Raw genomic sequence first — 60948 nt, 5'->3', positions numbered from 1 at the left:
GGGACATAGGCACTGGCTTCCATAAATACATGGATCAGCGCAGACTGTGATGTAAAGTAAATAGGATTCTGCAGTCATCTAAAGAGAAATGCATCTTTGAAAGACCTTGTCTGCCTTTTATTGACTAATTTGCTCTAACGGTTGTAGATATTAATGAAGCCAGAACTCAAATATCTACTGCCCTTTTGTTTTCTGAATTTATTGCTATGCTAAAAGTACTACTAATTCTAGGGATTTTGACTATATCAAAGGCTAAAAAATCCAGGAAGCTAAAATATCCTGGCAGACAACATCATGAAATAAATGAGCTAGGCAGTGCAATAATATTATGTTAGTATCACATAACTTGTACTGGAAAGGCTTCCTCCAAAGTCTGGATTGCACCTGTTATCTAAGTGGTTCTTCCCACTTATAGAGAAACTCCTGTCACTGGTATTACAGATTTGTGCATATTGTGGGCATAGAAGCCATCTCAGACTGTTCTCACACTCTAACTTAGGAAGCACAGGAAGGTGTAATGCAGAATAAGGCTTTGAGAGCCAAAATCAGGAAAGGCTGACCACGAGCTAGCTTGGACACATCTTGTCCATTACATCACCAGCTTCAGAACCTTGCACCTACAGTAACTGAGAATAAATACCACAGACCATCTCAAGTCTGTGTTAATAAACAGTCAAAGGCCTCAAAACAGACAGGTTGTGAATAATCTTTCTTTAGTCATGACAATTTTCATTGTCAAGCCAAGTCCAAGAATTACCCAGGGAAAGTTGCAAACACTCTACATTCTTCACCAGGATGGTTCTAACAATTCCATTCCAGGATAATTGCCAGGCATTCTTGAATACACTAATAGAGCTGCTGCCTATAAATTAAACACTTAACTGAGCATAGGGGTCAAATACTGAATAGGAAGACCTATTTCTGTCGCACCTCAAGTACTGTGTTTAGTTTTGGGCCCCTCACTACAAGAAGGACATCGAGGTGCTTGAGCGGGTCCAGAGAAGGGCGACAAAGCTGGTGAGCAGCCTGGAGAACAAGACCTACGAGGAGCGGCTGAGGGAGCTGGGCTTGTTCAGCCTGGAGAAGAGGAGGCTCAGGGGCGACCTTATCGCTCTTTACAGATACCTTAAAGGAGGCTGTAGTGAGGTGGGGTTTGGCCTGTTCTCCCACGTGCCTGGTGACAGGACGAGGGGGAATGGGCTAAAGTTGCGCCAGGGGAGTTTTAGCTTAGATGTTAGGAAGAACTTCTTTACCGAAAGGGTTGTTAGACATTGGAACAGGCTGCCCAGGGAAGTGGTGGAGTCACCATCCCTGGAAGTCTTTAAAAGACGTTTAGATGTAGAGCTTAGGGAAATGGTTTAGTGGGGACTGTTAGCGTTAGGTCAGAGGTTGGACTCGATGACCTTGAGGTCTCTTCCAACCTAGAAAATTCTGTGATTCTGTGATTCTGTGTGATTCTGTGAAAGGCTAGTGGCATTGCTAATCTACATATGTAGTGAGTAGTTTAATTACAAAGTGTAAATCTGAACAGAATATGGGGCTGAATATGTATGAGGAGTCTGATCACAAATGTTGGAATCCAGCTCTGCAGTGTCTGCAGGTCAGAAGGACTTAAAAACTGGGTGGGCACAAATGAAATCTAAGACCCAAGCAGAGCAACACACCAAAGCATGAGGTGTGACTGCTCGACTGCTCAGATAGCAGGACTGCTTCTCTCCTCTCCTCCCCCAACACACAAACACACACATACACACTTCCATGAAGCTAGAATCACAAAGGGCAGCACAAGGCATCCAGCCAACACTTCAACCCAGAGATGACTTTCCATCAGGGTGACTTGACAGCAACAGAGGGCATGCAGTTAAATAAGTAGCCTGAAAAAGTTGTGTGAAATACCAGTAATACAGCTTGCCAGCTGCACAACACTAACTTTAAAATAAGGTATGGGTGTTACAATGACTTCTGGAAGAAGAGAGCCTGCAGATTCTGTTCTGCAGTTCAGTTACAGACAGACTCAGTCAAACTTGAGACGAGATAAATGCTGGGAATAGAGACTATTGCACAAAACATTTGGAGATGCCAAGAGAACAAGTCCCCTGAAGAGTAGGAAGCAATTCTACTTAAAGTTACAACTTTCAGAATAAAAGTGGAAGGATATTTAATTTTGGAAACGAACATGTGGTTTTGAATAACAAGACCATCACTCTTGAAAGCATAAATTAATGTGCTGCCTGGAAGTAAATAGGTGTTCCCCATCTTAAAAAGTTAGTTTATAATTACCAAATTATTTTTATACTTCCTTTTCAGCATTTGAAGTTGGACACCATTGAGGATGGAGACCCACTCCCAGATGTGATCTGTTATGGAACAACACTTAGACATTATTGACATTCATAAAATGTCTGGCTAGTCTTGTAGGCTCTTCATTTCCTTTTCACCTAAGTTCTGATCTCATTTCTTGTTAGACACTGAGGATTCAGAGGTTCACAGTATGTGAGTAAAGTTCTTAACATATGTGCTTAGGATCTTCTTTCCCAAATGTCCAAGGAGGTTGAGCTGTGCTCCTGTCATTCAGGAGAGTAGTAAAAATATTTTGTTTTTGTTTTTCCTTCCCTCTCTAAGTACAGAACATTTCAGGGGTGGAGGCCCAGCTCAGGAAGAAATGCTCGTCTCTTAAATTCCTCTTTAAGGGGAGTGGGAGCTGAGAAAAATGAGGTAATTTCCATTTTCCCTTTAATTCTTCCCAGGACAATACACATTTTTCTAGGGGAAATGTCACCTCAAGCTGCATTAATTATAATGCTACTTTATAAGCAGCATAGAAGAATACATAAAACATAATTCTTACAATCCCCAGAGTGAAAAATCCTAGTACTTCCTCTACATGCTACATGTGTCAACATGAGGTACATCATGATGCTATTGCACATTATTTCAGAATACCATTGAAACTGAAATTACTTTATACATCTTAGTTGAAGATGTTTGAAAGTTGAACTGATCTGACCACAGAAGTAAATGAGAATGTATAGGGCTCAATCAGAAGCTAAAAAGGTTGCAAGCCACAAAGATAATGAGAAACAGCTTTTCTGCCCTGGAGAAGTAATTTTTCTTACAGAAGTTATACCAAGCAGGAGACAGGCTTTCACAGAATAATTTGAATACCATAGACTGACTTTCCCAGGAAATCACTCTCTCTTTCTCGCCTTACCATATTTTGTTGCCATGTTCTGTTCTTTTAATTCATCGGGTCTAACACAGAGTTACAGTGAAATGTACCTTTAAAAATGGTTCCCTTATGCCACCATCCTCTCTAAAAACCCACCAACATAAGAACCTCATTTATGTAATAATGTGATCTAGAGTCAGAATGAGAGAACTAGTAAGACACTGAAGTCAACTTCCATGAGAATACAGTATAAGAGTCCATACAGATTAAACCATCTCTCTTCAGATGTGATGCATTACCTCAGCAGCAGAACAACCTCTTCTACAGTCTTTCCCATAGGGATTATGACAATATGACAACAGCTCTTACACAAAAGAAAAGAAGTGGACACACTTCAAGCAGCAAGGTTTGATTCAGTTAGCAGCCTGTAACTGCTTTTTATTTGTTTGTTTCTTTGTTTATTTTCCAGTCTTCAAAGTTTTTCCAAGCTCTGAAACTATCTACTTATACCATCTTCAGTATTCAGAAGCTAAACATTGTCAATAACTACTCAGGTATGTTACAGTACAGATCTGCTCATGTTCTATGTGGAGTCCCATGCTTGCCAAAGGGACTGCAGTCATGCATGAACAACAACAACAATGCCACCAACAATAACAACAAAAAAGGAGGACTACCATGATGTCAAGAAAAAAAAAATATTTCTTTTTTATCTTTTCAATATTTTCCCCTGCATACCAGTTTGACTCCAAAAGGAAAGGTTAAAATATTTGTTACTCAAGGAGTCAAATTAGAATCGTTTTTGCTCATACTCTTTCTTCATTTTTGACAGTGCAAGGCACTGTGGGACTTGGCAGATCTTAATATATGGCTCTTCTGGGAATTAGAAATGTTCAGAGTGAGATGTTGGCAAATATTTTCCCATTGTTTTAAGATTTTTTAATGTACTATGTTGACTGTTCATCCTGTACTAGAAATGAAATCCTTTTTGCAGAGATTGCAGGCATCATCCACTTTTTTTTGCTAAGATTCCCTAACATTTTTCTGAAAATATGAGATGCACCCCTTGAAGAAGCCAGCTGGAGAGTGTCAGACACTCCAGTGGGAAATACATATGAATCAGTTCAAAAACCTAAAATAACATACTCATTACAGTGCGTTGCTTTCTGACTGTCCCTTTCAATTTTCTCAGGTGAAAGTCAGGAGAAAATTTAAATGCACCATAACAGAGAGATCATCTGCTAATATTTGTAGAAGGGTCAGACGCTGAGATATTTGTTGTCTTCATGTAAGAAATCAGGGAAAAACACTTTAGACAGTGCAGTTCATAGCTCTTTCAAATACATTAGAGAAATCCATTCCATAAGTGTGGTCTGGAATCAAAGTATTTGTTCAGGAGAAACTGAAGAGTTTGGGGTTCTTTAATGATTTTGCACTAGATGTTTCTTTTTTACTACTAAGGCAAAATTATGCAGCAATTTAAAAATTTTTGGAATGACTTGAACATAATAGCTTAGCCACATGTTTGCTGTCACAAAATTGACATAGGTTCAGTAAGAACACAGCCTATGTTCAGCTAAAGTATTTGTAAACACATCAAAATTATGTGAGCCTTATCTGGACTGATACTCAGCCAGCTAGCCCCCACCCAGCTCCCAATAATCTCTACACACACAATGTCACATATTCCATTGCATCAGTATGTGTGGCAAATATAGAACTGAAGATAATGAGTGTACTGAAGTTCAGTTTTCAATTTAGAAAAACTGAACTAACTTCAATACACTTCACGTATCTCACAGTGAGCCTGAGATCTTCAGAAAAAGGTAGAATTATTGAATATGTCAATATATTAAAAACAAATAAAAAATAAAAAAATCTGACAGCATTAAAAATGTAAGTTTTTTCTTTTTCTTTTTCTTTTTCTTTCTCTTTTTCTTTTTCTTTTTCTTTTTCTTTTTCTTTTTCTTTTTCTTTTTCTTTTTCTTTTTCTTTTTCTTTTTCTTTTTCTTTTTCTTTTTCTTTTTCTTTTTCTTTTTCTTTTTCTTTTTTAATATTCTTTCTTTCTCTCTTCTACTTCCTTTTCATTTTCCTCTGTAATCAATAAAAATGAATGACTATATAATTACTTTTTCTTTTTTATATAACAAAATGGCTTTGGAAGTGATAGAGCATCATTTCTTTAATCCTGTTATAGAACTAAGGGACGAATTTTTCTTTTTTTTTTTTTTTTTCCTTCTATTTGATAATGCTTCCTAGAGAAAGACAATAATAAATTAGAAAATAAAATAAAATAAAATAAAAAATAAATGTTAAACATCATTCACTTATTTATATCTTACATATATATATATATATATTGACGGAAAAAAAGCAGGATTTTCAACTGGGAACTTAACCTATTAATATATTCTTTGCATTTAAATGTTTTTCATAGAAACAATATTTTATTCATCATAAAAAACTTACATTTTTTTCTTTGTTTTTGTTTGTTTGTTTTTGTTTTTGTTTTTTTTTTGTTTGTTTGTGTTTGTTTGTTTTCCAGTTAGAAAGTTTCAGTTATAAGGGAACCCACAGAGCTGTCAATCATATCTTTTCCTAAGTATCTGCCGTAAACATGGATATTAAATCTGCATTGTTGACTTTTAAAATTCTTGACTTTTAAAAATGTGGAGGTAGTATAAAAAATAAACCAACACAAAGAAGCTTCGAGAAATAGATATATAATGGTCTCAAGTGAGATTAAGTAGATCCATGATTTCTTACCAGTTATCAGGATATTAATTAACCTTGTTTTACTACAGCTGTTCTGAATAGCATGGAAACTACAGATGATAGCTCATCATGTAAACGTCCAAGACAATATCTAGAACACTGTGTTCAGTTAAGTCCTGTTAACATATGTGACTCTACTAAAACAGTTGTGTTAGAGATATTTTAATTTCTGAAAAATATGCTTGAAAAGACTCAAGCAACTTGTAAACTTTTTCCAGTAGGGAATAGTTCTGTTGTCCAAACACTGAATTTCAAGTGTGCCTACATACTGCTCTGGGTTAACTTATCATTAACTGAACAGTGTTTATAAGTGATTGGTATGTTACAGGGCAAGGCTGCCTTTTGGACAGATGAGCTACAAGAATTACAGCACCAGTGTGAACCTCATGAAGTTCAAGGTAAAATGACAATTCCTGCACCTGGAGCAGAATAACCTGATGCAGCAATCCAAGCTGAAAGTGGCTTTGCAAAAACGACCTGGATGCTGGACAGCAAATTGAGTATGGGTGTGTAATAGTAACAGTGTGCCCAAAGAAGCATTTCTGGATTCCCCAGTCGGAAACTGAGGAAGTCCAAGCTCTGACTACACTTGAGTCAACTCAATTAAACACATCATGTATGTGCACTGGCAGGATCAAAGGCAACAGTGCTTTAGGGAAAATCAGAAAACCTGATGCCAGAGACTCTGAAAGGTCTGCTTCTATCGTGGAGACAGAATGATGAATAGCAAAAGTAATTCTGTCTCCTAATGCTATTTCCATAAACACAGGATTATGAAGGTGCCACCAGTTAAATTATACATTTTCTTATTCTATATCAGATATTTCAGTGCCATATAGCTGGTTTTGAAATTGATATATTTTCTACCTTTCTTGAGATGTATGATGATTCCTAAGAGGACATAGGTACTTATTTGGATGTTTTATGTGGTCTTCATATCACACTTGAACTTCAACAGCTTTGCTTTTATGACTAAGTCACAATATCTTGGAAGGGTATTGGAGTGGCAATGGAGGATAGTTTGACAAGACTTTCATAGCCAATCTACTACCCAAAGGTTCTCCCCCATTACCTGTTATTGCTAGGCTGGATTGAAAGTTTTGAAGTTAACCCTACTACCTGCTTCCAGATCCATCTTACATTCCTGTTCTTTCAAGTCTAAGAGATGAAAAGATACCCTGAGATGTCTGGTCACAGTCAAGTAATACGGGCATGTGTACACTGCACAATAAAGATGACAATCCAAACTGTAAACATCACATAGTGAAACGCAGTCTTATGTGGAGAAAGTAACTCAGATCCATAAACACTTAAGCCACGTGACTGTGGCCAAGTGCCAAAGGTAATAAACTTTGATTCTTAACAGATTTCAAAACAGTTTTCAAAACATCTAGCTTTGTGTCATGTTAATGAAGCTTGCCATGGGTCTAAACTAATAGCAGTGCTGACTTTGAGCATATAAGGAGACTCTGTACTTCCTCTCTAATATCTGTCATTCAGCAGGGTTTCTCATGAAGTACAGCACAAGAGTAGTTATGAAAGTCCAGATGGACTTGACAGCATTTTGTGTATAAGGGAAACTTTCTTCCCCATTGTCCTAGTTTCAGTTAGGACAGAGTTAATTTTCCTCCTAGTAGCTGGTAGGGTGCTATGTTTTGGCTTAGGATGAGAAAGAGTGCTGATGTTTTAATTGTTGCAGAGCAGTGCTTACACCAAGCCAAGGACATTTCAGTTTTTTGCTCTGTCCTGCCAGCAGGCAGGCTGGAGGTGCAGCAAGAGCTGGGAGGGGACAGACCCAGAACAGCTGACCCAAACTAGCCAAAGGGGTATTCCATACCATCTGACGTCATACTAAACAATATATAGGGGTGGCTAGCCGGGGTGGGAGGGCTGGACTGCTCGGGGTTAGGCTGGGCATTGGTCAGTGGGTGGTGAGCAATTGCATTGTGCATCCCTTGTTTCATACACATTGTTATTAGTAGTACTATTATTGTAATTATCATTATTATTACTATTGTTATTATTATTTTTCTGTTTTAATAAACTGTCTCTATCTCAACTCACAGGCTTCATTTTCCAGTTTATCTCCCCCATCCCAGAGAGGAAGAAGGGAAGATGAGTGAACAGTTGTGTGGTATTTAGCTGCCGGCCGGGTTAAACCACAACATGGTTTATCACAACATGGAAATGGTCAAATGTGCAATAGAGTAATAGAACAACTGAAAGAGCTGAAAGTCTTCCTATGATTGTAACAGGCATTGTATTGAAGATTTTTCAGGCTTCCTTTATTTAAGAGTATACTGGAGGAAGTGTATTAAAAGTTTCTATATCTAGAGAATTCTATTCTTAGTAAAACTTCCTCCTTTTCCACCAATGTCACTCCTCCAAATGTTATCAGGTGAAAGGGAAAACATTAGTTGTAGTGAAATGTCTGTAGTGAAACAGACTTAAAATCACAGAATCATAGAATGGTTTGGGTTGGAACGGACCTTAAAGATCACCTAATTCCACCCCCTGCCATGGGCAGGGGAACCTCCCACCAGACCAGGTTGCTCAAAGCCCCAAGACTTCCAGGATGGGGCTTCTCTGGGCAACCTGTTCCAGTGAATCAACACCCTCAGAGAAAAGAATTTCTTCCTTATATGTAATCTAAATCCCCCCTCTTTTTTGTCCTATCACTACATTCCCTGAAAAAGAGTCCCTCCCCAGCTTTTCTGTAGGCCCTTCTTAGGTACTATAAGGTCCCTGTGGAGCCTTGTCTTCTTCAGGCTGAACAACCCCAACTCCCTCAGTCTGTCTTCATAGGAGAGGTGCTCCAGCCCTCTGATCATCTTCATGGCCCTCCTCTGTATTCTTCTAATATATCCATGTCCTTTTAATGCTGGGGGGGGGGGGGGGGGGGGGGGGGGGGGGGAGCCCAGAGCTGAACACAATACTCCAGGTGGGGTCTCACAAGAGCAGAGCAGAAGAAGAAAATCACCTGCCTTGCCCTTCTGGCCATGTTGCTTTTGATGCAGCCCAGGATATGGTTAGCTTTCTGGGCTGCAAATGCACATTGCTGGCTCATGCTGAGCTTTTCATCAACCAACACCCTCAGGTCCTTCCCATCAGGGCTGCCATCAAACCATTTTCTGCTCAGCCCGTGTTTGTGCTTGGGATTGCCCCGACCCAGATGCAGGACTTTGCACTTGGCCTTGTTGAACTTCATGATGTTTGCACAGGCCCCCATCTCAAGCCTCTCTCTGGATGGCATCCCTTCCCTGCAGTGTGTTGACCACACCACACAGCTTGGTGTCATCAGCAAAATTGCTGAGGATGCACTTGGTCCCATTGCCCATGTCACCAACAAAGATGTTAAGAAGTATTAGTCCCAATACTGACCCCTGAGGAGCACCACTAGTTACTGATCACCTGGACATTGAGACGTTGACTTTTTGAGTGTGACCATGTAGTCAATTCCTTACCCATCAAGTGGTCCATCCATCAGAACCATGTCTCTCCAATTTAGAGACAACGATATCATGGAGGACAGTGTCAAATACTTTACACAAGTCCAGGTAGATAACATCAGTTGTTCTTTCCCTACCCATAAGTGCTGCAGTCCCATTGTAGAAGGCCTCCAGATTGGTCAGGCACAATCTGCCCTTAGTGAAGCTATGCTGGCTGTCACCTATTGCCCCCCCCCCATTGCCCCCCCCCCCTTTTTTTTTTAATGTGCTTTAACATAGTTTTCAGGAGGGTCTGCTCTAAGATCTTGCTAGGTGCAGAGGTGAGACTGACTGGCTTGTAGTTCCCTGGTCTTCCTTTTTTCCCGTCTTGAAAATGGAGTTCTGTTTCCCCTCTTCCAGTCAGTGGGAGCTTCACCTGACTGTCACAACTTTTCAAATATGATAGGCAGTGGCTTAGCAACAACATCCGCTAGGTTCCTCAGGACGGCAGATGTATCTCATCAGGTCCCACGGACTTGTGTACCTCTAGGTCCCTTAACTGGTCAGTTTCTGAATGAAAAGACATAGAAATAAAATAAAGAAAAAAAAAAAAAAAAAAAAGGAAAGAAAAAGAAATTGCAAATTTCCTAAGCTATTCATTTTTCTTTGACTGGAAGGAAGATAGGAAGATTATAGGTTGGTTGTTTTTTTCATTGTTTTGTTGTTTATTTGTTTATTTTAAGAAACTGAAAATAACTTATAAAACAAATAAACAAACAAAAAAATAACACCTAAGTTCATTGAAAGAGTCTTTAAAGACTACAATCTATATAAATGCCAAACAAAAATCCCAAACTGGTACACCTATAACATAAGTTACAAAATCAAAATTTGGAATTGCAATCCAGAATTCCAAATCCATGAACTGATCATCTGAAAGATCCATTCAGAAAGTGTCTCAGAATTTCTCATAGTAGCTACAAAATGCTTGCAATGTATGCTTTATATATCAGCACCACCTAGAGTGCATCACTAGAAATAACCCCAGTAACATAATATTCTTAACAAAGTATGATTGTATTTCAGAGGAAGGCTTTCCAGACTTACTCTTTTTCAGTGAGTTTAATTTCAACCATACCTGGTTTACACAATAGAAGAAAGACAGGGAGGCAATATTTTTGTTATTGCAACTAGAAGAGGTGAAGAAAAGTTATTGCAAAATATTTTAGATTCAACTGAACTCTGTAAGTCAGTGTCTATTGCTTCTGTCTTGATCATGAGTAGAAAATTCCTCAATCAGAATATAGGTTGTGATAACAATGATGATAATGATGATATCCAAAGCAGATCAGAATCCTCTTCATTCTCCTAAATCTGTTTTAATTTCCCTGAGAAATAGGCACAGAGTGTTGTGTTTTTCAGTAAACTATTTAGTCAAGACTTAGAAGGCAGAACCAAGCAAAACAGATGGGTAAGATGTTAATTTCATGCTATTGCATGTTTATGAAGAAATTGTTATTGCATGTTTTGTGAAGCAATTGTTAATGCATGTTTATGAAGTAGCTGTTTTTATCTTTATTTCTATTGACATTCTCTTTGCAGCATGTTTGCATCACCTAATTATATAAAGTTAACTCCTGTATGTAGGCATGACGAAAACAAGAGATGGTAGGAAAAATGATATAAAACTTTCTCCATTGTTTACTTACATTCATTTTTTTCCACTGCAGATGAATAGGAGCTAGTTTGCCATTGTATTATTCCAGTTTGATATTGTAAAAATTTAATGCAAAATGAGTAGAGATATAACAGTATATGCCTTGAATAACTCAGTAGGGTATTGGGCTCTTAATCTGGAGGTGATGTTCTCCTTCACACTTTGTGGCTGTAGCAGTTAATTTGTTAATTCTGGCAATGTTCAGGAATGCTCAAACATAATTAATTTTCAAATCCACTGAAAATCCATAAGAGCATGGTACTTGCCTATGGTTCTGGTAAACAGATACTTGGTGTAGATAGAACACTTCTGGGGCTGTTTATTTTAATTTTTTTAAACAAACGTTATTAGTATGGCTGCATAAAGATTTTATTATGGTCTATATTAACGAGTAAAAAAAAAAAAAAAGTAGGAATATAAGCTTAACAAAATAGAGCATTTTCTTCCTTTGAAGATGTATATGCAAAAAAAAATCAGCTGTTGGTAAGTACTGGTTATTCATTTCTGGCAAAGTAATGCAAGGAGACTGAAAATAGGGCTTCTTGCTCCACTGACTGAGAAGCATAAGACAAACAAGCACATCTTCAGATCTTAACTGCAATATGTGGTCTTTTTACAAGATGACACTCTTGTAAATGGGACTGGGACAGCAAAAGGCCTGTCTTTTCTCAGAAGACAGCACTCTCCTGCTCATATGGAGCACAAGTCATTAAGAATGCTGCTCATCTTTATTCCTCTCCCTGCCACCCTTGTGACCCAGTGCTACTTGCCTTCTTGTTAAATCTGGGGTCCTGCTGTGGGAAAGTTTCTATTCTATAGGAAGGATGAGTGAAAAACTTTGCTTCAGGTCCTCTTCCACATTTTTCTTCTGGCTGGAAAATACATCTGACACCACCAAACTGAGAGCTTATACCTCTCTTAAACAGTATTTCTGGGCTAAACCTTCTAAAGCTTACACACTGTAAAGTCAAAGCATTACTGACTATTTCTAGTCAATAATTGTAAAAGAGTAATGCAACTTTATACAAGTTTCTATATTTAATGTAACTGAAATACTGGGCAAAGTGAATAAGTATAACATTACAAGTATTTATAGTATTGTAAACAATCATTTTCAATCTTTTAGTCCTGACGGTAATTTTACTCTTACCCACTACAACCAGGTGTGGATTACAAAAGAATATATTTTCTCAGCTCTGCTGGCAGCACATACCAAGTAATGTGTCCACCATATTACATACAATATTTCTATATTGCTATTACATTGTGAAGAAACTAAGACAAAATAGTTACATCAGTAAGGAGAATCTGACCTCTTTCCTATCTTAGACAAAGGAAGTGTGGTACTTTCAGCTGAAACTGATAATAAAATCATAAAGAAATGAAAAAAGGACTATGAGTTATTAAGGAAAGACCACACAATAGTATAACAAAGGTGTTACAAACTGCAGTGAAGTGCTTATTGTCATTACAAGAAAACAAATGAACTTGCCATAATATGAAAATATATCAAACATTCTGCAAGATAATTAATAATCCAAAATAAAATGTCTTCAATACAGATCCAAATTAGGTTAATTTTAAACAAAGAATACTGATATTTAGGGTTGTAACCACTGAGAAAGATGAAAAATAAATTATTCAAATGCTTCAAAGACATATAAACCTTTTTTTGGCTTCAAAACTTTTTTTTTTTTTTTTTTTTTTTTTTTTTCCCTTTAGCTGAATTATTGCCATATTTATTGTTTCAAGACATTCTTCATATTTTTTTGAAATGTGTGAGGCTGGACACTGTCTGGCCATGGATAAAGAACTATCTAGACCTTGATTTTGCTTTTGAATAGATCATTTTAATTCTCTGACATCATAACAGTACACTTCATATTGCTATGTAAATCCTTGACTGTAGCATCTCCAGATCATATGACATGTGAAATTTGATTTGAAGTCTGAACACAGAGGTGTTCAGGATTCTTAGATTTCCTCAAAGCACAGGTTGTTGTCCTTTATTAAAGCAACTAGTCTACAGAGTAGAAAATCAGTTGGCACAGAGAGGATTGTGACCACCTCAAGATGGGCAGCGGAGCCAGTTCTGAGAGCAAGGAGTCAGCCAGGAGATCCAGAGAGCTGGAAAAGAAACTCCAGGAAGATGCAGAGAGGGAAGCCAGGACAGTCAAACTACTACTGTTGGGTAAATAGAATAAAAATTGTTGATAATATTTTTCCAATGAGGTGTTATTTTGCTCTACAATTACATTTCAGAACAGTGGATTTCCCTGCCTTTACAATTTTACCGGAAGAAAACAGTCCTGCAGCACATATAAAGTGTTTTCTGGTTGTGGACACACATAAAGCAAGCAATTAAGACGTGGAATGAGCTGAAAATGACGATGTAACTAAATTGATTCATTTTTAATTTTTATAAATCCTTGAGCATAGAAAGGTTTGAGAAATTAGAACCTACTGTTAGAATAATTGTTCTGATGTTTACATATGCAGAAGGTAGAACAGATTTTTTTTATGATTCTATATGCATTAATTTGCAGGAGGATTAAGTGAGATAATTTGTTAAGTAGAAAATTCCCAGGTGCCACTAAGTATTGAAATAGAAATTACTTATTTTCCAAACTGTTGCACTTCATTCTTTTACATAAAAACTTACACAGTGAGTTTGGTTATTTTTTGTTTGTTTGTTTCTATGTATAAAAATGATACTGTAAATAGAAGAACAGAATGTAGTGAAATGAGTAGAGATGAATATTCTCACAGACTACCACTTCTAATCCACATTATGAATAATTTATTCAGTGTGTGCAATAACAAATGAAAGATGATACTTTTCTTGAAGACACTTTTTTTTTATTATTATTTTTTCACCATGTTACTACTTAGCCTGTTAGAAATATCCAACAGCACAATAACACTGCCAGTACCTTAATATCTTTCTTCTACTATTATACTATGAGAGTTTACAGTGGTTACACCAAACGAATAGAAAAATAGCCTCTTATCATTCATTTTTTTCTATGTATTCTTCTTCATTGGAACCACAAGGTTTACAAATGCTGTTAAACTGAAATTTATTCAGCCTGAGCTAGATGCCTCACATAAAGTAAATCAGATGAATTCTATTTTGTATCTTATGCAAAATATCTATTTATGCCAGCTGAGAATCTGTCCATTATAAATAATAAATACGGGAAAAAGACTAGCATGCAAGTTTCTCAAATGAATACGGGAAAAAAACAGTTTGACAAAGTTTAAGTAACATCAGTATTCAGATTGCAATTTACAAAGTTTTAGAAATCTGGAGACAATATGAAGATTTTCTGTGCTACGTTAATAGAAATTATTGCTCCTGCTGACACAACCTTAAGTTGGTGAAAAACAGAATAATATTTTCATTTAAACTTTCATAAATTTCAATAATTTCTATATATTCTTAAGAAAATAAATTGGCAGATTGAGTTAGAACCAGAGTGCATCAGAGTGCGTCAGAGAGTTTCTGTCTCTGACCAAAACTGAAGATGTAAGAAATCCTTTAAAAGGAATTTAGAGGATAAAGATAAATTTATAAGATAAGCAGTTTGATGATATACTTTTATCTTCAAACCTTCATGTCCTGGCTTTCATACTGCAGGTTGTCTTACACCAGGACACAAACTAAATCACTCCTCCTTGAAAATATGCATGTATTAGTATTTAGAGCATTAATGTTTCCCATTGGATGAGTCTTTTTCTGACACTATTTATATCTTAGTCTTAAGATACTTCTAGTAAAATGTTTTGAGATAAACTGAAAGCTAAATTAAAAAAAAATATATATATATTTCTATTTAGTTTAACTTTAGCATATTTTAGCCTCATCAACTATTCAAACTCTCTTCATGAAACAAGACAATCACCAAAACTTGATGAACTCTTCTCTATAGCATATATTTCTATTTTATCTGCTTTTATTCATGCTATGTCAGTGGGTGGTGTTTTAGAAGGCTTTTCTCCTAGGGTACATATGATATAGATCACAAGGAACCAAACAAAAAATGTTACAGGGGAAAAAAAAAAAGGAAAAAAAAAAAAAGAATAATTTTCTTCTTCTTAAAATGAAAAAAAAAGGAGAGAGAGAGGGGTGAATAAAAATTAAGTCTTTTTTGAACTTAGTACACAGCTAGAGTGAAAGTGTCCAACATTTGGAATCACAGCTGCTGAAGCAATGTGTATATGGGGCATCATATAAATCTTCCTATGGTTAACCAGTGAACTGGCCAGGTAGGACAAAATGAATCCACTATCCAGATCTGGATTCAAGGCTGAATTATTTTATTTTATTTCAGAGTTTAGATTATTCTGATCTTTCTATACCTCCAAGGTGATCTCAGAAAATGATTCAGTTCTTATACTTCATAATTCAAGGGCACCTCCATTCAAACTGATAAGACTAGTCTTATCCTAGCCCTAGATTTCTATTCATTTTGATCACACATTGCCTCTATGTTATGGTATCACCATTGTTTATTTTGCAGTAGGCAGATTGGTAAATCTATATACATATGTATTTTAAAAGATTTCATATATATTTCATATGTTTTTCTGTGTCTTCACAATTGCTCTTACCTTTAAAATGTGAAGAAAAAAATGAAAACAACAACAACAACAAACACAACCAACCAACCTAACAAACAAACAAAAAGCATTCTGACCATTTCCTGAGAGGAGTATTTAATATCTAGTCTGGTCTCTCTGTGTCCTCCAACAGGCCATTTTACAAAAATTAAATTATATACAGAAACTAAAGACACCACATTACCACGTTTCTTTATATTAAGTTCCATGACCTAGGTAAACACTTTCTTGGTACAGAGCTGATAATTTGTAGTTTATAGACCATGCACAAGGAGAGGAGGAAAGCAGTGCCCCTTCCTGGTTTTCTTCAGAAGTTGCCCCAGAGCCAGAAAGGTTCAGAGCTTTGTGCTAGGTGCTTCTGTGCTGTCAAGGTCGTTCTTGTCCGGAAATCTAGTCCTTGAATATTTATACTTCCAAAATTCATATATTTTTATGAGTCTGGAACAAACTCCAAGGTGAAAGTTTTATTTCTTTCGTATCAGGAGATAAATACAGCCACATCTTGTACGTACTTTGTAGGAGGCCAGCCTAAAGGTAAAGTACAATGCACACTTGAAACACTGCCAGAACAGCTGATGCTCACAGTACTGTAGGAACAGTAATATTTCATAGAAATAAGAACTTAACTTTAGTTTAGATAATCATTACAACTTTGAACTTTATTAATTGATGACTTCATTGTATGCAGTTTCTGGTGGCCTGTTACAACTCACCCGCATCAGAGCTGGTCACCCCCATCTCACCAAGAAATACTCATTTTTAGAGTATATAATTTAATATCAGCATCTACTTCAGGATGACCAAAATTGAAGTAATATGTTGGTTTTATTTAGTTTTAGAAGAAAGTATTTTTCTCCACTGTCTATAAAGGGTACCTGATGGTGAGTCTGAACATAGTGGTTTGCAGTGTAGACATTTAAAATCCACTAAATGAGCCAAATCCAGTTCAATTGCCATAGTTATGAGGCAAGGCTTAAATTATTGCTATTAACACCTTCACTGAAAGCAAAGACTTCGAAAGCAAAGACAGCTGAATAATCCTGCTGACTGAAAGGCAGTGGTGTTTTTTTGTTTGTTTGTTTTGTTTGTTTTCTAATTTATCTCTCCTGTGGAGAAAGTAAGTTCAGTTTGGTAAGAGGACTGGAAAGATATGATTTCCAGTCTAGTTCACAGTTTCCGTTTTTCGTTTTTTTTTTTTTTTTTTTTTTTTTTTTTTATGACACAAAAACTGAGGTTAGATATACTATTGAGTTGTGCTACCTTGGGTCTTGGACAGATGGAAAAATGGTCTGATAGGAGCCTCATGAGGTTCAAGAAGCAGAAATGCAGAATCCTGCACTGGGGGAGGAACAACTCCAGGCTCAAGTATATGTTGAGGATCACCAAGCTGGAAAACAGAAAAAGACCTGGGGGTCCTGGTGGGCACCACTTTTAAAAAGTGTCAGCAGTGAGCTCTTCCTGCAAAAGCTAACCATATCCTGGACTGCATTAGGCAGAGTATTGGCAGCAGGTTGAGGGAGGTTTGAGGCTTCTGCTCTACTTAGCACTGATACAGCCACATCTGGAGTACTGTGTCCAGTTCTAGGCCCTCCAGTACAGAAGAGATCTGAGCATACTGAAAGGAGTTCAATGTAGGGCCACCACGATGGTGAAGGAGTACTCCTCCTCCAAGGAAAGGCCAAGGAAGCTGGGACTGTTCAGCATGGTGAAGAGGAGGCTCAGGAGATCTTATCACTTTGGATAAATACCTGAAGGGAGGGTGCAAAGAGGACAGAGCCAAGCTCTTTTCAGTGGTGCCCAGGGACAGGACAAGACGCAATGGGCACAGACTAGAACACAATAGGTTCCTCCTGAACATCAGGAAGCACTGCAGTGCTGTGTAAGTGACAGAGTACTGGCACAGGTTGCCCAGAGAGGTTGTGTGGTCGCCCTCCTTGGAGATCTTCAAAAGCCATTTGGATATGGTCCTAGGTAACCAGTTCTGTGTGGCCTTGCTTGATCAGGGACAAGGTGGCCTCCAAATATCTATTCCAATCTCAACCATGTTGTGACCCTGTGAAATTCTTCTTAGGAAAGTAGTGGATTCAAGTTACAGCTGAGGTCTTGTGTTCTGCTCTCCTTTGAATTCAATCAGTTCTCACTGTCTTTCAAAGTACCTCCCTTTTTTTTTTTTTTTTTTTTTTTTCTCTGTTCCCGGTCTGTCTATACACCTTTGTAGTCTGCACTGTAGAGGCTGGACCATCCCAAAGCAGAGGGGCAATTCAACACATGTCTCTGGGTGTGGCTACTTTGCAGATCCTTGCCTGCAGCTATGCCATGCTCACTGCACTTCTCGAGGCTTCTCTGAAGCCTCAATGTGTCCTGAAACAGAAATCGCATGGAAATTAGGAAGTTGAGTTCAGAATAGCCCAACCAAGATGAGAGGCAGTTTACAGTCTGCCAGACTGCTCTTTGTCCAGCACAGTGCTGAAGGTGGATGTAGCACGCCCTGATACACCATGAAATGTCTTTCATCTCTCAGGAACAGGCCTAGAATTTCAGGCAGTAACAAAGATTTCCGTGCCTTTATTTTACATGCCTATAACCATCTCAAGGAAACTTGGCATACAAATAGAGATATGGAAATCAAAGGTAAATTTGAATAAAAAATAGATCATAAGAATGTGAAATGCAAAATACAGGCTATAGCATGTTTTATGAGGTCCCTGTCAGGCAGAGACACAAATCTTCACAGATACAGGAAATTGTTTAAAAGCCAATTAAATTTTCCAGACTTTAGAACAAGACTCACTTTGGCCTAAACTCTAGTCTTTTATGCAGAAAATTTGGGCTAGATTATAATTTCCCTCTTCACCGCCTCCTAAAGTGAAGCTGCCCTCAGCTCCCCGTAGTTCTTTTGCTGCCATTTGCATGAGCAGAAGGATTCTGTGGTGAGTAGAAATGTAGTTGTGGCCCTGCTCTCCTGTCTTAAGGGCTCGGGCCAGAAAAGCGGGCTGAAAAGGAGGGGGAAGAAAGAAGGGAAGCAGGTGCAAAGTAAATTGTTACTGACTTGTTTCCTGTAGTACAACTGCTGCTACAATTAACACAATACTCCAGAGCGGAGCCAAAGTCTATGAGTCATCTGTTGTTTAGATAAAGGCATTACTGGGTCATAAATTAGAGATGAGCAGAGGTAGAAAAACACACCTATAAGATATAAATTATGACTCCTACTCTATTTTAACCTTGTCTTCCAAATCTGGAAGAGAGGTTCATTTCTGTATTATGCTTCCTGGCATCTTTCCATGAGGTGGATGCAGGAATTCCCAGAACTGCTTGCTCTCTTTCCTACAAAAAGTTTAGCAATGCTGCTTTCCTGGCAGGGCTTTACCAAGTTCTTCAGAGGAGAATTGAGAGGATAAAAAGTGATCTAAAGCAAATTTGCATTTTGTCCAAACTGTGGCAGATGGCAGCATCAGCTCATTTTGCATGGGCTTGACGTTTTCCTCTCGCACTTTCTGCCATTCACATTGTGGGCTTTAGAAAATGTTTTGCATATTGTTTGCTGTCTGTTGTGATTCAATTGAGTAAATTAATCTCTGTCATTTAAATGTTATTAGCTTTACAAAATCTGTTTGGAAAGTCTGTAATCTGTTCCATTCACTGAGGGGCCATCACTTAGAATAGCTATGCCTCAAGTTTTCTCTTTAGCCAAAAGTATCCAGTAAGGTAAATGATAATCTGCAAATATCAGAGTAGCGACAAGTCTTGTCCCATGGATTCATACAGAGAAGTCAAACCTTCTCTTCAGATTCTTTTAAAATCTAGCTCGTGTTTGGCAGGTGTGGTCAAGCCCTGCTCCTCACCAGTCTCACTGATAGAAGATAAAATAGTTAAACTCATACTGATTTGCAATGGAAAGTCTTGTGTTGTGATCATTCACTTTGCATGAGATAAGAAGGCCAAATTAATCTGAATAATCTGACTTAAACTAAGACCTAGTTCTGCAAATTGCCTGTACAACCAAATGCCTATATCTCCCTGACAGCAATGGGAATTTACTGCAAATTCATTCTCAAGCTGTATCTGCTGCAAGGCTGTGCGGATTTCCCACTTTCAGTGGAAGACCATAGGGCAGAGGAAGTGGCAATAGACCGGTATCAAGACATTTGCTCATGTGCTGCCTCTGCTTCATGAGCTAAACCTGCTCATGAAATCCTGCTTTTCCACTTGTTTAAATATGCTAGGTGGTCTGGATTACAAAGTTAGCATAGACATTAAATGAGCAGCTACAGTCATATAATGAACAACACACTGTCAAGTGCTGTAGTTTTTTTGTGTCTTTTCACCCATCTGCCCAGGTGATGGGGTTGAAATCAAAATATGACCAATATCTCTTTGATAATAAGCAGCTGTATTTTTCTTAATTGACTGCACTTTCCTTTCTTTTCAAATATCTCTCCCCTCTTTTAGAATTTATATTTTCACCAAGATTTCATTCTTTCTAAGTCTGAATGGACACTAGGGAGGTTTACAGTTAGTGAAATGGGGATCTGAAACATCTGTATGTTTCTTCATAAATACCAAATTCTGTTCCAGAGAGTTATTTTTAATATTTGCTACTTATTGATGTATCAATTATATCTTCTGAATATTCCCTCTCTGCAGGTGCTGGAGAGTCAGGAAAGAGCACTATTGTAAAGCAAATGAAGTAAGTACATGAATATTCATATCAGTTGTTGAATATGGTATTTGTAGCATAAGCTATCTAACATCTTATTGCAATATTTATGTTATTTGAATAAAATGCAAAGAAACATCATTAAAATCAAGTTCTCATTCAGACACATAAACAAAAATACAAAGTGACTAAGACGCACAGCTGGATTGGTAATCAGATCTGTCTGATCAAATCATGCACCTGTCCAGCCCTTTACTGAAGCTTCCTCTTTGGCTTCAGTGGGAGTTGCAGTACTGTGGTGAGACCATATAAGATAACAGGCCATAGCATATTCACCTAGCCTAGTATCTCATCTCCTGAAGTAGCTACTGGAGGATGTTTCTAGAAAATTATCAGATCACACATGCAAACACACTGTAATACTTTCACCGAATACCCTGCCAATATCTAGTGATCTGTGACTCAGGGACCATCCTGAACCAGAGAAACAGAGATGGTATCGGTATGGTAAATAGTCCTCAGTTAATTCATGTCAGTTTTCTCCCAAATCTCTTTTGAAACAATGTTAACTAACAACGCCCTCATCTCCCTTTGTTCAATTTTAATTTTGTCCATATCACTGTCATTCAATTTCACTGTATTACGAGTGAAAATATTGAAATATTCACATTATGTAACTGTAGTGTCAAGATTTTTTCTTCCTTCAAACTGGGTTCTGTGGGTCATTCTTGGTCCTATGAAAATACAAAAAAAAAAAAAAAAAAAAAAAAAAAAAACTGCAAAACTTTAAAACATGATCACGCTTTGTCATTTTGTAAACACTAGCATCTTGCCGTGAAAAAAAAAAAAAAAGTGTCTTAAGTTATCCTAAATATTTTATACCTTCACTGATGTATTTCAAAGAGTGAAGTAAAAAATGTCATATCATAAAAGTACTTTTCTACTACATAAGCAGCTCATTTTCTAACAAGACAGATTCAGTACTATCCATCAAATATTTTGCTATTTTTTTTGTTTGATTGTTTGCTTTGTTCCACTTCAGTGGTGGATAACTTTATTTCTGTTTTGAGTTTCATTCAGGAGATATCCACTAAACCATTGAAATGTATTTTGCTGAAAGCTTCACCAAGTATGAGCAGATTAGAGATGTTCCTCTGAATTAAACACTTTAAGAAGGCTGATAACCCTAAACAACTTCAAGAAGGGAGCAGGAAGTGGAAAAGCTGAGTTATCTTTAAAGCCATGTGTATACATGCGCTGTCAACCTGAGCACAAATGTGAATTATTTTCCCAGGAAAATGTTCATGAAAATTATCACTTTTCATACAAAATATCAACTTTATGTCATAACCATTTTTTTTTCTTAAAAGGGAAATTATACAGTAAAAAAGAAATATCTATTTTTTTTCAGTGAAGTATAACATTTTCTAGAGAAGACTGATAACTACTAACAAAAGAAGTCATTTTGCTGAAAATACAAATTCACACTAAAATCAGGGTTATTTTACTCCTATTACTATAATTTTCTAATCCATAAACCTCACTCTTTCCAGACTGAAGACTTCAATCAAAGTTAAATCCTTCCACTTAGCTTTGCACAATGTCTTGTGATGCTCCAAATATAGATATGGTGCAAGGCCTAAAAAAGCTAGGATGTTTAAGAGGGATGACAAAAAAAAAAAAAAAAAAAAAATGTTTTCTGTCTCTCTGTGCTTCAGACTATCTCATTTCCAATGTGTGAGCTAACTTGTTTAAATCCAACCTGAGTATTTCTCTGCTATGCCTTGAATTAGAAGTATAAATCTACTTTATAACATTCAGAACTGTAGAAGTTTGGGAAATAAAAAGCAGGAAACAAAATATTTGGTAACTCATCAAGCCAATTGAAACTAAATCAAAGCCTCCTGCCTGAATTTTTTCCTCCAATAAAAACATATTCTAGATATTGTGACAAGTAAAACAATCCACAACTTTAGAATCCTCCATTTATTTACAGGTTGGATTTGTTTGTTTGTTTGTCTCGTTTTCTAAGGAGTGTTAGAGAACTAAATTTTCCATTTGATAGAAAGCTCCTTCTAACCACACAAGATGTTAGCCTCTTTTACAATCCTTTCTTAAGAATGAGCAATGTTTAATAAATGTAGCAAAATTCACTAACGATTTATCAGGCTGGCTAGCATCTTTTCTGCCAGAAGAGATAAAACATATATATTTTTTTTTTAAAAAAAGGGGATTAGGGAGTGGCACAAAAAAACCTTGAGCAAAAACAAGTTTTGTTCTGTAATTACAGAATCTAATTTTATTTCAGGATCTTATATGTTCTTCCTCTCTTTGTTCTTCAAAGGGAAAACATGAGAACAACATATACAATAGTTATCTGGGGACTCCATTTAGGCTTTCTCTTTTCTGTTATCCCAGATTTTCCAGTCACAGGAAAAAAACTTATCTTCTCCACATATCCTGTTTTGGACACTGATGTAAGACACTCAAAGTAATCAAACAAAGCTCATGATTATCATGGGGTAACCACATTGTCCTTCTATTCAAGTACATCACATCTTGTCATGGTTTGCTATGTAAGAAGTTCTGGCTTAATACGAGAGGGTTCTTTTGTACAGTGAGGGTGATTGAGCACTGGAACAGGTTGCCCAGAGAGGTTGTGGACCCTCCTTCTCTGGAGATATTCAAAACCCACCTGGATGCCATCCTGTGCAATGTGCTCTAGGTGATCAGAGTAAATACATCTCCCTTCTCAATAAGTCTTACTATTTCATTTAAATCACCATGTTGACATAGGATACACAGATACCTCAGGTGCTGGTAGAAAAATGTCCACAAGTATAGCCTGCATAACAGATTAGTGCTGAAATCAGCATTAAATAAATAAATAAATAAATAAAATTTTGAAATGGAGTTTATAGATTTGTCTGTTCAAAAAGTGGTTGTGAAAACACTTAAGTGAACTGTGTTCTCTTATAATGCTACAGATATAAGTACAGAACTTTTGAATTCTGTGCTATCCATAAATTGGACATGTTCTGATTCTTGAGCATTCATTTATGATCTAGCTTGTGTGTGCAAATGAACTATTTTCTGACAGGACTGAGTTTGCAGGGATAACCTGCAAATATAACCTTCCCCTTGCAGGGAAAGTGTCCCCAAGACACACACCTGTACTCATTCTGGGCTGGACTGTCAGATTCTTTCATATCACCTACTTTGGCTTGTATAGTTCTGTTAAGACTATATCTCTGGCAAGGTTGGGGGGTTGGTGCAGGAATTAGTTATTTAATAACCTGGCCTTCACCTCTGAACAACTGAAGTGAGGAATAACAGTCTTGGTTCTAGAAGTAGCCAAAGCAGCTTGCTGTCTGTTCACTGAGAGTACGCTACACAAAATAGATGAAGTTTTCATCCTTTTCACAACTACTGGAAAAAGATCTCTCTCTGAGCCATGATCCACTCTGCACACTGATCTCAGAGACCTTTAACCCTATGCCACACTTCAGTTAGGGAAGATTATGAAATTACAGTCCCTCTCTCAGAATCAGATTAATTGAATTTGACTGTTAAGATTCTTTGACCTTTGGAATATGGGCAAAATCCTCTTGAGTAATAGTTATTTCCCCAAAGGCTACAGAAAATATTATCATCTTTCATGAATTAGAAGTTTTAATTGATGTACAAAGAAATATTCAAGACTGTGTTTTCTGTTGAGAAAGTACCTCACAGTGTAGAAATACAATTACATTATTGTTTTCCACTCTAGATAAGACTCAGATTAATAATGAGAGGTACTAAACAAGCAATGTGAGAGCCTGGTTCTAATATTGTAGACTGTAATAATACAATATTTGAGGCCTAAGTCCAGCTATGCATCTTGCCCTGTAACCACAGGAATGAGCTGGGGACCGGTTTTGGACCCATGCAACATTACCTTATGTTGACTCACAGGTGAAAAGAAAAGTACCTGTTCAGCCAGACAACTGGGGAAAAAAAAAAAAAAAAAAAAAAAAAAGTTATTTTTTATTGTCACAGAAACTGCTGCTGTCCCATTCCACCAGAACAGGCAGAACAGATAAATGCTTTTCCAAGGGCCAGACAGGTTCAATCCTTTTTCATGCAGAGCACAAAAGTATCTGGTTCAACTTTTTTCATTTAATGCATCCCAAACAATAAATATTTATTTATTTATTTATTTATTTATTTATTTGCACCAGGATCATCCATAAAGATGGTTTCACATACCAGGAACGCATGGAGTTCAGACCTGTCATTTACAGTAACGCAGTGCAGTCTATCCTGTCTATCGTGAAAGCAATGACTAAGTTAGGGATCAATTATGAAAACCCAGCTAGAATTGTGAGTATGATGTTCTTTCTCTTGAAATAGGCATTTATATATATATATGTATATATATATGTAGTAGTAGAGACTAATAGAACAAAGTAAGAGTTCAGTATTTGCTTTATGATAGTAAAAACTAAGTACTGTTTGGGTTTTTGGGTTATAGATGTGATAAGATACCCTCACTTATTTTCATTTTCTAAAGACTGACACCTGAGGTCTAAACTTTGCATAAGCTGTCATTTACTCTACTACAAAAGAAATGTTCAAGTCTTATGTCAAAAAAAAACCAAAACATAAGAAATAGAAAAAAAAAAATTTCTTGGCTGCTTAGTCATTTATTCAATGGTATTAGAAATGTGATAAAAATTTCCCTTTTAAGAATAAATCTTGGGGCTCAGACATTTAAGGAAGGGTCATATAGATGTGTTCGGAATATTTCAGTTTCATCTTGCTCCTGGGGCAGAGATCTCATTGTACAGAAGGAGTACTGCAGAGAAGTGGAGTTTGACCTTCCTGGCATGGATAACTGTCCTATACACAAGTGTTAAGAGCAGTACTTCTCTTTTTACAACTTCATTAAGCAGCTCATAATACTGATTCCAGCACCTTGCAGGCTTTACCAAGAGGCTGGAGAAGAGAAGAAGAGGCTGAGGGGAGGCCGCATGCGGGGAGTGGAGAGGCAGGCACTGAGCTCTGCTCTTGGGGACAGTAACAGGACCCAAGGGAGCTGGGACTGAGGAGGGTCAGGCTAGGTAATAGGGAAAGGTTCTGCACCAAGAGGCAGTTAGGCACTGGAACAGGCTCCCCAGGGCATTAGTAACAGCACTGAGCCTGCCAGAGCTCAAGAAGCATTTGGAGAGTGTTCTCAGACACATGGTCTGATTTTTGGGTGGTGCTGTGTGGAGCCAGGAGTTGGACTCTATGGTCCTTCCAAATCAGGTTATCCCATGATTTTATGATTCCATGAAATAAGATTAAAGCAGTCATCAGTGAGTAGTTTTTTATCAGAAGTTTAATCAGGAAGACTAAATAATTGAGGAAACTCAGTCCCTTCTTTTGTGCCCAAAAACAAAGACACATTTGAGAGATGCCATACTTCTCCTCAGTACATATGTTCCAAATCAGGAAATTTTTGGCTTCATTTGACAGGTAAACTGACAGTGCCTGCTCATTTACAGTAAGAAGACCTGCGATCTTCTGATAATCATGCAGAATTTTCAGGGAAATAATTAAAGGGAAAACACATACCTTTTTCTCAATGAGATGATTTGCTTGTAATTCAGATCTTGCTGAGAATTTCTCAAAGGCCCATCAGAATACTTATTGGTTCCAGTTTTGGCAAATTCTCCATATTCCCTAAGGGTTCATCTTAGAGGGAATTATAGCTACTTATCTGAGATCAGATCTCCTTCTTACAGAAGACTATATCTCATTCCATTGATATGCAATACTTTGATCTAAAAAACAATAAACAAATGCTTCAGAGGTTACCAAAGGACATACAGTCAGATGACAAAATAAAAACTAAATGTTTCTTCCTGCATTCTTTTAAGAGTCCATGTCCACTAATCATGCAAACAAATGTAAAAGTGCCCAAAACCACCACACAGAAAACAGGCTCATATGAACATGCTGCAGCTTGGCTCTGTCTCAGTTGCAATAGGCACACATACTGAGTAAGGATCCATGCCCCAGTCTGCACAGCCTAAGACAGCTGAACCTTGCAGAACCTAGCCAGCTAGTTCTGTCTCATCCTTCAGTATCTACTGCCAGGTCCAGACTCTGTTTGCCACTTATACTTGAGATATGTTCTGCCCATGTCCCAGTAGTTCAGCTTATTTTCCCAGCCTTACCAAACTTTCTGAGAAATGTATATATATATTCAATCATCATTCTTCCATAGGGATATACTCACAAAATACAAAAGTAGGGAATACAAGCATAACAACTTAATTTATTTAGCCACAGGCACTATAAAATCACCAGAAAAATACAGTTTGGAAGGGATCTCCTGAGGTTACTCTGCTCCATTCTCCTGATAAAATCAGGACCAAATAAATTGTTATTCTGGGTTGTTCCAGTCAAGTTTCAATATCTCAAAGGATGAAGATTTCTTCACATGATAGCCTCTCTGGGCCCTGCTCCAGAGTTTGAAATGCTTCACAGAATTTCACAAGGTTCCTTTGTGTTCATATTTCCTGCCTGCCTGCTTCCCCCTCCTGTGTGTCCAGTGCCTCCAATTTTGTATTTTCCACAAAATTTCTGAGAGTGCATTCCAACCCATCATCCAGGTCCTAAACAAAGAAAGGGCCCAAGTATCAGCTCCTGAGGCAAACCTAAACCTAAACCTAAATTGCTACAAGTTGGATGCAGTACTGATGATAACCATCCTTTGAGCCCTAAGATCTAACGAATTAGCCAATGAGATGATAAGATCTAACAAATCACCAATGTTATTGCCCACTTACTCAGTTCAATGTGGTTATAAAAGTATTGTGGGCAAAAATGTCAAAGGCCTTGCTAAAGCCAAGATAGATACCATCCTCTACTTCCCCTCTTCTTCACAAACTAAATTTCACTGTAGAAGGCAATCAAGACAGTTGTGCGAAATTCGTCCTTGGTAAATCCATGCTGGCTGTTCCGAACCACTGTGTCTAAGATGATATCAAAGACATAAGTGACTGAAAAGCAAGATAACTTCTTTGGTTTCATATGAGGCAAGTGCTTGATCAGAGTCCTTAGATTCATCCAGGCCTTACTTCGACCTCTTTTTTCCAAGATTTTTTTTTACTCAGAAAAAATGAATAGTTACAGAGATAAAATATTAATATATTAAAATATAATATTAATATTATATCGATATTAAAATGTTAATTATTAATTAATTAATATTAATTAATGTTTAAATAATTAATATTTAAATGAATAAATATTAATATTAGTTAATATTTAAATATCAACTACTTTTTATTAATCTATAAAACTTCTTATCCAGTGTCCAAGCTGAGAATTTCCTGGAACTGGAGAGGCCATTGTTTCAGGAGTTGACCATGGGACAGCTTTTCAGAAATAAACGTATACCAACTATTGACTACTCTTAAAGAATGACTGCTGTAATCCACTGCTGTGTGGTTACCAATGTGAAAAAGTTTTGGGTTTTTGTTTGCTTGCTTGCTTGTTTTGTTTTGTTTTGTTTTTCTCCTTTGCATTCATTTACTTTAACAAAGTTGAAATAAGAAGGAACACTGCAAGCAGGTTATAAAACTTCTTCCAAAAATCTATGCCAGTTTCATAGAAATTTTGTTCAAGTAATTTCACAGCTTGAGGAACCAGGAATTGAAATCTTTTGTTAAGTAGCACTTTTTATTTCTTAGCATCATATACAATCAAATGTAGAAAACTGCAGGTATGTTAAGTTTACCACTGAAAGCACAGGAAGACCACACTTCCATTGACATTGGAAGAATAGGCCTCTAGGAATACAGTCAAACACACCTGTATAAAATATTTGCAGTGCCTACCTTCTTTCCCCCCCATGATCACAGAAGAGCAACCTGGATGAGAGTTTTAAAGAATCTTCAAATTTCAATTGCATTTGCTAAACATAGCCCCTGCTTCCAAAAAAAAAAAGTTAGTTTACATTTTCTGTAAAATCATGAGCCATACATAAGTTTGAGTTGTTTTGGTATGAAGCTTGACTTCAGCTGGACTTTGATCTTGCTGAGTTCTGGTCCAGAATTAGCTGCCTAAAGTCAATGAGGCATTGACTGGGCTTATCTTGGTCCTTGAAAGCAGTGAGTTTATCCATGTTCCATGATTGCCTATAAGTACTACTCAGTGATTCTAAAAGTGCCTAAGCATGCAGTTTTGAACAGCACCTGATCTGAGGAGAGAGGTTTCATTGTTTCTGGTTTTGTTTTGTTTTGTTTTGTTTCCCCTAATGTGGCACTGCAATCTGTTTTTAGCATTAAAATCGTAATGTCTAAATATCAGAGACAAACAAGATTTTATCTAAACCAGGGCTATGATAAACTCTGCTATCTTCCATTTTTACGTAAAGAACAATATTTACAGTTGCCACCTTTTGCATAATAGCCCATAATTACCAATAAGCATTTACTGGCAGGCTCTGAGCTTAAGTCATTATACACTACTCAACCAACAAATACAGCACTGTAGAAGAACAGTTATACTCATTAAATGATATGTGATATCGTTAAGGAGAATACTTTCCAACATTTATCTTGAAGCTGAACAAATGTGTGCCCTGGAGTCTAATGACAAGCATACACAAGACATCATGAGTCAGGTCTGCTGAACACAGCAGTGACATATATTGTGGGTTTTGTTTGTTTGTTTGTTGGTTGGTTGGTTTTTATGTATAGTGACAACTGCACTGCTCTCTGTTCTCCTTCAAACAAATGTAAGCCTCTATTTCCCCCCATTTTCCTCTCCACTCCAACTTAATTCCACAAATATTTTAGAAAACCTACAGTATTTTACTTTTGATCAGTCTCTGACTTGCACAAGGTTTCCAGAAACTGAAATTTCTAATGAAACATAAAGATATACAACATTTCTAAAAAAAAAAATTGTTACAAAATATTGTGAAGATGTCTTCTACTTTTGAATAAAACAGATTCCCTGCCAAAACAGGGTCTGTTAGAATTAATTTCTACTTTTGCAACTATTGACTGCAAGTCTACTTATATGGCTAGGAAGGAATTATATTCTATAATTACCCACTGCTGTGACAGTGTATCAAATGACCCTATTTTAATCATGCACTTTATTTATAGTGCATTTCTAAGCCAGTAACCACAGAAAATAAATATTTTTAAATCTAATAAATTACTTGAAGTCTTTTGCAAAAATGAAGAAATTAGAAAATAATACATATTAAAATATTTGGTATTTGTTTAAATTACTTGTTTCTTCTTCCCTAGGGGAAAGAAAGAAAGATAAAAAGAAAAGAAAAAAAAAAATCAGACAGGAAATACATTCACTGCTTATATTCACTTTGCTCAGTGTGCTCTAGAGCTAGAAAACTCTTCTTCCAAATATATTCAAACTCTTATTTAGCTACATATTTCTACATTAATTTAGTCATAATATGTGCACTCTTGTTAATTTAGTTGTTAATAGTTTGCTATTCTCTTTCTTACAATACAAGCCTTCCTTCAGAGTTGGAATTTTTGTGAATACCTATGGTAAAATGAAACTGGATGAACTCTTATATAAATGAGAAAGAACAATTTAAAAAAAAAAAAAAAAAGTCCATGTGATACCTGTGCTTACATGCACATCTCATGGAGATGTACCTCTCCATGGAAAATATTGTGAAAATAAGAAACTTCTCTGCCATTGTAATTCATTGTAAACCAAGTACATCTTCAAGCTGTGTTTGCATTACATTTACTGAAATTTCTCTTTAGGAAGATGAAAAGAAACTCTGTGCCATGGCAACAAATCTGGAGGATGGTGACATGACTTCTGAACTGGTGGAACTCATGAAACAACTGTGGAATGATGGTGGAATCCAGGCATGTTTTGCAAGAGCATCAGAGTACGAGCTCAATGACTCGGCAGCCTAGTAAGTGAGGGTGTAGAACATTTAGCTAGTAGCAGAGAGCATAGGAAGCGTTATAACAAGAACTCTTCGTCACATGTAGAGCAATCTATGAAAATTGCTCATCAACCTGAAAAAGGACAAGACCTTTTGTTAATCTGTTAATAATATATTAGAAACATTAAACCGAGGAAATCAAACAAAAACAAATAACAACTTAAAAAAAAAAATAAAAGCAAAAAGCTATCGCTATGATCTCTAGGTAATTCTAAGATTGGCAAAATGAGGGGGAAAAGTGAGTTGAAACAACTAGGTTTTACCTGAAATTGTACTTTGTGTAGATTTCAAGCTGCTCAAATATACTTTCCAGTGAAAACTATGAAAGGTTTCCTCTAAACTTGCCAGACTGCATGCATTCGTGTTCCCTAGGCCATTACCATCTCAGCATACATCTTAGTCATCAGTACCACAGATTCTCTCCAGCCTGATGGCCCCAGTTCTCTTTCTGTGGCCCAAGAGGTGGCAGACATAAGAGGAGACTAGTGCTGCTCAATTCTGACTTCAAGAAAGGTCAGGATCCTGATGTGGATGGAGTCAGTAATCCCTTATGTAGTCAGATGGTCACATGTTGATGTAGTCAGTTAGCTTAGATTTTTCAGCAGTCAGTGTTTTCATAGCTTCTACAGATGTTCTTGCAGACCACCACAGGCCCTGAGTGGTCCTGTTCTGCCATTTTCTCCCTAAGGACATACAAGACCAAGAAGTGAGGTGTCATCTGGGTCTGAGTCTTCCTGGAGTGTACAAGTTTGACCAGAACCTGGGGAAGAGGGTCTGAGTTTTCCTGGAATGCACAAGTCCTGGACCTGGGGAAGGGGGAGGTTTCCAGCTCGTGTCCATTTACCTTGGAAGATTGCACTCTTACTAAGAGCTGCAGTTTGAGCCTTTGCTGCTGCTGCAGCTCCTCCTACTGGTTAAGGTTACATGCACAAGGAAGCTGCACAAGGTGTACAGTGCCACTTCATCCAGCAGATAAAAAGCATGATCACAGGCCAGAAGCTAGGCAAACTGAACTTATTACTAACTCACCAATTTTAGATAGAAGGGACATATCATGAGGTTTTTTTTCATCTCATCTTATCTTCAGACACTTTCAGCAAGATACCTAAACACAGAAAATATTGTCTGTGATTTGTGCCTTATTTGGTATTACTTTATAGCAGCCTTGTATTTTGATTGGAATAACTGATGGAAGTACAGAGCAATCTTCTGTTTCTTTTCATATTCTTCTGATAGGTCGCACTTCATAGGTTGCCAGCATTAATAACCCATACCAAGTCAGTAAAAGGAAAATCAATTCTTGAAATAATAACAATAACAATGGAGAAAAAAAAAATACAGAAAAGGAAATTTATTCCCTGTTTACCATTCTAGTAGTGTGTGCACTGTGTCTGGTAGATTAGGTTTTGCTGCCTAAAAATAAGATAGGACGGTCTAAGGAAATTCCCTAACAGTGCAATGGACTGTGTTATGTTTTAACCTGTGAGAGATATGAACCTCAAGGGATTCAGTATACACTGTAAAGGTGCCAGTAATTATTTGTTGCCAGAGCTACTTTAAAAACAACAAAGTGATATGCTTTGCCTCTGCTTGAACACTTCTGAAAATCCTTCAACTCATTTATCTTCATTTTTAGGTACCTAAGGGTACCTAAAAGCTTTAGATATGTTTTTGAAAATCTAGCCTTTGGCTCTGAACCATTAAAATCAACTTAAGTTGAGTCCTTGATGCTAGGCTCCTAATGATCAGTTTAATCAACCATCTAACACTACATTTTAAATTGTTTAAAACCAAAAGCCTGTTTTTCAGCCCTTGTAAATCAGTACCTACACAGAATATTGATTAGTACTGTGTAAACTCTGACTTTTTAAGGTTATCTTCTCTGAGTCTTTTCATTATTCATTTATGTTAATAACTCCAGGGTTGTTAGAATAATAACTTAGTGGGACCTCAGATAGGTTGAAGCTTCTGATTTTGATTAAAAAATATGTATTTTTTTATAAATATCATATACCATATTCTTGTAAACTTATAAATGTGAATGGAAAACAGCCTTGAATGTGAAATCCTCCAAAGTCTCATGCCCTCGCTTTCACTTGAAAGCAAGATATCTTTACAACAGAACATTTTTATATGCTGCAATAATTTCTAGTCAACCTGATTTGAAGATGCAGGGGTTCTTCCCTTGTGGTGATAATTTCCATTTTTCCATTTACTGAAGTAAAATAGACAAAAACATTTACTGTTATCATGGTTTCTTAACCTCCATGAGGAAGATACGGATTTTCCTGAACTCAATTCTGAGAAAGATGTTTACAATGCATAACTAAATTAATTACATTTCCATATACAAGCAAAATGAGGGGGAAGGAAGAAAGGAAGGAAGGAAGGAAGGAAGGAAGGAAGGAAGGAAGGAAGGAAGGAAGGAAGGAAGGAAGGAAGGAAGGAAGGAAATGATCTAGATTTTGGATCTAGATTATATAAACCCCAATTTTAAGTGTGCAATTTACAGAGAATATTTGAAAGTGGCTCAATAGAAATGGATTAGTGGCTACATCATGTTCAGATAACCTTTTGAATTCATCAGTCAGCATTTCTTATTATTCTCTGTAGTTACCTGAATGATTTGGATAGGTTAGCAATGCCTGACTACATACCAAATGAGCAAGACGTTTTGCACTCCCGAGTGAAAACAACTGGGATTATCGAGACTCAGTTTTCCTTCAAGGACTTGAACTTCAGGTAAGAAAGATGTATTTGACAAGTTTGTGTAGTTTTAGCTTTTTTAAGTATTTTCAAAGGCATTGATCTATTATAATATTGCTAATCCTATTGTGATATTCTTGAATCCACTCATTTAATAATTTGTAAGAGGCAAAAAACAAGTCATTTTAGTATCAGTGCTCCAACTCTAGGTATATAATGGACTGTTATTAAGAGATCTCAGAATATCAGTTTCTAAAAGGACATTTTACATATGTAAGTGTCTAAAAAGCATGATTTGTATGCTGCCATTTGAATAATTGTTTGTGACATTTCTGAAATTTGCCTACTTAAATGTCCTTAACAGCATGCAAAACACTTGATGACTACTAATTTGTATGCACTGCACTCTCAACCTTTCACTTTCTTCCTTTGGGAACAGAAATAACTGCTGTTAACATTGGAATTTGTTACTGTTGGAAAAAAAAAAAAAAAGTGTCTCATTGTCTCATGGGAAATTATAGTATTAACATGCATGCCTTCATGCTCGTTTAAGATGAAAAGCAAAATGTTCAGAAAAAAGTATTGAAAATAATGTCTCTAAGAAATTTGACCGAAAATAATTGGCACTTTCATATACTCAAAATTTGGTTATGCTTGGTGAACAAACTGAAAACATAATTCTGCATTAAAATGTATTTGAATTAATTATGATCATTTCAGTGTTCAATGAGATCATTTTTCTCTGTTGATTGAATGCTATTTAATTCTTCATTTAAGGCTGCAGTGCATGCAGTGCATATTGAGGAATGCAGTCTGGACAAAAAAAAAAAAAAATAGAGATAAATTTAGGAAGCATTAGGATTAAAATATATACATTTTTCAGAGCTCTTACTTCTTCCTCATGTAGCAATTAAGTATCTCCTGAACTATTTACCCTAGCACACAGATGTTCTGATTCAACTGAGATTATATATACAAATAAGATTCTGAAATAGATGCCCAACAAAGAAATTATCACCCCCCAAAATATCCTGATCACTCCTGAAAATTAGAGTAATAGAATCATAGAATATTCCCAGTTGGAAGAGACCTACAAGGATCATCAAGTTCAACTCCTGACTCCACACAGGAACATCCAAAAGTCAAACCCTATGTCTGATAGCACTGTCCAAACACATCTTGAACTCTGTCAGTCTTGGTGCCATTACCCCTTCCCTGTTCCAGTGTCTGACCACCCTCTCAGTAAAGAACCTTTTCCTAATTCAGCACATATCTACAAATGCTATAGTGCAATGCCATACACATACTGTTCTTTTTCTCTGACTAATATATTTCAGATAGCTTTGTACACTGGAAATCTGAGCACCTTTACATTTACAACAATTTATAAAAAAATAAAAACTAAGTCAGGATGGAGAAGGAAATTATCACAGTGCAAACACCCTCAGATATGAATGCAATCAGTTGTAATATTAAAATATTAGAGTTGTGTGTCTGAATGAAATGCAGCCTAACTGAAACTAAAGTTACCTGAGTGTCTGTAAACAGGAGAGGGGATCCTAATGACATTGAAAAGACATACACACACAAAAAACTGTGTTTAGCCTCTCTATTATGCATCACAGTAGTGTTCTGTGAGTAAATTCATTAGTGGTTTTAGGCAATTAAATAATATGAGGTAAAGTCACTACAAAACAGTCTTAGAGTTTTGAGCTGTTATAAGGATGCAAAGCAGCAATAAATCCATCTTAACCAGCCAGTTACTGCTACTTTGCATTGCCAGAGCAATGCAGAACAGCTGGGGGATCCTGATGACTCTGCATTTACCTTGATAAGTACCATAGAAACATCTACAAAGAGAGGAACGCTTCCACATTCAGAGTGAGTTTTGGTTGATGTGCTTAAGTGAGGCTTGGGGTCACAAACCAAATGCAAATAAAAAGAAATCATGAACAGATGCTTCATTCACTAAACACTCCTCCCTCTTCTAACTGAATGAGGAAGAAAAAAAAGAAAAAAGAAAAAACATAATTTGTACCTGTGAATTAAAAGTCTGAATATTCCAATACTGCTCCAGGGAAATTAATTGTAGTTCCACGGGCAACATGTCTTGTTATTTGCTATCTTCTTAGTCATGACTTTGCTGTTTTGACATAAACTGGCTTTCTTGTGCTCTTCAGTTTATTTCACTAATTGATTTTGATTTCTAAAGATAAGAACATGCTGGAATATATATAAATATTTATTTATTTATTTATTTTTAAAGAAGTCTGGTCTCCATAGATCCTCTCCTGCACTGAAGAGCTGGTAAAGGTCTCACTGAAAATCAGGCAAACTTCATTTCAGCCTTCAGGTCTCACTGTATGTATCATTAGGACAAATGAATACAAAACTAGCCCCCTACTCATGTCTAGATTTTCCAAGAGTAGTGCTGGGAAAATACAGTTTTCAAGACTAACTTTGCATGTCTTTGCAAAAGAAAAAGATAATATCAGAAATACACTGATCACAGCATGACTTCAGCTTTGCATACACTGATTCTGGGCTGACAAGAGAAGAGCTAAGCGAGATGAGTTTAGTACAACAAAAACTGCCCATAAGCACTGCTGATCTTGCTGATCTTGTCCTATTTTAACTTCCTTCTCATGAATATTCACAGGGTCATATGTTAAAAGTGTGCAGGAAATTAATACAGATATGTACAGATTATGTGTGTTTGTGAAACTGAAATACAGACTACATTTTGAAGCTTTCTTTTATTCCCATGTCTCTGATTTTGGAGGTATACACTGCAAATCAAGGAAGACACAAGTCAGGTGACTTTTGGGCACTAACCACAGCCAAAAGTCAAAATGCTTTTTTCATACTGACCTTGCTCTTCAGTAAGCCTGCTGAACTCAGGGAAGATATGCTTGGGAGAATGACATTACTGTTAAGAAAATCTTGTTTCACAACAGCTTCTTGGTTTCATTTCTTCTAAGCAGGATTAAAAATGTTAAACAATGAACTGTTTCAGTCAACTTCATTGATGATGATGAAGAAAATAGGATCTATATATTGAAAAAATGATGTTTCAGTAATAAATTTTGCCCAGTTTACTACTGACTTGCTTTTCTCATATTGAATCCCAATATTTTCATTGCTAAAAAAAAAAAAAAAAAAAAAAAAAAAAGTCTTTAATTTTCAGATGCTGCAAGAGATACATCCACAGTGTAAGACCAAACTCATTTCCTTAAAGGAAGGGAGAGTGCAAGCAAGGATTAGGTTTTAGAGTTTAAGTTCAACAAAATGCAGCACAGGGAAAAGTCATGCACACAAGGAAATAGAAACAATTGACTTCTAACATGTTCTTTCTCCTTCCTAATGCACTTGAAAAATGTTTATTTTGTACATTTTATGTCAAAAAAATAGGGAAGAGAAAGACCTGTTATTGTTGTAAAACTGTAAGTGGGAATTTTAAAACCTAGTCCTAAGAACAATGGTAATTTTGACAGAAGGTCCATCTGTGGTAGGCACTAAACTGTATTATACTGAAGGTCCAAACTAATTATGCTCAGTTGGCTTTGGACGCCTTGTAAAAAGTCCATAAAAAGTTCATATGTCTTTACCTACAGACAGTAATTTCTGCCACAAGCTGAAAGAAAATAATGTAGACAATGACTGCCCTTCATTTTCCTCTCTACATGTACAAATGAACAGATTTATGTCCCCCAGGCATTACTGCTCAAACAGCAACTAAATGAGACAGACAGGGCAGAGACCCACACACAGAAACATGAGTTGCTAGTTATATAGCTAGTTAAATGATCAAACAACAACAATCAACAGATGACTAAATACTACAATGAATATATACTAAATATTACACCAGCCAGTCAAACACAAGTGGTGGATCAAATAGAATAGATCATATTGGACTGGCTTCCAAACATATGCCTTATGTGGTAAATGCATCATTTCACCACAAGCAATACTATAAAGTAATACATAATTATGGTTGTGAGGGGCTTTTGTCAATGTTTCATGTATGAATTCTCTCTTCCAAAAATCACCTGCAGGACTAAGTCTTGCCCTCAGGTCATGTGAAGAGCTTGCTCAAAAAGAAGTGCCACCTGAAAATACTGAAAATATCTCCTTTATGCAGATATTTAAGCCTTTACATTTCATTCTATGTTCACTATAAAGCTTTAAGTAATATATAGTTCTCCTTGACCTGATGGGTCAAGGAAATAGACCAATAATTGGAAAAGCTGGATGTTTTATTGTCATCCCTCTCTAGTTGCAGTCTGCACATTAACAGCATGACTACATCCTTATTAGTTAGTACTTTACATTGTACTTATGTTATTTTTTCTGCAAAGGATGTTTGATGTGGGTGGACAGCGATCAGAGAGAAAAAAGTGGATTCACTGCTTTGAGGGAGTTACTTGCATCATATTCTGTGCTGCACTCAGTGCCTATGACATGGTTCTGGTGGAAGATAAAGAAGTGGTGAGTCAGAAGAAACAAACAATACTTTTTGCCGCTATGGTTAAATGTACTCTCTGATGGCATATCAGAACTATCCCTGTTCCCTGATAACCGTTTAAAGGCTATTATGCTCTATGGGTTCCTGGCAGTAGAGAATATTACAGTAAAAAAGACTATGGGGGATGAGATTTGTCAGTCTCTTATGTTCACCTTTTGCATCAAAACAGAACAGAATGCATGAAAGCCTTCAGCTGTTCAACAGCATCTGCAACCACAAGTGCTTTGCAACCACTTCCATTGTGCTGTTTCTAAACAAAAAAGACCTCTTTAAAGAGAAAATAACAAAAGTTCATCTGAATATCTGCTTTCCTGAATACAATGGTAAGGCTTTTATTTGTTTGTTTGTTTGTTTGTTGTTTCTATTTTTTTCCCAGAAGAAAATACATTCACATGATTAGAGTAGGCCATGCATTAAAGATTTTTATCCAGGTCACATATATATAACCATTTAAATGCCAAGCATCATGTTTAAGCATCTAGCCTTTCTCTCAAAAGACTAGAAAGGGATAGACATTGACAGAATTTGATTCCTCTCACCTACTTATGATTCCTAGGTTGGGGACGGCTCTCTCTGGAGATGCTTATTACTCTCCACTGTAAGTAGAGGAATTTGAGACTAGAAATTTCAAATGGATGAAGTCTGGTGTGATAAAACCAGCCCAGGTTTCAGTAGGAGAATTGGCTTATCACTCATATACACCATAACTTAATCCCAGTTTTTTTGTTCCCATTTTGAAAACTATTACCATAAAGAAAGTCTGTCTCTTTTTACGTGTCATAGTGCTATCTACTGGCAGCTGTTCCAAGCTGATGCAAGAAAATATATGAAGATATGCCAGAATATGCCCGATTAAAAACAAAAGCTATCTGTTATTTTAGGACTAACCGCACGTATTTTTGATAGGGAGTGTCTGAAATGAAACATATTTTAAGTTTCATTACTAGAAGGTAGGTTTTGTGTACTTCCTGACAACCAGCTCCTTCACTCCTTTTTGAAGAACACATCAAGATAGGGACCAAAAATTGTTCAGAACTTCAGTGGGATAATCAAATACTATGTGCTAGACTCTGTGGAGCAATACCGCTTTACCTTCAGAGACATATGGGAGCCAAAAAGGCCTCTAAGCAGCAGCCTGCCAGGTGTCCCATCCTTCTACTCTGAGTGCCAGTACCAGTGCTTACTCCAACACTGTTGCTTTAACAAACTACTATCAAAAGGCAGAGAAGCTGTGTAAAGAAATTATAAATGAACATATAAGCATCTGATTTTTGCCCTTCTTTCTTCTTCATTTCTTTATCTCTTCATTTCTGTAATTCCCACCAATTTTGTCTATTATGTAGCTATTCCCTCAGAATTTATGGTGCCTCCTTTTTTTTTTTTTTTTTTTTTTTTTTTTTTCCTTCCATTTCACTCATTTTCTGCTCTTTCTAAGGGCCTTAACAGTTTCACAGTGTCCTACCTACTTGTGAGCATTTCTCTTCAGAAATTAGTACTTTTTGTTAGGAATAGAAATTTGAATTTGAATGGGCAGTTTAGATACAAACTTTCATATCTAATGCCTGAAAATAATCCCCACCTTCTGCCCCCCCCCTCCCCCCCCAAAAAAAAAAAAAAAGAAAAACAAGAAAGAAAAAAAAATGTTTCTTAGCAGCTGTGAGGAAGTACATGAGTACAAGTTGTTACGTTTCTTCTTGCCTCTTACTGTCATCTCCACTAGGACTAAATACATTTGAAGATGCTGGAAATTACATCAAGCAACAATTCCTAGACTTGAACATAAGAAAAGAAGACAAGGAGATATATTCTCACTTGACATGTGCCACAGACACCCAGAATGTCAAGTTTGTTTTTGATGCGGTCACAGACATAATAATCAAAGAAAATCTGAAAGACTGTGGGCTTTTTTAGCCATTCATTTCCTGACTTGTAGCCCGATTTCAGGTCTGTACCCTTTCTTCTGTACATCTTGCTGGCTGATAGAGAGAAAAATCAGTAGGGAATAAACAATATCCTTCAGGTTTTCGTTAGCTGTCAATTGAAGCTTTGGGTATAGCATGAGCACTGCAAAACAATACAGACTTTCTGTATGTCATAAGAAAACTGAAAAATATATGCCTTCTTCAGAGATGCTAGCCACTGATAAATTCTAATGGAATCAAAGTGGAAATCCTACTTTACTCATGTATTTTACTCATTTTAAGGTAATCAGCACTTCTCAGAAAACTGGGGGTACTTCAGCATCTTATAACCCTTCCCTGTAGGGGGGTTAAAAGGATAATACGAAAGAGAGATTAGATAATTGACATATCTAAAGCCTTAAAAAAAGCTGTACCATCAAAAAAGCAGTATCAGTAGATAATTTCCATTCATTGCTCTTGTGTTTTCATGTTACATTGACAATAAAAAATGTCATTCCATAAGTTTAACAGTAGCAAACACACAGACTTTACTGTCATATGACAAAGAGCAGTGCAAATCTGAATGTTTAATTACACTGTTTTGATAGGAGAGCTGAGGGACACACATATAAAAACTGCACATATACAAAATTCATAAATGCTGCTCACCAGTTTAGAGAAAACAAAAATAAACAAAAAAATAACAACAGCAATTAAAAAACCCACAGCAGTAGGATGGAGGCAGATGGTAGGTAAGTTTTTGGAATCACTGAGGGACAAAAATTATTACAGTAACTGCCAGTTTTTGCATATGCTACAAAGGCAAGGTGAAACATTTTTAACAATTAGATATTTGACTTTTTTTTTATGATTATTAATTATCCTACTGCTGAACCTCTTTAGTACCCTGTGATTGCAGTAGTCATCTCCACCAGTGCACAGCATATGTGACCCCCCTGTCCTTGAGGCAAAAACATATTATTAGGAGTTTGATGAAGAAATCCATTCTCTATACAAAGAACTTGTTAATGAAGAACTGATCCCATTACATTTGATTTACTGTGACTATAACAACAGAAAACATTTAGCTATGGTAAACAAAATGCAAGTTCTAAATATATTAAACAGAATTTTAAAATTTGGTCTTGCAGAAACATTCACTTTTGAAATCTGATAAATGAATTTTACTTTTTCTTTTTTCTTTTTTCTTTCTTTTTTTTTCAGTTTAGTTTTCATTAAATATATTTTGAACTCATTTTCATAATAATCTTGTTATGCTCTGGTTAATCTAATTATAATAAACACTAGGACAGGCAACTTGGGCACTGAACAACAGAATCCTGCAAGCACTTGACTTAATCAAGGTTATCAGTCTGTGCAGGTCTCCCAGCGCAACTTGGAACTTTGTGCTAAATGCTACAAACAGCACAAATCTGGAGGTAAAGCCCCACTGTGAAACCATGTAATGACAACAACACTGGAAATTGTAGCCCAGTGTCTCACTGAATTTTAAGACTTAAAAACCGTTACTACTACCTCCTTGTGTGAACAGACTCCCAACATGACTAGTCTTTTTGTCACTGTCCATCTGGAAATCAGCTGTTTAAAAAACAAACACTTTTGATTCAGTGGCTTAGTCTTGACAGTAATGAGAATAATTTTGATGGTGTGAAGTCATGGAAGTCCCCAGGTGGATACTAGGGACTGGGACATGTAGTCTTAACTGAATCCCAACTGAACAGCTAACAGTGGAAAAGTTTACTGCATTCTACCAAGAACATATTTAGCAGTTGATAATAGAGGAAAGCAATTTATGTTGCTATTGGTAAAATCATATGTGAACTATATGCAGATATGTAAGTAAAGAAAATGTGAAAAAATAGTGAGAGCTTAAGTAAATCAAAAGTAACAGAAGGCATTATTAGGCCTTGGTTCATGGAGTAGCACCTTGACAAACACTTGTCAGATTAAAGGACTGTCTCTGACCACTTGATTTTGAAAATTGTGTACACAAAACCTTAGAGAGAGTTGCGCAGAGAGCTGAACCAACATGTTGGCTAAAACACAATTTGTACTGGTTAGATTTCTGTTACTACCTGATCTGTAATGCCCCACTTGATTAATTCCTAGTTTATACTGAAAATAATGGAATTCCAATGAAAAGTGTCTGGATTCATTTCCAGCAATAAATCTCATTTAAAATGAAAATTTCTGGACATCTTCATGGCATAGTAAAGTTCAAGATCTTTAAGAGACAAATCCATAAACAAACATATCTCTGAAACATTTTCTTCAAGTAAATGGCTTAGAATTCAGATGGACTTTACACTGTAGCTTGAAAGTTAATACATGTAAAAACTGTATTAGATTAGGTATCCTACATCACAGTAGGCTGACCACTGGTAGAAATAAAATACTTAGACATACTGGTGTGAACTCTCTTTTTTTATATATATATATTATTGCTTATCGAGTTTCTGGAAAGTAAGTGACAGATGAGCACTATACTTTGTGACCCTCCAAGAAAAATGACTGTGGGTAGTGTCACTATAATTCCTGTGCTGAAAGGGCTGGAGGACAGCATAGGGCACACAGTGAGTGATTTGAGTGCCCCGTTCTGCAGAGAAATCCAGTGGCTGTTCAAACGCCATCATGCAAAAAATCTGATAGCAAAAATGCTGAGAAAAACCTGGATTCAGAAGTCTGTGGATGGTGGGAGAGGCAGGCTTACACTATCACAACCCAGGGCCCCGCTGGTGGCAGGACTGCAAGTTTCCCTGCAGTGGAAACATAAGATGTGATCTTTCCCACAAATCCTTGTACGCTTTGCCAACGAGCAACAGAGTTATTTGAGGGAAAAAGACACAAAGACATGTCCCACCTTGCCCTGCCTCCCATGCAAATTCACGATTGTGTATATTTTACCTGAGGCTGATTTTAAGCCCAGCCAGCCACGGGCCCAAGGGTCTCCCATTGAAACCAGCATGCCCAGACGTGGCATAGGCAGGGAGCACTGGTATCTGGGAGTGCATACCCTGCTCCATATGCTGGGGTCAGGCCAATAAAAGCAGGTGGCTAAATCCCCAATAATCACTTCATTCTCTCTTTTAAGGGGCATCATTTATGCTATTGACAACCACTGTGACATATTGATTTGCAGTTCACCGAAGAGGCAGTGGCAACCAACACTGGGGGAACGCTGACTGTCACCCAGTCTTGACAAGCTCATCGTGATGCCTGCATCTGCTCATAGGCGAATTTAGACAAAACAAACAAACCAAAACAACAACAACAACAACAACAACAACAAGAGTTAAAGATGGATAGTAACGATTATGTCAGCTGAGCAAGCGGGGAGAGGCCGGATCTGAGAGGAGGCAGCGCGCAGCGCGGGGCCTGGGGCCTCCTTCAGCCGTGAGCGGCTCCATAGGGGGCCGCCAGGGGGAGCCATAGCACCGCTGCTCCAGCCCTGGTGCCTTGTAGGCCGAGAAGGCCCGGCCCGGCCCTTGCGGTGTTTGTAGCTCGTCCAGCACCGCTTTTTATTTCTTCCTGAAAACGCAGACAGAGCTCTCGTGCCTCAGGCAGTCAGGGGAAGGGCAGAGAGAGGGAGTTCTGTGGGCTGGTGACAAAGTGTTCGTCTTTATTTTCATTTTTATGGGAAGGCTTTTGAACTAAAAGCCACCCCAGAGGTGTGGCTGAGGAAGGGAGCATACATGGTTTGAGTGTCACGGTTCTCACTGAGGTGCACTGCAGTTCACTGGTGTCCTCCGGGGCTGGGTCATTCCAGCAGAGAGCTGTGTCACTCACTGGTCAAGGCTGGCTCGTCCCCTAAGTGCCTAAGTCCATTAAGTATCTCCAAATTTACCTTGGAGTCACTGAGCATCTAAATTCAGGCACCAGCTTGTGGTTAGCAGGGCTAGATCTGCCATGAAAAATACTTAGCACTGATGCCTAACGTGGCTGTCAGCCCACGGGGGCCTGAACTCTGAACCCAGGGCAGACCAAAAAGTGAGATAGGAGGAGAGCTACAATAAACAGGCTGAGGAAATACTGTTACCTACCATGTGTTTTTTTTTTTTTTTTTTTTTGCATTTTAGAAGATTAGCAGTCAGAACATGTGGGCACCTCCATTTCTAGGCTCTTCCTAGATGAAAAATGTTTTAATCTACAACCACACCCCAAAAGGGGGGGGGGGGGGGGGGAAAAGTGCAAATTTGCAAATTGACCTTATTACAGGGCTATGAGGTATGACAGAGAGAAATTACCCTCCCATTTTTGTTGAAAATGGTTATTTTCAACAGAAAAACAAAGAAAAAAAATTCAACAAAAAGAAGAAATTTCAACAAAGAGAAGAAATTTTGGGGACCAGATATAATCACAAAACATGACTTCCATGGAAAAAAATATATAGACAAGGGGGTCTATATAGACAGAAGGTCCTCCCTTTGAGTTTTCACTTTCCATAGAAGACACTAAATAGAAAACAATATTCCCAAGCCCCAAGCCTAACTTCAATTCTTTCCTTAGATAGAACTTGGGTGTATGAGCCTGTACTTTCCAAAACCGTAGATGAAACTCTGATCTTGGTCCTACCTCATTTCAAAATGTAACGGTGGGCATGAGACTGGAACCAACAAAGTGTTAAGAAAAACAGTTTTGATAAAAATGACACAAATCCTCTTCCCTGCTCCAAGAGACCTCCAAGACACAGTAGGGACCTGGGATCCTCAGTCTGTACTTTCCCAAATTCTAGCCCTATTCCTAGTTTTAACTATCCTTGCTAGAAATCAGGTCCAGTCTTTGAGATGTGAATGACAGAAGGTAAAACAGCACTTTAAACTGCTATTAGCGCTTTTCATTCTCCTGAGTTATTGATACACTGAGAATTTAGATTTCTCAAAATTGTTCATGTCCAAAGTCTAATCCTATCTTCACTACTGTACATCTACTATCCTATCTTCAGTGCTGTACATTTCAGAGATGCAAAGATACTATCATTACTATCACTACATAGTTTAAAAAAAAAAAAAATGAGAACTGGATCCTTTGGAATCTCTTCTCCATCTTATTGTGCCCTATGTAGCCCCATGTATCTGTAAATAGTGTCGCTGTTGCTGATAACAAGCCACAGGTTTTGTATTAATTTAAAACAGTCCTGAGGGCTTGTTAGGTTTTGTCTGTACTAGTCTCAGCTAGCTTGGTACTTTATATCAGCTTGTTTATCTCTAACAACAATTGTTTAATGAGTAGGGGTCTCATCCCTTATCTGTTTTCATTTTGCTTAGCTTTATATAATTGGTGTAATACCTGTTGCTAAAAGTTTTTATATACATGTAAATAGGAATAGCAAGTAATTATACTGTGTAGAACGATTTATTACCCTAGATTAATGATGAAGCATAAAGTAAAGCTGCAGAGTGATAAAACTGGCCGTAAAGGTTTGGGCATAGGATGATACCAGAGGCCCTCGGGCTATCATTAAATCACCATCAAAGGTACTGCAAACCTAGGATCTGGGCAAAAACAGTTTTAGGGATAAGAGAAAAAACAAGTGTCTCATGTATAAACCCCATTACATATAGTAAAGTTAGATGTAATACAAGAATTGCATTGCAAACCAAAGAAGAAAAATCAGGGTATAGTCGTGATAAAAAAAAAAAAAAAAAAAAAGTACCCAGGTGGCCTCTACAAGTGAGGAGGAAGCAGCCATCAGCATCAACATCATGTTTTTATGTTTTTACTAGCAAAGAAGAGGAAAAATCCCCTATCATGAAAATCATACTCCTCCCAGCAAACATCTCAGGGTGACAACTTTCTATCACACCTCTTACTCCAGGCAAAATCCATCAACATTAGTAGATAGGTAGGTAAACCTAGCAGATCAAGCAGTGAAGAGGTAAATGTAGCACCAGAGAAAAAGCACTAGATACCAGGAGGGTGTTTTTTTTTTTATTATAACTTATAGCTTTGGTGCTGTTGATGAGATATATATATTTTACCTGGAAATTTTTAACTTTATTTAGACTAATAACATTAACTGTTTTCTGTACTTGGATTATATAGTCAATCTTTATATGAGATTAAAATCTTGACCTCAGGTGTAAGGTATTGTCTTCTCTTTGCCCATAACAATATTTTAAGCACCATGTATATGGCATATACAAATGCTCTCAGATAGCAGTGGTATCACACTGGTTAAGTCATCCCTACCCATGTATTTTAGATGATGTCTAGGAATGTATGCCTTCCAATGGGATCAAATGACAAGAAATTCCGTTTGATATCACACCTCTTCATAACTCTCATTGAACTTCTCATTTCAGGAACCATGGTTCTGATTCTGTGTAATTCAAATTCAAATGGATTCTTCCAGGTGATAAAAGGGAAAAGAAAAGATTTATTGCAAAGAACATATATAGCTTGTGCTTACATTGGAAGACTCCTTGATGGACAACGTAACATACTGAAGGAGCACTCAAAAGCTCACAGACTTCAGTGCATTGCTATTATGTTGTTTTCAGTTGGGGCACTATTGTTACAATAGTGTACATGTGGCCTTGATAATCCATGAATATTTTTTGAGTGATATGCTTTAATTTGAAACTGGCATCCAAATCCTCACAATCTTTTGTATCAGGAAATGTATACAAAGGACAGCTTTGCTTTCTGCAGAACTACAAATCCAGCTCAATAGTCTGTGTAAGATCATTTTGTTCATGATTTTTGTCAACTTGCACTGACATTGTGTCCCTCTGTTACATAAGGGGCATGAAGCATTAGGCATCGACCTTAAAAACTGCTTAGAGTTCTTCTATATTGGCAAGGTCACTAGGGTTTTATTTTTGATGTCTAATAAATTAATAATTATTACCCCTACAATTTCAAGAAATAGGTTAGATCTTGACTACTTACACCTTTTCTGAAATATAGAAATCATGAGTATAATATCCATAAGGACCATTTTATGATGACTCAAATGTGACATGGACTTCTTCATTGACAAAATATATCAACATTTATTCTAGATTTCCTTTGCCTAGGTTTTCATCAGCCTTTTTTCTTTTCTCTTTAACTATGTCTTCTAATTTCCCCCATCTAATCCCAGGAAACATCCAGAGGGATAAATAAACCAAACTATGGTTTCTTCAACCCTTTTATCATCAGAGAGGAAAAAAAATCTAATTTCTTCCCTTGAGAACTATCAATAGACACAGTCTTAGAGAAGGAAACAAATCACCCTGTGGTGTACTTACTTCTGCACTGCTTTATCTTTGAAGATGAAACATTTCCTAAGGCCCTGATTCAGCAAAATCATCAGTCACTAAGAATGTCTAAAGAACCACTTAAGCAAATGAAACTGTTGTGCTGTAGAGCTTCAGTACTGGGGCCAAAATGGCCAAAGAGGCCACTCAAGAAATACTCAAAGAATATTCTTCTCCCTGGGGATTACAAGGAGTTTTTCTGTGTTGGCACTAGAAGCAAACAACTGATGTCAAAAGGTTATGATCCTTCTCAACTCTGAGTCAGCCACTCATTCTAATAAATTGAATTAAAGACTTTGCAGTCCATTTTTTAGTCCACTAGGACATGTAAATCCTATTAGTGTCAATGAAGGTTGCAAGACTCTTAGAGAAGATAATATACCCTCCTTATATCCTTTTTATAATCTATAAATTACATTACATGTCCTGAAACCACTTCTAAAACATTGTAGAAAAAGTGCCATAAATACAGCCCCTTTCTATAACATTTTAAAAGCATAGGAATGCCATATAAATCATAGGATAGTGAGATGGATGATGAGCACTGTGAAAGCTTCTTAGCCTTGGTACAGTCCATTAAAAAAAAAAATAAATGATAAATTGTGAAGAAGCACATAGGATGATCATCTGAGACTGAAGACCCAAGGGTGCCTACATACTGAACATGCAATGAGCAAAACCTCTAACTAGGTTTACTCAGGGGTGCAAATTCTGTCCACACAGGAGTAGAAATCTATAAAACGAGATTATCTAGCCAGGAGAGGGATTCTTAAGGGATTTTACTCAAAAGATACAAAACAACAATTTGCTACTTGGCAGAACTGATCAGTGGCTGGTTTCATAGCAGGAAAAGGAAAGAGAGGAACTGATACCCTACTTGGCTTACACATGGAAAGAACATAGTAGAGCTGAGAATACTTTTACAGTTTGTGTGTGTTTATTGTAGCTGTGCTAAAGAGCTGCAGCCTAAGGGGAAATCATGTTCGTTCCTATTATAAAAAGAGATTTGTAAAGAGGAATCCTTAATGCCAGCGCTCAATGAATTAAAAGTTAGTGAATTGTTCCTCTTGACACCAGTAACATGACATGCTTTGGGCAAATTTTTTCCTCATGCTTAGTCTGATGTGATAATTTTTTTCTCCCTTACTGTGCTATTATTGGAAAACCAATACAAACTTCATTTAGTACTTCTGCTTAAAACTGATATTTGCTATATATTGTATTAGTAATAGAACAGTAATTAGGAGTTAGTGTGTATGCTGGCTTTTTGAGAGCTTCCATTGAATTTTTAGATATATGTGTTTGTCGATGCCTATGTTTATTTACATGGTATCAGTAATGATCCCATTAAATAATGTGCTTAGTTGTTTAATCTACTGGGCTTCAACTCAGTGTTTAGAATAGGGAACAGTTAGAAAGAAAGTGGAGAAAAAAAAAAAGAGAGAGAGAGAGAGAGAGTTTATTCTATTGGAGGGAAGAAAAAAAAAAGCCATTAGTTAAATAATGTAAAGAGTATAAGTAGTACTTATATAAATGTTTTTGTTTGTTTGTTTGTTTGTTTGTTTTTATTGAATAAGTAGACTATCATTTATTTTGAAGCTCATTTATAGCCAGTATTTTTCATATTATATGAAATTTGGAATTCTATGTAAATCTTCTGAAAAGCCACAGAAGGCAGAGAAAATATTTGAATAATATGGGGGGCTACAGAGAATAGTAACTAGAGAGACAAGGTGAAAGTGGCCAGGCTCAAAAGAAAAGAAAAGAATTGAAGAACAAGTACATTACCACATTGAAACATGTTATTTTTTTTTTCTATTTCAACATTATTTTCTTTTTTTTTTTTTTTTTAATTCCACATATTATGACTTTAAATACTTCAAAGCTCAGACAAAACATTTTTTTGTTGTTGTTGAAACGAAATATTTTGATAAATCCTAGCTACTTCTCTTTTCATGTGTGAAGAACTTCGAGCATCTGTTAAAAACAGACAAATATTGAAAATGTTAAATCTTCACTGATGGGGAATGCCCATTCTCTGCATAGTTCTAGTCCGCAGCATTCATTTTCTCTGAGTTGGTTTGCATCAGCAGGACATATTTTACCGAATGTGACTTTGCACCAGCAGAGAGCAGTAGTATCAAGGGTTATCAAGTAGTATCAAGAGCATCATCAAGGGTTATACCCTGCAGAATCTCAGTTTTTGTTCAGTTTTGGTACACAATGCTACCTTGACTCACAGGTAGCATCCAGAAAGCTCTTCAAGATCAGGTCTGCGTGCTTCCTCCTAGCCCTCACATCTCAGGATCTGCACAGGCAATTGTGCTTGATATTTTGCTGTCTTCAGTTATGTTTTTCTCTGGGTTGCCAGGAACACTGAGGAATTCAGCTCACAATATTTGCTTTGAATTATCATCCTTGAGCTCACAAGTAGAAAGGAGATGCTGCTTTCCCCTTTCAATATTTAATGCGGAGTTGCTTTTAGCTTTTGTTTACTGAATTTAGGTTTATTCGATTTTTCTTCCATAAAACAGTGTTTATATACATATACCTTTGTGTTTACATTATAGCAAGATTTCCACCTTTTAAAAAGACTGTTTATGCAAACAGAAACCTCCTGGTTCCACCAGGCCCCAGCAAATGCCTGTTTACATTATCTCTGTGATCTGTAACAACAGAGCACCCAACTGAGCCCCCACAGATTTACAAGTGCAATGAATCTTTGAGGTTAAGATATCAAACATCCACTTGCTAATTGTGACATTAATCTCACCCTGTCTGCTGCTGAGATGTTAATGCTGTGCTAGAGCCACGTTGCCATTTAAAGTCATTTCATCCTGTAGTGCGAGTCATGTGGTTCTGGCTGCTGGTACAGATCCAGCAGATGGATTGTGAAGGAGTAGGAGGCAGAAAGCAAAATGCAAACAGACTCACTGCTTTTAAAGTATGGTGTATTCAAAGATTGCCTCTGATTTTAGATTTCTCAGTTGTTAAGCACCCAAAATTAGGTGGTGGCTCTCATTGCAGCATAGTCAGGTAGCTCACACTGACATCCAGACCTGGTGCTGGGAAAAACTTCTGCTCCACCACAGGGCAAAGAGGTATTTAGACACAGTTCAATCCCCTAAGTAGAGCAGTGAGGGTCGCTAGAAAGTGAGAGGGAAGAGTTCAGCAAATCAGTGTGAGGTTACAAGTGCCAATAAGATATAGAATGTGCCCAGTGTAGTCAATAGGAAATGCTGTAGAGAAGGTTTTGCTGTAGAGATACTGTCTTTTCAATACATAAGTGAGAATCCACATACCTTTCTGAAGGAAATTCTAATCTCCAAAAGCCTGATGTTGCTACCTAGGTCCCTTTATGAAGATCAACTTAAGCACTTTTCTAGAAGTGCTCAGCATTTGGCAGAACTGTCCCTCAAACGTAATTTACGTTGTAAATGGGCTCTACAAAAAGAACAGTGTAAAGGATTTAGGATTTGTGAAAATCATCGAAAGTGCCAAAAATTTGAATGAGCCTCCGTGTTTCTGTTTTCTTAGTGCTAATTGAATGCCAAAATCAAATAACATCCACCTAATGATAGAGAACAGCAATGTGCCATGGAATTTACATATACAATCAAAATAAGTCAAAACTCTGCACCCTCAGTAGAGAATATTGAGAAGGTATTGTAGGAAATACATTTCTGAAGTGATGGAACAAGTGGTGGCTTTAGAGATCATAGAAAGAATATCTCCATAACCAACATAATTAAATAAACAAGAGCTTACATATGCTTTTTAGTAAAAGGTTGTAAATCAAATTCTGACAGAAGTGAGACCAAGACAGAGAAGTCAGGAAAGCTGTGGCCCATTCTAGGAAAGTAGCTGCTTTCATCTGGAATTGACTGAGAGCTGTCATGACAGAAAAAGTGTTAGCCAAGAAAAAGTTTGCACTTAGCATCTTGTGAAAGGTTCAGCCTGTTCTCTCTGTCTTTCTGCCTTTCTCTGAATAGTTTATTAGGAATTGGATCTTTCCTGCTCAAGCTGCAGCAGCCACAGGTCATTTTTATTTTTTTATTTTTTTTAGCTTATGCAGTAGTTGATTTGTCTTCTTAACCTCACTGTTTAGCTTCTGTCTCCTCAAGGTTTCAGTGATAGTGTCGTACAATACAAAAGAATAATGTTAATGTAATCAGTGCTGTGAAATTAGATTAATAATGACTGTTCAATCTGGCAGATTGAAACAGAGGATTCCTCATGAATAGGAAAGATGGTGTATTGCTAACACTGAGTTTTCCTTTCCCAGGTTCATTAGCTTTGTTTTCTTCCTCCAAATAAAGTAATTTGCAGTGAAATATTCTGCCTTTTGGAAATTTTCTTTGATACAGGGAAAAACATGCAATGCAATGAGGGAAGATCTTGCCTTCAGTTTCTCCTGGACAAGCCTGCCACCTTCAATGGGACTGGATGGAATCTTCATGTCTTGTTTTCAAACACTGGGCAAGCATTGATTAGGTAATCCTTTATGTCTGAGAAGGGGTCTAGGTAAGCAACACCACTAGGTAAGCCCACCAACAAAAAGAAGTTCAAAAAGAGCATTAGGCTGGTTGGTTTCTTTGGTGGTGGTGGTGGTTTGTTCATTTTATTTTATTTTATTTTATTTTATTTTATTTTATTTTATTTTATTTTATTTTATTTTATTTTTTATTATTATTTTTCCACACCTTGTGACAGGCAATTCAAATGCTTTTGAACCTTCTGGAAAGGATCGTTGTTTCTTTTGCCATTTTCCAAATTTTCTAGGGTCAAGATGACCTGGATAATCTTGCTGAAGGTGATTAAACCTTGCCACTGATTGCACAGAAAGTCTCTGGAAAATATGCTGCTAACTTTGACCTCTCAGAAGACTATCTGAATAGAAGTGAAGTGAAGATGTTAGGCCAGCTCTGTCAGGAAGAAAAATGGCTAAAGCAAACTTGGCCCAAAAGAAGAGCACGGCCACCTGACATAAGTCAGAATGAAGTGGTGTACCAAAACGTGCATGTGTGCATACACGCAAGCATCTTTATATGAAAATATGAAAAGTTTATGGGTTGCTTTTGATATTTTCCATTTCACAGAGGCCTCCTGGGGTTAAATAGGCCCAACATACATCTGTATGTAATATTTTCTTCCAAATAATTCTGAACTGCAACATACTATCTTCTGCAGCTATGGAAATTAGAGTACATTAGAGCTAACCCAGCAACATGAAAAACCTGAAACTCATAATGATTTGAAGGTTTTTCTTAACTTCAGCTAAGTGCTTCTTTTGCTTCTAGTAACCTATAATAGAGAGTCAAATGTTATGCCCCTAAATTGTGGGGCAGGCAGTTGAAGAGTGAAAGCCATCATTTGCTTCAAAACTTTCTTTTTAAGGCTCTGGTCTTCAGCATTTTTGAAGAACAGCACATATTCGTGTTTATTCTCTAGCTCCCTGAAGACTAGGATTTCATATGAACTTAGGTTATTATGGGATGTATTGTTTATGAGTTTGTCTAGCTGCCATTACAAACATGGGCTTGGATTTGTCTGCATCAGCTATTTGTATAGAGAGTGCTAAAAATGTGGAGTTGTCCCGCACAGAGTACTGCAGCCCAGCAGCCTGTGGGAGATGGGATCGAATGGCTGGGACCGTGTAGAAAGGATAAATACTATCTTTAGTCTGGGAAACCAGTAGCTGTTTGGGACATCAAGATGACACAGTTCTCCCTCCTTCTTCACTTCCAGTTCCCTGTTATTATCTGTCTTACACTGAATGTCCACAAAAATATGGTTGGAAAGCTGCCAGGCAGAGAAGGACCTGGGAGTGATGGTGGACAGTCGGCTGAATATGAGCCAGCAGTGTGCTCAGGTGGCCAAGAAGGCCAACGGCATCCTGGCTTGTATTAGGAACAGCGTGACCAGCAGGGCTAGGGAGGTGATCGTCCCCCTGTACTCAGCTCTGGTGAGGCCGCACCTCAAGTACTGTGTTCAGTTTTGGGCCCCTCGCTACAAGAAGGACATGGAGGTGCTTGAGCGGGTGCAGAGAAGGGCGACGAAGCTGGTGAGGGGCCTGGAGAACAAGTCCTACGAGGAGCGGCTGAGGGAGCTGGGCTTGTTCAGCCTGGAGAAGAGGAGGCTCAGGGGCGACCTTATCGCTCTTTTTAGGTACCTCAAGGGAGGCTGTAGCGAGGTGGGGGTTGGCCTGTTCTCCCACGTGCCTGGTGACAGGACGAGGGGGAATGGGTTTAAGTTGAGCCAGGGGAGTTTTAGGCTAGATGTTAGGAAGAACTTCTTCACTGAAAGGGTTGTGAGGCACTGGAACAGGCTGCCCAGGGAAGTGGTGGAGTCACCATCCTTGGAAGTCTTCAAAAGACGTTTAGATGTAGAGCTTAGGGATATGGTTTAGTGGAGGGCTGTTAGCGTTAGGTTGGAGGTTGGACTCGATGACCTTGAGGTCTCTTCCAACCTAGAAAATTCTGTGATTCTGTGATTCTGTGATTCTGTGATATTCATCACAACATAGACTTGGTGACATCGTCTGGTAAATTCATCTTCCTTTCAGCTACAGAGAAAAGGCACACCACACAGAAGCATGGGGACAATTGTAGAGATGGTGATGAAGAAATAGCTCTCAAAGAGAAAGGACAAAGAGAATTGACTCCACCAGGGAATACATGCTGGGGCTGAGAAAGAAGACTATGTGAATGATGGAGGCCATCTGAGAAGGGCATCATCCTCAGGAGACTGGGTTGCAAAGCATCATGTCAGCTGCTCTGTGCAGGTGACCATAGAAGATGTCCTCCCTAGTTCTCCACAGGGGTCAGGATAGCTCCTTCAGATGGCCACTTGTTGCTAACTTTAAATAACTCCTTTAGTTACATTTATTCTGATCAGGATTATATAAAACAGGAGCTTCCAAATGTCTTCATCAAGGTTCCCATCATTTCTAGTTTGGGAATAAGCTGAGCCATGCTGGGAAATCCTTAGAAAAATGTCCTTGATGTAGAGCGATGTGCAGATAAAAGAAGGGAAAGCAGTGTCAGCTGCTCACTCTCACCATTTCAGGGAAGCACAGTTCTTTTACCATTACTACTTTAAAGAATAGGAGACTGTCTATAAGTTCACTGAGCTGTCTTTGCTTTAGTGATTTCTTTTAAAACCACAGCGCTGAAGCCAATGCCTTTCACTGACACAGGATTTTAGTTAGGACTTCAGGAACTAGATGAGAGTGATTTCTTGGGTAACCTTTATAACCTCTGTGCAGCCATTTGAGATGATCCTGTGTCACAGAGCACTGGTAGTGCCTGCCCTTGTGTTGCAGTGCCCACCACCAAGTCCAACCAGAATTCATAATTCATGAGTGGCTTTATAGGAAGTTCAGCACCTTTCATCCTCCTTGCCAGTTGACTCCCAAAAGAATTGATATTATGTGTGCGAATACAGACGAGCAAGAATTACAGCAGAACACCAATAACATCAGTCTGTAGCTCTGTGGAGCTGAGAAACATGTTATTACAGCAAACAACTGGTTTATCTTTTGTCGAAAGGCAAGATGAAGGAATGTTTTGCTTTTACTGGAGTCTCAGTGATTTAGGATGAATGAAACAGGTTTTAAAAGTGCTTACCTATCCTGCATGCTAGTGGTGACTGACACCTCTCAAAAATCATTTTCTTTGAACATGCTCAGAATTCCATTAAAAACAGTCTTAGATATGCAGAAGCAGTGAAAGACTACGTTAGTACACACTGTAGTACACCAGAAACCCTGGTACAAATCCCAGCAGTTCTGTAGGTACCACATATACCATTAAGGGTATGGAAGCTGGCTGTAAATGATAGACAGACAGTCTGAGATGGAAGTGCTTTTGACTGATACCAGTAATCAGTGCTATTCCTGTCGCTGATTATACTCAGAACTGCCATTACGAAAGGCAGTGTCTGTCAAAAATGTTTTGAAATTCCAGATTTAGACTATTGCAGCTGGAGACATTTTAAGCAACCAATGCATTTCTTTCTGCAGATGAGCTGCGAGAATGGAAGTTACATTTCAAAAGAATGTTAGGCTTTCTATAGTTGACTTGATTCTGGTAGGAATCAGTGTTCCAGATTTTTCCTTGAAGATGTCTCAAAAGCAAACAAACAACAAAGATGTACTTATTCTCAATGTTCAATTTTAGCAAAATTGAAATACTCTCATATTCATTTTTTAAGATATGATGTTTAAGTGTTGGGAAAAGAAAAGAAAAGAAAAGAAAAGAAAAGAAAAGAAAAGAAAAGAAAAGAAAAGAAAAGGAAAGGAAAGGAAAGGAAAGGAAAGGAAAGGAAAGGAAAGGAAAGGAAAGGAAAGGAAAGGAAAGGAAAGGAAAGGAAAGGAAAGGAAAGGAAAGGAAAGGAAAGGAAAGGAAAGGAAAGGAAAGGAAAGGAAAGGAAAGGAAAGGAAAGGAAAGGAAAGGAAAGGAAAGGAAAGGAAAGGAAAGGAAAGGAAAGGAAAGGAAAGGAAAGGAAAGGAAAGGAAAGGAAAGGAAAGGAAAGGAAAGGAAAGGAAAGGAAAGGAAAGGAAAGGAAAGGAAAGGAAAGGAAAAGAAAAGAGAAAAGAAAAGAAAAGAAAAGAAAAGAAAAGAAAAGAAAAGAAAAGAAAAGAAAAGAAAAGAAAAGAAAAGAAAAGAAAAGAAAAGAAAAGAAAAGAAAAGAAAAGAAAGGAAGGAAGAAAAAGAAAAAGAAAAAAAGAAAGAAAGAAAGGAACTAATCAGGAGTCAAAATGTCTTGTTCTGAAACTGTCCAAATAAAATGTCTAATCGTAACTGGAATGTTTTTCTTTGGAAAAACTCTAGAGAGGTCAATCTGATTTTAAAATGTATCTTAGATCCAGTTGAAAGCATATTCAAATGCAAAATCAGTCTATCAAAATTGCTCTCTGTAGTTCTACTTGGGATACAAAAGTTCATTTAATTGGCATCCACCAGGATGTTTATTTGTTCATTCAAGATGAGAGACCAATTTACAAAGCAAAATTACATCCTCTGAGTAGAACAGGAACCCTGACATGAGACTCAGCTTTTCAATAAGTATTTTCAATGCAAATAAGGCTTCAAAGGACTGCTCTGAAAGGAACAAGAAAAAGAAAAACAAGCTTCTTCCTTTTTCATTCTTGAAGTAAACTGTATGACAGTTTGAATTACTAATATGAAGAATGAAGATAAAATAAATATTCTTAAAATTCTAAGGACATTTACATATTACCTCTCTGTCTCTCCCCCTATTCAGTGAAAATGCAAACAAAGCATTGTCAGTAGGTTCATTCATTTTGCAACATGAATGGAGGTGAGAGGACTTTAGTCTGCTTCCCTGGTCATCATTGGAACAGGAGCCGACTGATTTGAAACTTTAATTAAAGTCCTGTCAAGACAGCATAACTTACAATGAGAGCACCTTTTTGTGAGATTTAAATCATGTAAACCATGACTAAAGCATCTATCACACAGTGACTTGTGATTATTTTATGACATATAGAAGGTCTCTGTCTCTCAAAATCACGTAGAAGACAGACCCAGTAGTGCAAATAGTATCTTACATTTAAGTACCCTTTGCAATACAAATGAGGCAGATGATGGATGATTTTCTGGGAGGAGCTACCCAGTTTATCAAAAGTATTTCTTGAGTTGCTATATCATACTTAAACTTGTCACTATACTTAAAAAAATATTCATTATACAAACACCCTGTTAATACCACAGTCGTCACTTTGTTCGCCTTGTCACAGAGAGACCCAATACAATATACAAACAGAACAGAAAACAGACTGGAGAACAAGGTGCTGTGTCTATAATAAATCTCCATGCTCTCCTTCTTGGCTTACTGATATTTTTAGGAGACTCCATCCTAAGTAAGATAAAGGCCATATTTTGCTGATGGAGCTAAGATGAGGTAGTATTTCCTCTTGTTTGGAAGGCATTCAGATGCTATGGTGACAGGTATAATAGAAATGCCTACATAGATTAAAGCAAGAGAAAGAGAGAAAGACTGCAGAGCCAGAGCTCTGCAGATAATCATAACATAATAAGAATATTAGATCACTGCAAATTTTTCTTTCTGTTACTGTGGCAGGGCTGCTGGACTCTTTCTCAGGGCAGAAGTTTTTAGGATATGATACTGTTTTTCCTTTCCTCAGTCACAAGAACATAACCATATGATATGAATCACTGACAAGGAGCCTTGGGAAGATGGACAGATAACCACCCCTCATACCTTGAGGATGTAGTTTGTATAACGTTTTGGGAGAGTATTCTGGGCATGGTGACAAATGTACAGTTACAAAGTCTGAGATGATTACTGATGTTTTACAGCCAGACTGCAGAAAGAAAAATGTGAAATCAATCTTGCATCAAAATATTTCAAGCTATTTGTAATTTTATTTTTATGCACTTTAGTAGGTATTTTGCTGTTGCTGTTTTTTCCTTAAGTGGAAGATACCACGTGCAGTCTTCTGCCTTTTCTCATCCTGACTGGCCCCAGCATTGTGCTGTGGGCATAGACTAGACCCCAGCCAGCTGCCTCATTGGTTTCTCTTTTCCAGTGCTCTTTGTCGGACAGCATGTGGGTTGCTCCGGTCCCAGGCATCAGTAAACTGCCATTCCCTGTACACCATGGTGTAAATCCCAGAAGATTCCAGTGCATTTAGGAGATTTATTTTGGACCAACGCTGAATTTCCTGATGCCAGGGTCCTTGGCCTCTGGCATAGAAAATAGCAAAGCAAATAGATTTTGGAAGAAAATTCAGGCAGGTGGCAAGCTTCATATATTCAGGAATTTTCTAATTGATTTTAATGGGATGACCCATACATACAAAGTTGAATGAATAGGCATTTGCAGGAATAATGTCTTATGTGTTTGTACCATAGTAACACAGAGGTTAAACTGCATAACTGCATTTGCAAGAAAAAGCAGCTGACAGTATGTGTTATCATTTCAAATCAATAAAAGCAGGGCATATGATAAAAATAACCGTGCAAATTAAGAAAATATTTCATATCAAGTTCTTCTAAACCTTTTTAAAACATTTTTATAAATTAAATTTAAAAAATATACTGCTTCCTAGCAACCAAATTCCTTCCAAGCTTCTGCAAATCTCAAGGTCTGACCTCTGTCTTTCCATTTCAGCTATCACAGTTTCAGTCATCTGAAGTCCCAAAGGCCTGTATGTTTTTGTAGGCATCAAGGGCTTTCTGTAAATTATTCCCTACTTTTCTCAATAAATTTGAAAACTTTTTATGGGTGAAGGAATTTTTTGTCTGTTTGTCTGTTTTGTTTAAATCTATTTGAAACCTGAGAAAAAAGAATAACAAAGGAAGTAAAACAACAACAACAACAACAACAACAACAACAACAAATACTCTAGCCTTACTTTAGTTCAATACACTTAAAAAGATAAACCCTCTGTTAGGTGATTGCTGTTGTCCTTAGCACACGGAAGTGCTGTAATTCTGTGTCAGAATTCTTTGAAAGTATTTTTTTCCAAAATAACTTGTGTGTAAAGAAAGGGATATTGGCTACCTAAGGAACATGATGACTAAAAGAAAGTATATCATAATGGATTTATTTTTTTTCACATTCATCTTTTCCGTGACCTCCAAAGTATAAATGAAAACACAGCCACCCAGAAAAGTACAGGTCACAGCTGGCAAAGTAAAAACTTCTGCTCCACCTGTCTTATCAGAAGAAGTGAAAAACATTCAGTACTCCAGAACATCCTAAAAACTAGCAAGGGATTAATTGAAAATAAAAGGTGGAACACTCAAATGTTGCAAAAGATGTGAAGACATACAGAGTGTTTCAGAGATCTAAAGTCACACAGCAAACATCCCTGTGCTTTGGTGGAGCAGATGAAAGGTAGAAGTGGGTCATCCGTATTCTGGACTGTGAAAATATACTTAATTCCTCAGCAAATAAAATTCTCCTTTGCATGGCTAATTAAGTAAATTAAGTAAAACTCATCCGCAAATGAACACAGCTTCCAGAGCTCAAATTTGCTTTTGCTTGGATGTTCAGAACATGGATTCCTTCATTAGGGGAGCACTCCATTTCCAGATATGAAAATTTGGAAGAAAGCCTGCCATGCACTATATTAAACCTGTTATTGTCCTCTGTAGAAGTGTTTTGAGTTTATCTCAAGATTAAATTCACAATATTGGAGAGAGGCTTCTGGTTTAGATGGGGGCTGGTCTGATGCCATTCTGTTTCCAACTTGAAGCCCGGTAGAGTTAATGGAAAGAGTTCAGTTAATTCAACACTCTATAAACCAGGTACCCCACAGGAATCAGTAGCTCCACTTTCCTTTCTATAGGCCAAAAATCAGTGAATGAGGCCTCAGGTTCTTTGGCCCCAGGTTCTAAAAAATTCCATCCCTGAGGTTCTTACACTAGTGAACTAGTTTCACTAGTGCTAGTGAAACCTTGACTGCTTAAAGTTGATGCTGTTCAAGTCATACTATTCCCCTTCTTACTGATAGGAGACACGATGTTTCTGGCAGTGGAGTTGATCTAACAGCAAGTCAAAACACAGTAGGAGTAAAGCCTAATGCAAATAATAGCTACCATGTTTGTCCAGATGGCTATGACCATCACGCTTTTCATGACCTTTTACTTAAGAATATGCACATTAAACTTTTTCATATGCATACATGTAAATATGTATACATTAATCACTGATTACTTTATCTGAGAAGACAGAAAATATATTTTCATACACAGCCATTTGCTTTCCGTAGTTTTATAAAGTAAACAATAGTGTTATAGAGTTTTCTTTCTTTCATAGTATATTTCCCAGAATCCAGTGCTGTTGTTTGTCTCTTTTGACTTGATTGCGAAGTACATCATAACGGATTTTTTTCATACTCGTATTTTCTATGACATCCAAACTACTGTAGCAAAAATCTAAAAATCTAAAATCTAAGAAAGACTACATATAGCTAAGCTGGATTTACAGCTGGATATACAGCTAAGTTCCAGACTGGTTTCTGCTGGCAATTACTTTTGGTACACATCACTGCAGAAAAGCTTTCTCTCTTTTATAACCAGTTTCACTTGGAAAGTTCTGTTTTAACTCTTCACAGAATAAATAGTAGATGCTGATTGAAAACAATGCTACTCTTGCATATTAAAATGATAACACATGACCTCAATTTAAATTTTAATTGGATTTCCAAAGGTGAATTCTCTTTGTTATCTGATACATTTGGATCTCAGAGTACAAGGGCTTGCATGCTTTAATTCACATTGATAAAACGGAGCTTTTTAGTTAGTGCTTTTTTCCCCTTTGTAGATGAAAGGAAAGGAAAAATGAAATACGCACTTCACTCAGATATCTGCAATGACATGAATGTTGCCACAGGGGACAGAGACCATAGTGCTAGTAACATTCGCTTAGAATCCTCATCTATATTATATTCTTTGATTGAAAAAAGGCTTTCATGAATTTGACTTCCTGTTATCTTCCTTCCAGATGTGTTTTTACACAATGTATTTAAAAATTTCTCCTAATCATTGAAGAGTTACTTCCATTAAATAGTTCCTTGTATGTCATTTTAGCTCTTTGACATATCAGTTATAGGATCTGTGTGAGAATTGTTATCAAAGGTTCATGAATACATAGTCTTCAGTCTCTTCCAGAATTTCAAGCTGTGGTATATGAACTATTAGGAACAAGGTAAACCAAAGCAGTAAAAGGCTATCTGAAGTGCTTCAATTCCTCTCTCAGGGCAGGAGCTGTTCTATCATTCTTTATCTCACCTTGGGAATAAGATGCCATAAGATTATTTCATTTTGCTCCAGTCATGATGCAAAGTGGCCCACTAGAGATGAGAATAAGATTCTCACTGTCTTTTATTTCTATTGGCAAAAGTAAAGTTAGAACTGTGTCTTAATTCCCCTACCCTACAAACTTATTGGGACTTTTTGTTCTTCACAGAAGATTAAAATCAAAAAGATCAACAAATACTAGAGAGGGGAAAGGTCACAGTGTAAATATTTGTGTCGCCTAAACAAAATCATCTGGAGCAAAACAAGATGAGATCAGCAGATATCTTGTAACATTTCCATTTCAGCACAATTCCTCACTGGAAAAGGTAAATCTCTTCAGACAATAAGGTCTTTCACTGTGGCAGGAGGTATCAGTGCAGCCACAAGGCAGCCATTCAGAATGTTCT

General features: G+C 37.2%; 1 protein-coding gene and 2 long non-coding RNA genes across 3 annotated transcripts; 2 read left to right on the top strand and 1 right to left on the bottom strand.

The window, feature by feature from the left end:
* The first annotated feature begins 4854 nt into the window (after positions 1–4854).
* Positions 4855–8007, top strand: LOC311430305. The gene is made up of 2 exons (XR_014688685.1): positions 4855–4995; positions 6273–8007. It is a non-coding gene; the product is annotated as an uncharacterized lncRNA (long non-coding RNA).
* A 4678-nt stretch (positions 8008–12685) lies between these two features.
* On the top strand, positions 12686–39553 carry GNAT3 (G protein subunit alpha transducin 3). The gene is made up of 8 exons (XM_084499964.1): positions 12686–13280; positions 20360–20402; positions 24593–24734; positions 30158–30315; positions 32962–33090; positions 37416–37545; positions 37752–37905; positions 39303–39553. Exons 1-8 carry the CDS (start codon positions 13163–13165, stop codon positions 39491–39493), a joined length of 1065 nt encoding a protein of 354 aa, XP_084356090.1. The 5' UTR covers positions 12686–13162; the 3' UTR covers positions 39494–39553.
* Positions 17905–26089, bottom strand: LOC311424649. The gene is made up of 3 exons (XR_014686142.1): positions 25971–26089; positions 24310–24358; positions 17905–18073 (listed from the first exon to the last, which is right to left on the bottom strand). It is a non-coding gene; the product is annotated as an uncharacterized lncRNA (long non-coding RNA).
* Positions 39554–60948: the final 21395 nt, after the last annotated feature.

The sequence above is a fragment of the Aythya ferina genome (genome assembly GCF_964211825.1).
Source record: "Aythya ferina genome assembly, chromosome: 1".
In the NCBI taxonomy this organism is placed as follows: domain Eukaryota; kingdom Metazoa; phylum Chordata; class Aves; order Anseriformes; family Anatidae; genus Aythya; species Aythya ferina.
This window is presented reverse-complemented; position numbering and strand designations above follow the sequence as displayed.

Bases quoted from the DNA above. Each gene is read 5' to 3' on its own strand.
- GNAT3 (XM_084499964.1), top strand. From the start codon at position 13,163: ATGGGCAGCGGAGCCAGTTCTGAGAGCAAGGAGTCAGCCAGGAGATCC. The intron at 13,281-20,359 runs GTAAATAGAATA...CCCTCTCTGCAG, and splicing joins AGTCAAACTACTACTGTTGG to GTGCTGGAGAGTCAGGAAAG. The intron at 24,735-30,157 runs GTGAGTATGATG...ATTTCTCTTTAG, and splicing joins ATGAAAACCCAGCTAGAATT to GAAGATGAAAAGAAACTCTG.